This window comes from Oncorhynchus nerka, unplaced genomic scaffold, assembly GCF_034236695.1.
Source record: "Oncorhynchus nerka isolate Pitt River unplaced genomic scaffold, Oner_Uvic_2.0 unplaced_scaffold_676, whole genome shotgun sequence".
NCBI classification, from domain to species: domain Eukaryota; kingdom Metazoa; phylum Chordata; class Actinopteri; order Salmoniformes; family Salmonidae; genus Oncorhynchus; species Oncorhynchus nerka.
Genome location: NW_027040478.1, coordinates 81,593 through 153,681, shown reverse-complemented (window position 1 = coordinate 153,681; position 72,089 = coordinate 81,593). Strand labels below are relative to the sequence as shown.

The following is a 72,089-nucleotide window of genomic DNA, read 5'->3' as shown; positions in this document are numbered from 1 at the left end:
CACTACTAATATATTACTGATAATAACATGACTACTATAAACCTCACTACTAATATATGACTACTATACTGATATAAACCTACTACTGATAATAACATGACTACTATAAACCTCACTACTGATGATAATAACATGACTACTATAAACCTCACTACTGATAATAACATGACTACTATAAACCTCACTACTACTGATAATAACATGACTACTATAAACCTGACTACTAATATATTACTGATAATAACATGACTACTATAAACCTCACTACTAATATATTACTGATAATAACATGACTACTATAAACCTCACTACTGATAATAACATGACTACTATAAACCTCACTACTAATATATAAACCTCACTACTGATAATAACATGACTACTATAAAAACCTACTGATAATAACATGACTACTATAAACTACTATAAATATTACTGATAATAACATGACTACTATAAACCTCACTACTGATAATACTACTGATAAAATGACTACTATAAACCTATAAACTACTGATAATAACATGACTACTATAAACCTCACTACTAATATATTACTGATAATAACATGACTACTATAAACCTCACTACTAATATATTACTGATAATAACATGACTACTATAAACCTCACTACTGATAATAACATGACTACTATAAACCTCACTACTAATATATTACTGATAATAACATGACTACTATAAACCTCACTACTGATAATAACATGACTACTATAAACCTCACTACTGATAACATTACTACTATAAACCTCACTACTAATATATTACTGATAATAACATGACTACTATAAACCTCACTACTAATATATTACTGATAATAACATGACTACTATAAACCTCACTACTAATATATTACTGATAATAACATGACTACTATAAACCTCACTAACATACTACTATAAACCTTACTGATAATAACATGACTACTATAAACCTCACTACTGATAATAACATGACTACTATAAACCTCACTACTAATATATTACTGATAATAACATGACTACTATAAACACTACTAATATATTACTGATAATAACATGACTACTATAAACCTCACTACTATACTAATATATTACTGATAATAACATGACTACTATAAACCTCACTACTGATAATAACATGACTACTATAAACTACTGATAAACCTACTATAAACCTCACTACTGATATATTACTGATAAACCTCACTACGATAATAACATGACTACTATAAACCTCACTACTGATAATAACTGACTATAAACCTCACTACTAATATATTACTGATAATAACATGACTACTATAAACCTCACTACTAATATAAACCTCACTACTGATGACTGACTATATAACATAACTAACTATACTACTATAAAACCTGACTACTATAAATATTACTGATAATAACATGACTACTATAAACCTCTACTACTGATAATAACATGACTACTATAAACCTTACTGATAATAACATGACTACTATAAACCTCACTACTGATAATAACATGACTACTATAAACCTCTACTACTAATATATTACTGATAATAACATGACTACTATAAACCTCACTACTGATAATAACATGACTACTATAAACCTCACTACTGATAATAACATGACTACTATAAACCTCACTGATAATAACTGACTACTATAAAATTACTGATAATAACATGACTACTATAAACCTCTACTACTGATAATAACATGACTACTATAAACCTCTACTAATATATTACTGATAATAACATGACTACTATAAACCTCACTACTGATAATAACATGATACTATAAACTACTATAAACCTCACTACTAATATATTACTGATAATAACATGACTACTATAAACCTCACTACTGATAATAACATGACTACTATAAACCTCACTACTGATAATAACATGACTACTATAAACCTCACTACTAATATATTACTGATAATAACATGACTACTATAAACCTACTGATAATAACATGACTACTATAAACCTCACTACTGATAATAACATGACTACTATAAACCTCACTACTAATATATTACTGATAATAACATGACTACTATAAACCCTCTACTAATATATTACTGATAATAACATGACTACTATAAACCTGATAATAACACTACTATAAATACTACTGATAATAACATGACTACTATAAACCTCACTACTAATAATACTGATAATAACATGACTACTATAAAATACTACATATATTACTGATAATAACATGACTACTATAAACCTCACTACTGATAATAACATGACTACTATAAACCTCACTACTAATATATAATAACATGACTACTATAAACCTCACTACTGATAATAACATGACTACTATAAACCTCACTACTGATAATAACATGACTACTATAAACCTCACTACTAATATATTACTGATAATAACATGACTACTATAAACCTCTACTACTGATAATAACATGACTACTATAAACCTCACTACTAATATATTACTGATAATAACATGACTACTATAAACCTCACTACTAATATATTACTGATAATAACTACTATAAATCACTACTATAAATACTACTGATAATAACATGACTACTATAAACCTCATTACTGATAATAACATGACTACTATAAACCTCACTACTAATATATTATGATAATAACATGACTACTATAAACCTCACTACTAATATATTACTGATAATAACATGACTACTATAAACCTCACTACTGATAATAACATGACTACTATAAACCTCACTACTGATAATATATTACTGATAATAACTGATAATGACTACTATAAACCTCACTACTGATAATAACATGACTACTATAAACCTCACTACTGATAATAACATGACTACTATAAACCTCACTACTAATATATTACTGATAATAACATGACTACTATAAACCTCACTACTAATATATTACTGATAATAACATGACTACTATAAACCTCACTACTGATAATAACATGACTACTATAAACCTCACTACTGATAATAACATGACTACTATAAACCTCACTACTGATAATAACATGACTACTGACTACTATAAAAACCTAATATACTACTGATAATAACATGACTACTATAAACCTCACTACTGATAATATTACTATAACTACTATAACCTCACTACTGATAATAACATGACTCACTACTAATATATTACTGATAATAACATGACTACTATAAACCTCACTACTGATAATAACATGACTACTATAAACCTCACTACTAATATATTACTGATAATAACATGACTACTATAAACCTCACTACTAATATATTACTGATAATAACATGACTACTATAAACCTCACTACTGATAATAACATGACTACTATAAACCTCACTACTGATAATAACATGACTACTATAAACCTCACTACTGATAATAATAACACTATAAACTACTATAAAATAACATGACTCTATAAACCTACTAATATATTACTGATAATAACATGACTACTATAAACCTCACTACTGATAATAAACTACTATAAACCTCACTACTGATAATAACATGACTACTATAAACCTCACTACTGATAATAACATGACTACTATAAACCTCACTACTGATAACATTACTACTGCTATAGTACTATTACTACTGAGAAATTACTACTACTATTATAATACTATTACTACTACTATTATAGTACTACTACTACTGATAATAACATTAGTACTACTATAATACTTTTGCTTTTGATAATAACTATGATAATAATAACATTATGAGTAACTACTGGTAATAACTTATAATACTGATAATAACAGTACTCCTATTATAATACTATTACTACTGATAATACCATTACTACTATTATAATAACATTACTACTGATAATAACTACTATAAACTACTACTGATAATAATAACTATAGCAACTGATAATAAGTAATAACTATGATAATAACATTAATGCCTATGATAATAATAACATTAATAACTATGATAATAACAATAATAACTATGATAATAATAACATTAATAACTATGATAATAACATTAATACTATAACTATGATAATAACATTAATAACTATGATAATAACATTAATAACTATGATAATAACATTAATAACTATGATAATAATAACATTAATAACTATGATAATAACATTAATAACTATAATAATAACATTAATAACTATAATAATAACATTAATAACTATGATAATAATAACATTAATAACTATGATAATAACATTAATAACTATGATAATAACATTAATAACTATGATAATAACATTAATAACTATGATAATAACATTAATAACTATGATAATAATAACATTAATAACTATGATAATAACATTAATAACTATGATAATAACATTAATAACTATGATAATAACATTAATAACTATGATAATAACATTAATAACTATAATAATAACATTAATAACTATAATAATAACATTAATAACTATGATAATAACATTAATAACTATGATAATAACATTAATAACTATAATAATAACATTAATAACTATGATAATAACATTAATAACTATGATAATAACATTAATAACTATGATAATAACATTAATAACTATGATAATAACATTAATAACTATGATAATAACATTAATAACTATGATAATAATAACATTAATAACTATAATAATAACATTAATAACTATAATAATAACATTAATAACTATGATAATAACATTAATAACTATGATAATAACATTAATAACTATAATAATAACATTAATAACTATGATAATAATAACATTAATAACTATGAGAATAATAACATTAATAACTATGAGAATAATAACATTAATAACTATAATAATAACATTAATAACTATGATAATAGCATTAATAACTATAATAATAACATTAATAACTATGATAATAATAACATTAATAACTATGATAATAATAATAACATTAATAACTATGATAATAACATTAATAACTATAATAATAACATTAATAACTATGATAATAATAACATTAATAACTATGATAATAATAACATTAATAACTATGATAATAATAACATTAATAACTATAATAATAACATTAATAACTATAATAATAACATTAATAACTATGATAATAACATTAATAACTATGATAACATTAATAACTATAATAATAACATTAATAACTATAATAATAACATTAATAACTATGATAATAACATTAATAACTATGATAATAACATTAATAACTATGATAACATTAATAACTATGATAATAACATTAATAACTATGATAACATTAATAACTATGATAATAACATTAATAACTATGATGATAATAACATTAATAACTATGATAATAACATTAATAACTATGATGATAATAACATTAATAACTATGATAATAACATTAATAACTATGATAATAATAACATTAATAACTATGATAATAACATTAATAACTATAATAATAATAACATTAATAACTATGATAATAACATTAATAACTATAATAATAACATTAATAACTATGATAATAACATTAATAACTATAATAATAACATTAATAACTATGATAATAACATTAATAACTATGATAATAACATTAATAACTATGATAATAACATTAACTATGATAACATTAATAACTATGATAATAACATTAATAACTATGATAATAACATTAATAACTATAATAACATTAATAACTATGATAATAACACTAATAACTATAATAATAACATTAATAACTATGATAACATTAATAACTATGATAATAACATTAATAACTATGATAATAACATTAATAACTATGATAATAATAACATTAATAACTATGATAATAATTAACATTAATAACTAACATTAATAATAACATTAATAAATAACAATAACATTAATAACTATGATAATAACATTAATAACTATGATAATAACATTAATAACTATAATAATAACATTAATAACTATGATAATAACATTAATAACTATGATAATAACATTAATAACTATAATAATAACATTAATAACTATGATAATAATAACATTAATAACTATAATAATAACATTAATAACTATGATAATAACATTAATAACTATGATAATAACATTAATAACTATAATAATAACATTAATAACTATGATAATAACATTAATAACTATGATAATAACTAATAACATATAATAATAACATTAATAACTATGATAATAATAACATTAATAACTATATAATAATAACATTAATAACTATAATAATAACATTAATAACTATGATAACATTAATAACTAATAATAACATTAATAACTATAATAATAACATTAATAACTATGATAATAATAATAACATTAATAACTATGATAATAATAACATTAATAACTATGATAATAATAACATTAATAACTAATAATAACATTAATAACTATAATAATAACATTAATAACTATGATAATAACATTAATAACTATGATAATAATAACATTAATAACTATAATAATAACATTAATAACTATGATAACATTAATAACTATAATAATAACATTAATGATTAATAACTATTAATAACATTAATAACTATAATAACATTAATAACTATGATAATAACATTAATAACTATGATAACATTAATAACTATGATAATAACATTAATAACTATGATGATAATAACATTAATAACTATGATAATAACATTAATAACTATGATGATAATAACATTAATAACTATGATAATAACATTAATAACTATGATAATAATAACATTAATAACTATGATAATAACATTAATAACTATAATAATAATAACATTAATAACTATGATAATAACATTAATAACTATAATAATAACATTAATAACTATGATAACATTAATAACTATGATAATAACATTAATAACTATGATAATAACATTAATAACTATGATAATAACATTAACTATGATAACATTAATAACTATGATAATAACATTAATAACTATGATAATAACATTAATAACTATAATAACATTAATAACTATGATAATAACACTAATAACTATAATAATAACATTAATAACTATGATAACATTAATAACTATGATAATAACATTAATAACTATGATAACATTAATAACTATGATAATAACATTAATAACTATGATGATAATAACATTAATAACTATGATAATAACATTAATAACTATGATGATAATAACATTAATAACTATGATAATAACATTAATAACTATGATAATAATAACATTAATAACTATGATAATAACATTAATAACTATAATAATAACATTAATAACTATGATAATAATAACATTAATAACTATGATAATAACATTAATAACTATGATAATAACATTAATAACTATGATAATAACATTAATAACTATAATAATAACATTAATAACTATGATAACATTAATAACTATGATAATAACATTAATAACTATGATAATAACATTAATAACTATGATAATAACATTAATAACTATGATAATAACATTAATAACTATGATAATAACATTAATAACTATAATAATAACATTAATAACTATGATAATAACATTAATAACTATGATAATAACATTAATAACTATGATAATAACATTAATAACTATGATAATAACATTAATGACTATGAGAATAATAACATTAATAACTATGATAATAACATTAATAACTATGATAATAACATTAATAACTATGATAATAATAACATTAATAACTATGATAATAACATTAATAACTATGATAATAACATTAATAACTATGATAATAACATTAATAACTATAATAATAACATTAATAACTATGATAATAATAACATTAATAACTATAATAATAACATTAATAACTATGATAATAACATTAATAACTATAATAATAACATTAATAACTATGATAATAACATTAATAACTATGATAATAACATTAATAACTATAATAATAACATTAATAACTATGATAATAACAACATTATTACTACACATGATAGTGGAAGTTGCTGTTGACTCACCTTAGAAGGGATGGCTGCCTGGTAAACTCTCTCCAAGTTACTGTAGCCTCCAATCTTGTTGAACGCTGGAGGGACAGACAGACAGACAGACAGACACAGACAGACAGACAGACAGACAGACAGACAGACAGACAGACAGACAGACAGACAGACAGACAGACAGACAGACAGACAGACAGACAGACAGACACAGACAGACAGACAGACAGACAGACAGACAGACAGACAGAGAGGGGACGCTGGTGAAATTAGGGTGATGGTGTATGTGTGTCTGTGTGTGTGTGTACCTGTGACGGTGAGGATGATAGTGTGTGTGTGTGTGTGTGTGTGTGTGTGTGTGTGTGTGTGTGTACCTGTGATGGTGAGGATGATAGTGTGTGTGTGTGTGTGTGTGTGTGTGTGTGTGTGTGTGTGTGTGTGTGTGTGTGTGTGTACCTGTGACGGTGAGGATGATAGTGTGTGTGTGTGTGTGTGTGTGTACCTGTGACGGTGAGGATGATAGTGTGTGTGTGTGTGTGTGTGTGTGTGTGTGTGTGTACCTGTGACGGTGAGGATGATAGTGTGTGTGTGTGTGTGTGTGTGTACCTGTGACGGTGAGGATGATAGTGTGTGTGTGTGTGTGTGTGTGTGTGTGTGTGTGTGTGTACCTGTGATGGTGAGGATGATTGCTCCTATAATCATGACGAAGGTCTGCAGAGTGTCTGTATAGATGACAGCAGCCAGACCACCTGATGAAGACAGAGATGGAGGGAACTAAGGCTTGTAGAATATAGTATAGAATATAGTGGATAGATGACAGCAGCCAGACCACCTGATGAAGACAGAGATGGAGGGAACTAAGGCTTGTAGAATATAGTATAGAATATAGTGGATAGATGACAGCAGCCAGACCACCTGATGAAGACAGAGATGGAGGGAACTAAGGCTTGTAGAATATAGTATAGAATATAGTGGATAGATGACAGCAGCCAGACCACCTGATGAAGACAGAGATGGAGGGAACTAAGGCTTGTAGAATATAGTATAGAATATAGTGGATAGATGACAGCAGCCAGACCACCTGATGAAGACAGAGATGGAGGGAACTAAGGCTTGTAGAATATAGTATAGAATATAGTGGATAGATGACAGCAGCCAGACCACCTGATGAAGACAGAGATGGAGGGAACTAAGGCTTGTAGAATATAGTATAGAATATAGTGGATAGATGACAGCAGCCAGACCACCTGATGAAGACAGAGATGGAGGGAACTAAGGCTTGTAGAATATAGTATAGAATATAGTGGATAGATGACAGCAGCCAGACCACCTGATGAAGACAGAGATGGAGGGAACTAAGGCTTGTAGAATATAGTATAGAATATAGTGGATAGATGACAGCAGCCAGACCACCTGATGAAGACAGAGATGGAGGGAACTAAGGCTTGTAGAATATAGTATAGAATATAGTGGATAGATGACAGCAGCCAGACCACCTGATGAAGACAGAGATGGAGGGAACTAAGGCTTGTAGAATATAGTATAGAATATAGTGTATAGATGACAGCAGCCAGACCACCTGATGAAGACAGAGATGGAGGGAACTAAGGCTTGTAGAATATAGTATAGAATATAGTGGATAGATGACAGCAGCCAGACCACCTGATGAAGACAGAGATGGAGGGAACTAAGGCTTGTAGAATATAGTATAGAATATAGTGGATAGATGACAGCAGCCAGACCACCTGATGAAGACAGAGATGGAGGGAACTAAGGCTTGTAGAATATAGTATAGAATATAGTGGATAGATGACAGCAGCCAGACCACCTGATGAAGACAGAGATGGAGGGAACTAAGGCTTGTAGAATATAGTATAGAATATAGTGGATAGATGACAGCAGCCAGACCACCTGATGAAGACAGAGATGGAGGGAACTAAGGCTTGTAGAATATAGTATAGAATATAGTGGATAGATGACAGCAGCCAGACCACCTGATGAAGACAGAGATGGAGGGAACTAAGGCTTGTAGAATATAGTATAGAATATAGTGGATAGATGACAGCAGCCAGACCACCTGATGAAGACAGAGATGGAGGGAACTAAGGCTTGTAGAATATAGTATAGAATATAGTGGATAGATGACAGCAGCCAGACCACCTGATGAAGACAGAGATGGAGGGAACTAAGGCTTGTAGAATATAGTATAGAATATAGTGGATAGATGACAGCAGCCAGACCACCTGATGAAGACAGAGATGGAGGGAACTAAGGCTTGTAGAATATAGTATAGAATATAGTGGATAGATGACAGCAGCCAGACCACCTGATGAAGACAGAGATGGAGGGAACTAAGGCTTGTAGAATATAGTATAGAATATAGTGTATAGATGACAGCAGCCAGACCACCTGATGAAGACAGAGATGGAGGGAACTAAGGCTTGTAGAATATAGTATAGAATATAGTGGATAGATGACAGCAGCCAGACCACCTGATGAAGACAGAGATGGAGGGAACTAAGGCTTGTAGAATATAGTATAGAATATAGTGGATAGAATATAGTATAGAATATAGTGTATAGATGACAGCAGCCAGACCACCTGATGAAGACAGAGATGGAGGGAACTAAGGCTTGTAGAATATAGTATAGAATATAGTGGATAGATGACAGCAGCCAGACCACCTGATGAAGACAGAGATGGAGGGAACTAAGGCTTGTAGAATATAGTATAGAATATAGTGGATAGATGACAGCAGCCAGACCACCTGATGAAGACAGAGATGGAGGGAACTAAGGCTTGTAGAATATAGTATAGAATATAGTGGATAGATGACAGCAGCCAGACCACCTGATGAAGACAGAGATGGAGGGAACTAAGGCTTGTAGAATATAGTATAGAATATAGTGGATAGATGACAGCAGCCAGACCACCTGATGAAGACAGAGATGGAGGGAACTAAGGCTTGTAGAATATAGTATAGAATATAGTGGATAGATGACAGCAGCCAGACCACCTGATGAAGACAGAGATGGAGGGAACTAAGGCTTGTAGAATATAGTATAGAATATAGTGGATAGATGACAGCAGCCAGACCACCTGATGAAGACAGAGATGGAGGGAACTAAGGCTTGTAGAATATAGTATAGAATATAGTGGATAGATGACAGCAGCCAGACCACCTGATGAAGACAGAGATGGAGGGAACTAAGGCTTGTAGAATATAGTATAGAATATAGTGGATAGATGACAGCAGCCAGACCACCTGATGAAGACAGAGATGGAGGGAACTAAGGCTTGTAGAATATAGTATAGAATATAGTGGATAGATGACAGCAGCCAGACCACCTGATGAAGACAGAGATGGAGGGAACTAAGGCTTGTAGAATATAGTATAGAATATAGTGGATAGATGACAGCAGCCAGACCACCTGATGAAGACAGAGATGGAGGGAACTAAGGCTTGTAGAATATAGTATAGAATATAGTGGATAGATGACAGCAGCCAGACCACCTGATGAAGACAGAGATGGAGGGAACTAAGGCTTGTAGAATATAGTATAGAATATAGTGGATAGATGACAGCAGCCAGACCACCTGATGAAGACAGAGATGGAGGGAACTAAGGCTTGTAGAATATAGTATAGAATATAGTGGATAGATGACAGCAGCCAGACCACCTGATGAAGACAGAGATGGAGGGAACTAAGGCTTGTAGAATATAGTATAGAATATAGTGGATAGATGACAGCAGCCAGACCACCTGATGAAGACAGAGATGGAGGGAACTAAGGCTTGTAGAATATAGTATAGAATATAGTGGATAGATGACAGCAGCCAGACTGAGTGTAGAGGAGAGGAGGGCTTGTAGAATATAGTATAGAATATAGTGGATAGATGATGGAGGGAACTAAGGCTTGTAGAATATAGTATAGAATATAGTGGATAGATGACAGCAGCCAGACCACCTGATGAAGACAGAGATGGAGGGAACTAAGGCTTGTAGAATATAGTATAGAATATAGTGGATAGATGACAGCAGCCAGACCACCTGATGAAGACAGAGATGGAGGGAACTAAGGCTTGTAGAATATAGTATAGAATATAGTGGATAGATGACAGCAGCCAGACCACCTGATGAAGACAGAGATGGAGGGAACTAAGGCTTGTAGAATATAGTATAGAATATAGTGGATAGATGACAGCAGCCAGACCACCTGATGAAGACAGAGATGGAGGGAACTAAGGCTTGTAGAATATAGTATAGAATATAGTGGATAGATGACAGCAGCCAGACCACCTGATGAAGACAGAGATGGAGGGAACTAAGGCTTGTAGAATATAGTATAGAATATAGTGGATAGATGACAGCAGCCAGACCACCTGATGAAGACAGAGATGGAGGGAACTAAGGCTTGTAGAATATAGTATAGAATATAGTGGATAGATGACAGCAGCCAGACCACCTGATGGAGGGAACTAAGGCTTGTAGAATATAGTATAGAATATAGTGGATAGATGACAGCAGCCAGACCACCTGATGAAGACAGAGATGGAGGGAACTAAGGCTTGTAGAATATAGTATAGAATATAGTGGATAGAATATAGTATATAGACCTGCTATAGTGTAGAGGGAGAGGAGGGATAGTAGAATATAGTATAGAATATAGTATATAGACCTGCTATAGTGTAGAGGGAGAGGAGGGATAGTAGAATATAGTATAGAATATAGTATATAGACCTGCTATAGTGTAGAGGGAGAGGAGGGCTAGTAGAATATAGTATAGAATATAGTGTATAGACCTGCTATAGTGTAGAGGGAGAGGAGGGCTAGTAGAATATAGTATAGAATATAGTATATAGACCTGCTATAGTGTAGAGGGAGAGGAGGGATAGTAGAATATAGTATAGAATATAGTATATAGACCTGCTATAGTGTAGAGGGAGAGGAGGGCTAGTAGAATATAGTATAGAATATAGTATATAGACCTGCTATAGTGTAGAGGGAGAGGAGGGCTAGTAGAATATAGTATAGAATATAGTATATAGACCTGCTATAGTGTAGAGGAGAGGAGGGCTAGTAGAATATAGTATAGAATATAGTATATAGACCTGCTATAGTGTAGAGGGAGAGGAGGGATAGTAGAATATAGTATAGAATATAGTATATAGACCTGCTATAGTGTAGAGGGAGAGGAGGGATAGTAGAATATAGTATAGAATATAGTATATAGACCTGCTATAGTGTAGAGGGAGAGGAGGGCTAGTAGAATATAGTATAGAATATAGTGTATAGACCTGCTATAGTGTAGAGGGAGAGGAGGGCTAGTAGAATATAGTATAGAATATAGTATATAGACCTGCTATAGTGTAGAGGGAGAGGAGGGATAGTAGAATATAGTATAGAATATAGTATATAGACCTGCTATAGTGTAGAGGGAGAGGAGGGCTAGTAGAATATAGTATAGAATATAGTATATAGACCTGCTATAGTGTAGAGGGAGAGGAGGGATAGTAGAATATAGTATAGAATATAGTATATAGACCTGCTATAGTGTAGAGGGAGAGGAGGGCTAGTAGAATATAGTATAGAATATAGTATATAGACCTGCTATAGTGTAGAGGGAGAGGAGGGATAGTAGAATATAGTATAGAATATAGTATAGAATATAGTATAGAATATAGTGTATAGACCTGCTATAGTGTAGAGGGAGAGGAGGGATAGTAGAATATAGTATAGAATATAGTATATAGACCTGCTATAGTGTAGAGGGAGAGGAGGGATAGTAGAATATAGTATAGAATATAGTATATAGACCTGCTATAGTGTAGAGGGAGAGGAGGGCTAGTAGAATATAGTATAGAATATAGTATATAGACCTGCTATAGTGTAGAGGGAGAGGAGGGCTAGTAGAATATAGTATAGAATATAGTATATAGACCTGCTATAGTGTAGAGGGAGAGGAGGGCTAGTAGAATATAGTATAGAATATAGTATATAGACCTGCTATAGTGTAGAGGGAGAGGAGGGATAGTAGAATATAGTATAGAATATAGTATAGAATATAGTATATAGACCTGCTATAGTGTAGAGGGAGAGGAGGGCTAGTAGAATATAGTATAGAATATAGTATATAGACCTGCTATAGTGTAGAGGGAGAGGAGGGCTAGTAGAATATAGTATAGAATATAGTATATAGACCTGCTATAGTGTAGAGGGAGAGGAGGGCTAGTAGAATATAGTATAGAATATAGTATATAGACCTGCTATAGTGTAGAGGGAGAGGAGGGATAGTAGAATATAGTATAGAATATAGTGTATAGACCTGCTATAGTGTAGAAGGAGAGGAGGGCTAGTAGAATATAGTATATAGACCTGCTATAGTGTAGAGGGCAGTGACCACCAGCATGAGGACGGTAGACAGGTACAGGTTCCATCCTAAACACACCTGGACAAACAACGCCCCTGAGTACAGGTCTGTCTGATAGAGGGAGACGAGAGAGAGGAGGGGGAGATGGGGGAGGGAGGGGGAGAGAGAGAGGAGGGAGGAGGGGGAGGGGGAGGAGGGGGAGGGAGGAGAGGGGGAGGGGGAGGGAGGGGGAGAGAGGGTGGAGGGAGGAGGAGGGGAGGGGGGAGGGAGGGTGGAGGGAGGAGAGAGGGGGAGGGGGAGGGAGGGGAGGGAGGAGAGAGGGTGGAGGGAGGGGAGGGGGAGGGAGAGAGGGAGAGAGGGAGGAGGGGGAGGAGGGAGGAGGGAGGTGAGAGGAGGGGGATGGAGACGAGGGAGAGAGAGAGGGAGGAGGGGGGAGAGAGAGAGAGGAGGGGGAGGGAGGAGAGAGAGAGGAGGGGGAGGGAGAAGAGGGGGAGGGAGGGAGGAGAGGGGTAGGGAGGAGAGAGGGTGGAGGGAGGAGAGAGGAGGGAGGGAGGAGAGAGGAGGGGGAGGGAGAGAGAGAGAGAGAGAGGGAGGAGGGGAGGGAGGAGAGAGAGGGAGGAGAGAGAGAGAGAGAGAGGAGGGGGAGGGAGGAGAGAGAGAGGAGGGGGAGGGAGGAGAAAGAGAGAGAGAGGGAGGAGAGAGAGAGGAGGGGGAGGGAGGGGAGGGAGGAGGGAGGAGAGGGGGAGGGAGGAGAAAGAGAGAGAGAGGGGAGGGAGGAGAGGAGAGGAGGGGGAGGGAGGAGAAAGAGAGAGAGAGAGGAGGGGGAGGGAGGAGAGAGAAGAGGTTGAGGGAAGAGAGAGAGGAGAGGGGATTAGAGAAAGAGGAGGGAGGGGAGAGAGATGAGGGAGAGAGCAAAAAATAGAGAAATCAGGTCATCCGTTGTCATAGTAATTGTGTTCTGACCTCTGAGACAATGACAGTCTATTCAGTGACACCAGAACAACGACAGGGCTGTGTGATGTGGTATATCATACTGATATCCTGGTGAAGACAGACAGCATCAGAGAGAGAACAGACAGGGCTGTGTGGTGTGATATATCATACTGATATCCTGGTATAGACAGACAGCATCAGAGAGAGAACAGACAGGGCTGTGTGGTGTTATATCATACTGATATCCTGGTATAGACAGACAGCATCAGAGAGAGAGAACAGACAGGGCTGTGTGTTATATCATACTGATATCCTGGTATAGACAGACAGCATCAGAGAGAGAGAACAGACAGGGCTGTGTGATATATCATACTGATATCCTGGTATAGACAGACAGCATCAGAGAGAGAGAACAGACAGGGCTGTGTGGTGTGATATATCATACTGATATCCTGGTATAGACAGACAGCATCAGAGAGAGAACAGACAGGGCTGTGTGATATATCATACTGATATCCTGGTATAGACAGACAGCATCAGAGAGAGAGAACAGACAGGGCTGTGTGGTATATCATACTGATATCTTGGTGAAGACAGACAGCATCAGAGAGAGAGAACAGACAGGGCTGTGTGATATATCATACTGATATCTTGGTGAAGACAGACAGCATCAGAGAGAGAGAACAGACAGGGCTGTGTGATATATCATACTGATATCTTGGTGAAGACAGACAGCATCAGAGAGAGAGAACAGACAGGGCTGTGTGATATATCATACTGATATCTTGGTGAAGACAGACAGCATCAGAGAGAGAGAACAGACAGGGCTGTGTGGTATATCATACTGATATCTTGGTGAAGACAGACAGCATCAGAGAGAGAGAACAGACAGGGCTGTGTGATATATCATACTGATATCTTGGTGAAGACAGACAGCATCAGAGAGAGAGAACAGACAGGGCTGTGTGATATATCATACTGATATCCTGGTATAGACAGACAGCATCAGAGAGAGAGAACAGACAGGGCTGTGTGATATATCATACTGATATCTTGGTGAAGACAGACAGCATCAGAGAGAGAGAACAGACAGGGCTGTGTGTTATATCATACTGATATCTTGGTGAAGACAGACAGCATCAGAGAGAGAACAGACAGGGCTGTGTGATATATCATACTGATATCCTGGTGAAGACAGACAGCATCAGAGAGAGAACAGACAGGGCTGTGTGATATATCATACTGATATCTTGGTGAAGACAGACAGCATCAGAGAGAGAGAACAGACAGGGCTGTGTGATATATCATACTGATATCTTGGTGAAGACAGACAGCATCAGAGAGAGAACAGACAGGGCTGTGTGATATATCATACTGATATCTTGGTGAAGACAGACAGCATCAGAGAGAGAGAACAGACAGGGCTGTGTGATATATCATACTGATATCTTGGTGAAGACAGACAGCATCAGAGAGAGAGAACAGACAGGGCTGTGTGATATATCATACTGATATCTTGGTGAAGACAGACAGCATCAGAGAGAGAGAACAGACAGGGCTGTGTGATATATCATACTGATATCTTGGTGAAGACAGACAGCATCAGAGAGAGAGAACAGACAGGGCTGTGTGATATATCATACTGATATCCTGGTGAAGACAGACAGCATCAGAGAGAGAACAGACAGGGCTGTGTGATATATCATACTGATATCTTGGTGAAGACAGACAGCATCAGAGAGAGAACAGACAGGGCTGTGTGGTGTGATATATCATACTGATATCTTGGTGAAGACAGACAGCATCAGAGAGAGAACAGACAGGGCTGTGTGATATATCATACTGATATCTTGGTGAAGACAGACAGCATCAGAGAGAGAACAGACAGGTAGGTTCTGATATCTCTGAAGACAGACCCTCAGAGAGAGAGAACAGACAGGTACTCCTGATATCTTGGTCAGACAGATCTGGAACAAACACACTGTCTGTTTCATACTGATATCTTGGTGAAGACAGACAGCATCAGCAGAGAACAGAAGGGTTCAGGTTATAAGACTGATATCTTGGTGAAGACAGACAGCATCAGAGCAGGAACAGACAGGGCAGGTGATATATCATACTGATATCTTGGTGAAGACAGACAGCATCAGAGTGAGAGAACAGACAGGGCTGTGTGTGTGATATATGTACTGATATCCTGGTGAAGTGAGACTCATCCCTGAAGAGAACAGACAGGGCTGTGGGTGTGAATATCACTGATATCCTGGTGAAGACAGACAGCATCAGAGAGAGCAACAGACAGGGGCTGAGTGATATATCATACTGATATCTTGGGAAGAGAGAGAGCATCAGGGGGAGAAAGAGGGAAAGGTTTCAGTAACTTGTGAGACTGCCAGAGAGAACAGACAGGGCTGTCTGCTGATGGTACTACTACTATATCATAAGAATCAGAGAACAGACAGGGTTACACTGCCCTGATATCTGTCTGCTGACATGGTACTACTCCCTCCTAACATAATAATCAGCGGCATGGTCACGATCTGGAACAAACACACTGTCTGATGGTACTACTACAGAGGAATGTTCAGGTTAATAATTCTTCAATCTGGTTACACTGCCCCCTGCTGTCTGTTGATGGTACTACTACTATACATAATAATCAGCTGGTTACACTGCCCCCTGCTGTCTGCTGATGGTACTACTACTATACATAATAATCAGCAATGCCAGTTACACTGGTGTCTGTTGATGGTACTACTACTATACATAATAATCAGCTGGTTAGACTGCCCTCAGCTGTCTGCTGATGGTACTACTACTATACATAATAATCAGCTGGTTACACTACCCCATAATAATCAGCTGGTCTGCCCCTGATGGTACTACTACTATACATAATAATCATCTGGTTACACTGCCCCCTGCTGTCTGTTGATGGTACTACTACTATACATAATAATCAGCTGGTTACACTGCCCCCTGCTGTCTGTTGATGGTACTACTACTATACATAATAATCAGCTGGTTACACTGCCCCCTGTCTGTTGATGGTACTACTACTATACATAATAATCAGCTGGTTACACTGCCCCCTGCCCCTGATGGTTACACTACTACTACTACATAATAATCAGCTGGTTACACTGCCCCCTGATGGTACTACTACTATACATAATAATCAGCTGGTTACACTGCCCCCTGATGTCTGTTGATGGTACTACTACTATACATAATAATCAGCTGGTTACACTGCCCCCTGATGTCTGTTGATGGTACTACTACTATACATAATAATCAGCTGGTTACACTGCCCCCTGCTGTCTGTTGATGGTACTACTACTATACATAATAATCAGCTGGTTACACTGCCCCCTGCTGTCTGTTGATGGTACTACTACTATACATAATAATCAGCTGGTTACACTGCCCCCTGATGGTACTACTACTATACATAATAATCAGCTGGTTACACTGCCCCCTGATGGTACTACTACTATACATAATAATCAGCTGGTTACACTGCCCCCTGATGGTACTACTACTATACATAATAATCAGCTAGTTACACTGCCCCCTGATGGTACTACTACTATACATAATAATCAGCTAGTTACACTGCCCCCTGATGGTACTACTACTATACATAATAATCAGCTGGTTACACTGCCCCCTGCTGTCTGCTGATGGTACTACTACTATACATAATAATCAGCTGGTTACACTGCCCCCTGCTGTCTGCTGATGGTACTACTACTATACATAATAATCATCTGGTTACACTGCCCCCTGCTGTCTGCTGATGGTACTACTACTATACATAATAATCAGCTGGTTACACTGCCCCCTGCTGTCTGTTGATGGTACTACTACTATACATAATAATCAGCTGGTTACACTGCCCCCTGCTGTCTGTTGATGGTACTACTACTATACATAATAATCAGCTGGTTACACTGCCCCCTGTTGTCTGAACAGAGAAATGCTCAGCCTGAAAAAAAGTCTGACCTGGATTTGACAGAGAATTTAATTAGAATTTGTAGAATTAACCCCAACCATGGCACGGCGTGTGTATGCAGTAGGGGTGAGTGGGGGGACCACTGGGGAAGCTGTGTATGCAGTGTAGGGGTGAGTGGGGGAAACCACTGGGGAAGGTTAGTAGGGGTGAGTGGGGGAAACCACTGGGGAAGCTGTGTATACAGTAGGGGTGAGTGGGGGAAACCACTGGGGAAGGTTAGTAGGGGTGAGTGGGGGAAACCACTGGGGATGGTTAGTAGGGGTGAGGGGGGGAACCACTGGGGAAGGTTAGTAGGGGTGAGTGGGGGAAACCACTGGGGACGGTTAGTAGGGGTGAGTGGGGGAAACCACTGGGGATGGTTAGTAGGGGTGAGTGGGGGAAACCACTGGGGATGGTTAGTAGGGGTGAGTGGGGGAAACCACTGGGGAAGGTTAGTAGGGGTGAGTGGGGGGACCACTGGGGAAGGTTAGTAGGGGTGAGTGGGGGACCACTGGGGAAGCTGTGTATGCAGTGTAGGGGTGAGGGGGGAACCACTGGGGAAGGTTAGTAGGGGTGAGTGGGGGAAACCACTGGGGAAGGTTAGTAGGGGTGAGTGGGGGAAACCACTGGGGACGGTTAGTAGGGGTGAGTGGGGGAAACCACTGGGGAAGGTTAGTAGGGGTGAGTGGGGGGAACCACTGGGGAAGGTTAGTAGGGGTGAGTGGGGGAAACCACTGGGGAAGGTTAGTAGGGGTGAGTGGGGGAAACCACTGGGGAAGGTTAGTAGGGGTGAGTGGGGGAAACCACTGGGGATGGTTAGTAGGGGTGAGTGGGGGAAACCACTGGGGAAGGTTAGTAGGGGTGAGTGGGGGAAACCACTGGGGAAGGTTAGTAGGGGTGTAACATCCTGCGCTGTTTGTTCTATAACCTTACATTCGGAAACTATTCAGACCACTTGACCTCTTCCACATTTTGTTACGTTAAACGCCTATTCTAAAATCTATTAAATCAAATGTTTTCCTCATTAATCTACACTCAGTAACCCATAATGACAATGTGAAAACGCATTTTTTTTGCAAATGTATTAAAAAATAAAAACAGAAATGACTTATTTACATAAATATTCAGACCCTTTACTATGAGACTCTAAATTGAGCTCAGGTGCATCCTGTTATCATTGATCATCCTTGAGATGTTTCAACAACTGTGATTGGAGTCCACCTGTGGTAAATTCAATTGATTGGACATGATTTGGAAAGACACACACACCTGTCTATATATAAGGTCCCACAGTCAACAGTGAATGTCAGAGCAAAAAACAAGCCATGAGGTCAAAGGAATTCTCCATAGAATTTCGAGACAGGATTGTGACGAGGCACAGATCTGGGGAAGGGTGCCAAAACATTTCTGCAGCATTGAAGGTCCCCAAGAACACAGTGGCTTCCATCAATCTTAAATGGAGGAAGTTTAGATCCATCAAGACTCTTCCTAGAGCTGGTCGCCCGGCCAAACTGAGCAATCGGTGGAGAAGGGCCTTGGTCAAGGAGGTGACTAAGAACCCGATGGTCACTCTGACAGAGCCCCAGAGTTCCTCTGTGGAGATGGGACAACCAGCACTCCACCAATCAGGTAGAGGGGCCAAACGGAAGCACCTCCTCAGTAAAAGTCACATGACAGCCCGGTTGGAGTTTGCCAAAAGGCACCTAAAGGACTCTGACCCTGAAAAACAAGATTCTCTGGTCTTCTGAAACCAAGATTGAACTCTTTGGCCTGAATGCCAAGCGTCACGTCTGGTAGAAACTTGGCACCATCCCTACGGTGAAGCATGGTGGTGGCAGCATCATGCTGTGGGGATGTTTTTCAGCGGCAGGGACTGAGAGACTAGTCAGGATCGAGGGAAAGATGAACGGCGCAAAGTACAGAGAGATCCTTGATGAAAACCTGCTCCAGAGCGCTAAGGACCTCAGACTGGGGCGAAGGTTCACCTTCCAACAGAACAACGACCCTAAGCACACAGCCAAGACAACGCAGGAGTGTTTTCGGGACAAGTCTCTGAATGTCCTTGAGTGGCCAGTCAGAGCCCGGAATTGATCAAATATCTCTGGAGAGACCTGAAAAAATCTGTCCAGCGACTCTCCCCATCCAACCTGGCAGAGCTTGAGAGGATCTGCAGAGAAGAATGGGAGAAACTCTCCAAATACAGGTGTGCCAAGCTTGTAGCGTCATACCCAAGAAGACTTGAGGCTGTAATCACTGCCAAAGGTGCTTCAACAAAGTACTGAGTAAAGGGTCTGAATACTTATGGAAATGTGATATTTCAGTTTTTAATTATTTGCAAACATTTCTAAAAAATGTTTTTCTTTGTCATTGATTTTAGAAAAAGGCTGAAACGTAACAAAATGTGGAAAAAGTCAAGGGGTCTGAATGCACTTTATATGCCTTGCCACTGATAAACAGACCTAAAGGCCTTGCCACTGATAAACAGGCCTAAAGGCCTTGCCACTGATAAACAGACCTAAAGGCCTTGCCACTGATAAACAGACCTAAAGGCCTTGCCACTGATAAACAGGCCTAAAGGCCTTGCCACTGTGATAAACAGACCTAAAGGCCTTGCCACTGATAAACAGGCCTAAAGGCCTTGCCACTGATAAACAGGCCTAAAGGCCTTGCCACTGATAAACAGACCTAAAGGCCTTGCCACTGATAAACAGACCTAAAGGCCTTGCCACTGATAAACAGGCCTAAAGGCCTTGCCACTGATAAACAGACTGTGATAAAGGCCTTGCCACTGATAAACAGACCTAAAGGCCTTGCCACTGATAAACAGACCTAAAGGCCTTGCCACTGATAAACAGACCTAAAGGCCTTGCCACTGATAAACAGACCTAAAGGCCTTGCCACTGATAAACAGACCTAAAGGCCTTGCCACTGATAAACAGACCTAAAGGCCTTGCCACTGATAAACAGGCCTAAAGGCCTTGCCACTGATAAACAGACCTAAAGGCCTTGCCACTGATAAACAGACCTAAAGGCCTTGCCACTGATAAACAGGCCTAAAGGCCTTGCCACTGATAAACAGACCTAAAGGCCTTGCCACTGATAAACAGGCCTAAAGGCCTTGCCACTGATAAACAGACCTAAAGGCCTTGCCACTGATAAACAGACCTAAAGGCCTTGCCACTGATAAACAGACCTAAAGGCCTTGCCACTGATAAACAGACCTAAAGGCCTTGCCACTGATAAACAGGCCTAAAGGCCTTGCCACTGATAAACAGACCTAAAGGCCTTGCCACTGATAAACAGGCCTAAAGGCCTTGCCACTGATAAACAGACCTAAAGGCCTTGCCACTGTGATAAACAGACCTAAAGGCCTTGCCACTGATAAACAGACCTAAAGGCCTTGCCACTGATAAACAGGCCTAAAGGCCTTGCCACTGATAAACAGACCTAAAGGCCTTGCCACTGATAAACAGACCTAAAGGCCTTGCCACTGATAAACAGGCCTAAAGGCCTTGCCACTGATAAACAGACCTAAAGGCCTTGCCACTGATAAACAGGCCTAAAGGCCTTGCCACTGATAAACAGACCTAAAGGCCTTGCCACTGATAAACAGGCCTAAAGGCCTTGCCACTGATTGCCTAAAGGCCTGACTGATAAACAGACCTAAAGGCCTTGCCACTGATAAACAGACCTAAAGGCCTTGCCACTGATAAAACAGCCTTGCCCTAAAGGCCTTGCCACTGATAAACAGACCTAAAGGCCTTGCCACTGATAAACAGCCTAAACCTAAAGGCCTTGCCACTGATAAACAGGCCTAAAGGCCTTGCCACTGATAAACAGACCTAAAGGCCTTGCCACTGATAAACAGACCTAAAGGCCTTGCCACTGATAAACAGACCTAAAGGCCTTGCCACTGATAAACAGACCTAAAGGCCTTGCCACTGATAAACAGGCCTAAAGGCCTTGCCACTGATAAACAGACCTAAAGGCCTTGCCACTGATAAACAGACCTAAAGGCCTTGCCACTAAACAGACCTAAAGGCCTTACACTGATAAACAGACCTAAAGGCCTTGCCAAAGGCCTTGCCACTGATAAACAGGCCTAAAGGCCTTGCCACTGATAAACAGACCTAAAGGCCTTGCCACTGATAAACAGACCTAAAGGCCTTGCCACTGATAAACAGACCTAAAGGCCTTGCCACTGATAAACAGGCCTAAAGGCCTTGCCACTGATAAACAGACCTAAAGGCCTTGCCACTGATAAACAGACCTAAAAGGCCTAAAGGCCTTGCCACTGATAAACAGACCTAAAAGGCCTTGCCACTGATAAACAGACCTAAAGGCCTTGCCACTGATAAACAGGCCTAAAGGCCTTGCCACTGATAAACAGACCTAAAGGCCTTGCCACTGATAAACAGACCTAAAGGCCTTGCCACTGATAAACAGACCTAAAGGCCTTGCCACTGATAAACAGACCTAAGGCCTTGCCACTGGCCTAAAGCCTTGCCCTTGCCTAAAGGCCTTGCCACTGATAAACAGACCTAAAGGCCTTGCCACTGATAAACAGACCTAAAGGCCTTGCCTGATAAACAGCCTAAACTGATAAACAGACCTAAAGGCCTTGCCACTGATAAACAGACCTAAAGGCCTTGCCACTGATAAACAGACCTAAAGGCCTTGCCACTGATAAACAGATAAACACTGGACCTAAAGGCCTTGCCACTGTGATAAACAGACCTAAAGGCCTTGCCACTGATAAACAGGCCTAAAGGCCTTGCCACTGATAAACAGACCTAAAGGCCTTGCCACTGATAAACAGACCTAAAGGCCTTGCCACTGATAAACAGGCCTAAAGGCCTTGCCACTGATAAACAGACCTAAAGGCCTTGCCACTGATAAACAGACCTAAAGGCCTTGCCACTGATAAACAGACCTAAAGGCCTTGCCACTGATAAACAGACCTAAAGGCCTTGCCACTGATAAACAGACCTAAAGGCCTTGCCACTGATAAACAGGCCCTGATAAACAGAAAGGCCTTGCCACTGATAAACAGACCTAAAGGCCTTGCCACTGATAAAAACAGGCCCTAAAGGCCTTGCCACTGATAAACAGGCCTAAAGGCCTTGCCACTGATAAACAGACCTAAAGGCCTTGCCACTGATAAACAGACCTAAAGGCCTTGCCACTGATAAAAGACCTAAAGGCCTTGCCACTGATAAACAGACCTGATAAAAAAGGCCTTGCCACTGATAAACACTGATAAACAGACCTAAAGGCCTTGCCACTGATAAACAGACCTAAAGGCCTTGCCACTGATAAACAGACCTAAAGGCCTTGCCACTGATAAACAGACCTAAAGGCCTTGCCACTGATAAACAGACCTAAAGGCCTTGCCACTGATAAACAGGCCTAAAAACTGATAAACAGGCCTAAAGGCCTTGCCACTGATAAACAGGCCTAAAGGCCTTGCCACTGATAAACAGGCCTAAAGGCCTTGCCACTGATAAACAGACCTAAAGGCCTTGCCACTGATAAACAGACCTAAAGGCCTTGCCACTGATAAACAGACCTAAAGGCCTTGCCACTGATAAACAGACCTAAAGGCCTTGCCACTGATAAACAGACCTAAAGGCCTTGCCACTGATAAACAGACCTAAAGGCCTTGCCACTGATAAACAGGCCTAAAGGCCTTGCCACTGATAAACAGACCTAAAGGCCTTGCCACTGATAAACAGACCTAAAGGCCTTGCCACTGATAAACAGCCTAAACTGATAAACAGACCTAAAGGCCTTGCCACTGATAAACAGACCTAAAGGCCTTGCCACTGATAAACAGACCTAAAGGCCTTGCCACTGATAAACACTGATAAACAGACCTAAAGGCCTTGCCACTGATAAACAGACCTAAAGGCCTTGCCACTGATAAACAGGCCTAAAGGCCTTGCCACTGATAAACAGACCTAAAGGCCTTGCCACTGTGATAAACAGACCTAAAGGCCTTGCCACTGATAAACAGACCTAAAGGCCTTGCCACTGATAAACAGACCTAAAGGCCTTGCCACTGTGATAAACAGACCTAAAGGCCTTGCCACTGATAAACAGACCTAAAGGCCTTGCCACTGATAAACAGGCCTAAAGGCCTTGCCACTGATAAACAGACCTAAAGGCCTTGCCACTGATAAACAGACCTAAAGGCCTTGCCACTGATAAACAGGCCTAAAGGCCTTGCCACTGATAAACAGACCTAAAGGCCTGATAAACAGACCTAAACTGATAAACAGACCTAAAGGCCTTGCCACTGATAAACAGACCTAAAGGCCTTGCCACTGATAAACAGACCTAAAGGCCTTGCACTGATAAACAGGCCTAAAGGCCTTGCCACTGATAAACAGCCTAAAGGCCTTGCCACTGATAAACAGACCTAAAGGCCTTGCCACTGATAAACAGACCTAAAGGCCTTGCCCTGATAAACAGACCTAAAGGCCTTGCCACTGATAAACAGACAGACCTAAAGGCCTTGCCACTGATAAACAGACCTAAAGGCCTTGCCACTGATAAACAGGCCTAAAGGCCTAAAGGCCTTGCCACTGATAAACAGCCTAAAGGCCTGTGATAAACAGACCTAAAGGCCTTGCCACTGATAAACAGACCTAAAGGCCTTGCCACTGATAAACAGACCTAAAGGCCTTGCCACTGATAAACAGACCTAAAGGGCCACTGATAAACAGACCTAAACTTGCCACTGATAAACAGACCTAAAGGCCTTGCCACTGATAAACAGACCTAAAGGCCTTGCCACTGATAAACAGACCTAAAGGCCTTGCCACTGATAAACAGACCTAAAGGCCTTGCCACTGATAAACAGACCTAAAGGCCTTGCCACTGATAAACAGACCTAAAGGCCTTGCCACTGATAAACAGACCTAAAGGCCTTGCCACTGATAAACAGACCTAAAGGCCTTGCCACTGATAAACAGACCTAAAGGCCTTGCCACTGATAAACAGACCTAAAGGCCTTGCCACTGATAAACAGACCTAAAGGCCTTGCCACTGATAAACAGACCTAAAGGCCTTGCCACTGATAAACAGACCTAAAGGCCTTGCCACTGATAAACAGACCTAAAGGCCTTGCCACTGATAAACAGGCCTAAAGGCCTTGCCACTGATAAACAGGCCTAAAGGCCTTGCCACTGATAAACAGACCTAAAGGCCTTGCCACTGATAAACAGACCTAAAGGCCTTGCCACTGATAAACAGACCTAAAGGCCTTGCCACTGATAAACAGACCTAAAGGCCTTGCCACTGATAAACAGGCCTAAAGGCCTTGCCACTGATAAACAGACCTAAAGGCCTTGCCACTGATAAACAGACCTAAAGGCCTTGCCACTGATAAACAGACCTAAAGGCCTTGCCACTGATAAACAGACCTAAAGGCCTGTCTGGTGAAGAGCCATCTGCTTCTAACAAACAGTTAGATGACCTGCAGCAAGGTCAAGGTTCATGTTTCACTCAGGACCACTAAACAACTTCTAACAATAAAAATCTGATCAATTTGACGTTACTTTACTTTAATAAATGGACCAAAAATGTGCTTTTCTTTCAAAAACAAGCACGTTTGTAAGTGGCCCTGAACTTTTGAACGGTAGTGTAAATTACTCAGTAACTCAGAGAAAAACAGTCTGCATGTTCCTCACATAGAGGACAACTGATGTTACTGAGCCAGATGTCTGTGGGACAGGGGAGAAAAACAGTATATGTTGCTCTGTCTGTCTGTCTGTGTGCTGATATGTTGCTCTGTCTGTCTGTGTGCTGATATGTTGCTCTGTCTGTCTGTGTGCTGATATGTTGCTCTGTCTGTCTGTGTGCTGATATGTTGCTCTGTCTGTCTGTGTGCTGATATGTTGCTCTGTCTGTCTGTGTGCTGATATGTTGCTCTGTCTGTCTGTCTGTGTGCTGATATGTTGCTCTGTCTGTCTGTGTGCTGATATGTTGCTCTGTCTGTCTGTGTGCTGATATGTTGCTCTGTCTGTCTGTCTGTCTGTGTGCTGATATGTTGCTCTGTCTGTCTGTGTGCTGATATGTTGCTCTGTCTGTCTGTCTGTGTGTTGATATGTTGCTCTGTCTGTCTGTCTGTGTGCTGATATGTTGCTCTGTCTGTCTGTGTGTTGATATGTTGCTCTGTCTGTCTGTCTGTCTGTCTGTCTGTCTGTCTGTCTGTCTGCGTGCTGATATGTTGCTCTGTCTGTCTGTGTGCTGATATGTTGCTCTGTCTGTCTGTCTGTGTGCTGATATGTTGCTCTGTCTGTCTGTCTGTGTGCTGATATGTTGCTCTGTCTGTCTGTCTGTGTGCTGATATGTTGCTCTGTCTGTCTGTGTGCTGATATGTTGCTCTGTCTGTCTGTGTGCTGATATGTTGCTCTGTCTGTCTGTCTGTGTGCTGATATGTTGCTCTGTCTGTCTGTGTGCTGATATGTTGCTCTGTCTGTCTGTCTGTCTGATATGTTGCTCTGTCTGTCTGTCTGTCTGTCTGTCTGTCTGTCTGTCTGTCTGTCTGTCTGTCTGTCTGTCTGTCTGCGTGCTGATATGTTGCTCTGTCTGTCTGTGTGCTGATATGTTGCTCTGTCTGTCTGTGTGCTGATATGTTGCTCTGTCTGTCTGTCTGTGTGTTGATCTGTCTGTCTGTCTGTCTGTCTGTCTGTGTGCTGATATGTTGCTCTGTCTGTCTGTGTGTTGATATGTTGCTCTGTCTGTCTGTCTGTCTGTCTGTCTGTCTGTCTGCGTGCTGATATGTTGCTCTGTCTGTCTGTGTGCTGATATGTTGCTCTGTCTGTCTGTCTGTGTGCTGATATGTTGCTCTGTCTGTCTGTCTGTGTGCTGATATGTTGCTCTGTCTGTCTGTCTGTTGCTCTGTCTGTCTGTCTGTGCTGATATGTTGCTCTGTCTGTCTGTGTGCTGATATGTTGCTCTGTCTGTGTCTGATATGTTGCTCTGTCTGTCTGTGCTGATCTGTCTGTCTGTCTGTCTGTCTGTCTGTCTGTCTGTCTGTCTGTCTGTCTGTCTGTCTGTCTGTCTGTGTGCTGATATGTTGCTCTGTCTGTCTGTGTGCTGATATGTTGCTCTGTCTGTCTGTCTGTGTGCTGATATGTTGCTCTGTCTGTCTGTCTGTGTGCTGATATGTTGCTCTGTCTGTCTGTGTGCTGATATGTTGCTCTGTCTGTCTGTGTGCTGATATGTTGCTCTGTCTGTCTGTCTGTGTGTTGATATGTTGCTCTGTCTGTCTGTCTGTGTGCTGATATGTTGCTCTGTCTGTCTGTGTGTTGATATGTTGCTCTGTCTGTCTGTCTGGAAGAGTGTTGCTCTGTGTGCTGATATGTTGCTCTGTCTGTCTGTCTGTGTGTTGATATGTTGCTCTGTCTGTTTGTCTGTGTGTTGATATGTTGCTCTGTCTGTCTGTCTGTTGATATGTTGCTCTGTCTGTCTGTGTGTTGATATGTTGCTCTGTCTGTCTGTCTGTGTGCTGATATGTTGCTCTGTCTATCTGTGTGCTGATATGTTGCTCTGTCTGTCTGTGTGCTGATATGTTGCTCTGTCTGTCTGTGTGCTGATATGTTGCTCTGTCTGTCTGTCTGTGTGCTGATATGTTACTCTGTCTGTCTGTGTGCTGATATGTTGCTCTGTCTGTCTGTGTGCTGATATGTTGCTCTGTCTGTCTGTCTGTGTGCTGATATGTTGCTCTGTCTGTCTGTGTGCTGATATGTTGCTCTGTCTTTCTGCGTGCTGATACGTTGCTCTGTCTGTCTGTGTGCTGATATGTTGCTCTGTCTGTCTGTCTGTGTGCTGATATGTTGCTCTGTCTGTCTGTCTGTGTGCTGATATGTTGCTCTGTCTGTCTGTGTGCTGATATGTTGCTCTGTCTGTCTGTCTCTGTGTTGATATGTTGCTCTGTCTGTCTGTCTGTGTGCTAATATGTTGCTCTGTCTGTCTGTGTGTTGATATGTTGCTCTGTCTGTCTGTCTGTGTGCTGATATGTTGCTCTGTCTGTCTGTGTGCTGATATGTTGCTCTGTCTGTCTGTCTGTGTGCTGATATGTTGCTCTGTCTGTCTGTGTGCTGATATGTTGCTCTGTCTGTCTGTCTGTGTGCTGATATGTTACTCTGTCTGTCTGTGTGCTGATATGTTGCTCTGTCTGTCTGTGTGCTGATATGTTGCTCTGTCTGTCTGTCTGTGTGCTGATATGTTGCTCTGTCTGTCTGCGTGCTGATATGTTGCTCTGTCTGCTTGTCCTTTGTTGCAACCACTCTTCCTGCTCCACTCTTCCTGCTCCACTCTTCCTACAACCATTCTTCCAGCAACCACTCTTCCTACAACCACTCTTCCTACAACCATTCTTCCAGCAACCACTCTTCCTACAACCACTCTTCCACAACCACTCTTCCTACAACCACTCTTCCAGCTTCACTCTTCCTACAACCACTCTTCCTGCTCCACTCTTCCTGCTCCACTCTTCCTACAACCACTCTTCCTGCTCCACTCTTCCAGCAACCACTCTTCCTACAACCACTCTTCCAGCTTCACTCTTCCTACAACCACTCTTCCTGCTCCACTCTTCCTGCTCCACTCTTCCTACAACCACTCTTCCTGCTCCACTCTTCCTACAACCACTCTTCCTAAAACCACTCTTCCAGCTCCACTCTTCCAGCTCCACTCTTCCTACAACCACTCTTCCAGCTCCACTCTTCCAGCAACCACTCTTCCAGCTCCACTCTTCCTGCTCCACTCTTCCTACAACCCCTCTTCCAGCTCCACTCTTCCAGCTCCACTCTTCCAGCTCCACTCTTCCTACAACTACTCTTCCAGCAACCACTCTTCCTGCAACCAACCACTCTTCCAGCTCCACTCTTCCTGCTCCACTCTTCCTGCAACCACTCTTCCTGCAATCACTCTTCCTGCAATCACTCTTCCAGCTCCACTCTTCCTACAACCACTCTTCCAGCTCCACTCTTCCAGCAACCACTTTTCCAGCTCCACTCTTCCTACAACCACTCTTCCTACAACCACTCTTCCAGCAACCACTCTTCCTGCAACCACTCTTCCAGCTCCACTCTTCCTGCAACCACTCTTCCAGCTCCACTCTTCCTACAACCACTCTTCCAGCAACCACTCTTCCAGCTCCACTCTTCCTACAACCACTCTTCCTGCTCCACTCTTCCTACAACCACTCTTCCTGCAACCACTCTTCCAGCTCCACTCTTCCTGCAACCACTCTTCCAGCTCCACTCTTCCAGCTCCACTCTTCCAGCAACCACTCTTCCAGCTGCACTCTTCCTACAAACACTCTTCCAGCAACCACTCTTCCAGCTCCACTCTTCCTACAACCACTCTTCCTGCAACCACTCTTCCAGCTCCACTCTTTCTGCAACCACTCTTCCAGCTCCACTCTTCCAGCAACCACTCTTCCAGCTCCACTCTTCCTACAACCACTCTTCCTGCAACCACTCTTCCAGCACCACTCTTCCTGCAACCACTCTTCCAGCTCCACTCTTCCTACAACCACTCTTCCAGCTCCACTCTTCCTACAACCACTCTTCCTGCTCCACTCTTCCAGCAACCACTCTTCCTACAACCACTCTTCCTACAACCACTCTTCCTACAACCACTCTTCCAGCATCCACTCTTCCAGCTCCACTCTTCCTACAACCACTCTTCCTACAACCACTCTTCCAGCTCCACTCTTCCTACAACCACTCTTCCTACAACCACTCTTCCAGCAACCACTCTTCCAGCTCCACTCTTCCTACAACCACTCTTCCAGCTCCACTCTTCCTACAACCACTCTTCCAGCAACCACTCTTCTAGCTCCACTCTTCCTACAACCACTCTTCCAGCAACCACTCTTCTAGCTCCACTCTTCCTACAACCACTCTTCCAGCAACCACTCTTCTAGCTCCACTCTTCCTACAACCACTCTTCCTACAACCACTCCTCCAGCAACCACTCTTCCAGCTCCACTCTTCCTACAACCACTCTTCCTGCAACCCCTCTTCCAGCTCCACTCTTCCAGCTCCACTCTTCCAGCTCCACTCTTCCAGCTCCACTCTTCCAGCAACCACTCTTCCAGCTCCACTCTTCCAGCTCCACTCTTCCAGCTCCACTCTTCCTACAACCACTCTTCCTGCAACTCCACTCTTCCAGCTCCACTCTTCCTACAACCACTCTTCCTGCAACCCCTCTTCCAGCTCCACTCTTCCAGCTCCACTCTTCCAGCTCCACTCTTCCAGCTCCACTCTTCCTACAACCACTCTTCCTGCAACCCCTCTTCCAGCTCCACTCTTCCAGCTCCACTCTTCCAGCTCCACTCTTCCTACAACCCCTCTTCCTACAACCACTCTTCCTGCTCTGCTTAGTCTAATACAGTGACAACTTAAAAATATCAAAAACTATTTAGTCCAATCAACTTAAGCTAAATATAATGTTACTGTCCATGGTTCTGATTTCTGTGTGTGTGTGTGTGTGTGTTTGTGCAAGTAGAAAAACATATTGACTCACCCTACCTGTAGAGAAACGCCAACACCATCCTCCTCTCTTTCATGTTGCCTAAATGGTCTTTCACTCTGTCATACAGTACACGCTTTTAGTTTCTGTGGTCCTAGGCTACCTGGCTAAAATGCTAGCTCGCTAACCTAACTTCCATTCATGGCCAACGTTAGCTAGTTAACATCAGCCTTCTACATCTAGCTACATTCTATTCATGGGCATCGTTAGCTAGTTAACATTAGCCTTCTACATCTAGCTACATTCCATTCATGGGCATCGTTAGCTAGTTAACATCAGCCTTCTACACCTAGCTACATTCCATTCATGGGCATCGCTAGCTAGTTAACATTAGCCTTCTACACCTAGCTACATTCCATTCATGGGCATCGTTAGCTAGTTAACATTAGCCTTCTACATCTAGCTTACATTCCATTCATGGGCATCGTTAGCTAGTTAACATTAGCCTTCTACACCTAGCTACATTCCATTCATGGGCATCGTTAGCTAGTTAACATCAGCCTTCTACATCTAGCTACATTCCATTCATGGGCATCGCTAGCTAGTTAACATTAGCCTTCTACACCTAGCTACATTCCATTCATGGGCATCGTTAGCTAGTTAACATTAGCCTTCTACATCTCGCTACATGTTGAACCATCCTCTCAGACCAGGGGTAAAACAATGCATGAATTAATGGTTGGATCAGAATCACAGTTATAATCATTGGCCACAGAGAACTAAGTAAAACCACAAGTTCAAATCCTGTATCCATCCCATGGGTAATTTAGGAAACTGACCCAATTTCGTGGTATCCAATTGGTAGTTACAGTCTTGTCTCATCGCTGCAACTCCCGTACGGACTCAGGAGAGGCGAAGGTCGAGAGCCACGCGTCCTCCGAAACACAACCAAACCAAACCGCACTGCTTCTTGACACAATGCACATCCAAAGCGGAAGCTAGCCGACACCAATGTGTCGGAGGAAACACTGTGCACCTAGCGACCTGGTCAGCGTGCACTGGGCCCGGCCCGCCACTAGGAGTCGCTAGTGCACGATGAGACAAAGATATCCCTACCGGCCAAACCCTCCCTTAACCCAGACGACGCTGGGCCAACTGTGCGCCGCCCCATCGGCCTCCCGGTCGCGGCCGGCTGCGACAGAGCCTGGGCTCGAACCCAGAATCTCTGGTGGCACAGCTTAGACCACTGCGCCACCCGTGAGGACTCGGAAACTGACCATTTTAGCTAGCTAGCCACCGGAGGACAACAACACAAGGAGATGCAATGATTCAAGTTGTTTCTGTCAATGACGCATCTCTCTCTCTCTCGATGTGATTGGAGACAAGCCTTCCCCTTGATACGTTGTTGTGGTGTGCCAGGACCATTCATGATGTATCTCTCTCTCTCGATGTGATTGGAGACAAGCCTTCCCCTGACACGTTGTTGTGGTGTGCCAGGACCATTCATGACGTATCTCTCTCTCTCTCTCTCTCTCTCTCTCTCTCTCTCTCTCTCTCTCTGTCTCTGTCTCTCTCTCTCTCTCTCTCTCTCTCTCTCTCTCTCTCTCTGTCTCTCTCTCTCTCTCTCTCTCTCTCTCTCTCTCTCTCTCTCTCGATGTGATTGGAGACAAGCCTTCCCCTGATACGTTGTTGTGGTGTGCCAGGACCATTCATGACGTATCTCTCTCTCTCTCTCGATGTGATTGGAGACAAGCCTTCCCCTGATACGTTGTTGTGGTGTGCCAGGACCATTCATGACGTATCTCTCTCTCTCTCTCTCTCGATCGATGTGATTGGAGACAAGCCTTCCCCTGATACGTTGTTGTGGTGTGCCAGGACCATTCATGACGTATCTCTCTCTCTCTCTCTCGATGTGATTGGAGAGAAGCCTTCCCCTGAAACGTTGTTTTGGTGTGCCAGGACCATTCATGACATATCTCTCTCGATGTGATTGGAGAGAAGCCTTCCCCTGATACGTTGTTTTGGTGTGCCAGGACCATTCATGACGCATCTCTCTCTCTCTCTCGATGTGATTGGATAGAAGCCTTCCCCTGATACGTTGTTTTGTTGTGCCAGGACCATTCATGACGCATCTCTCTCTCTCGATGTGATTGGAGAGAAGCCTTCCCCTGACACGTTGTTGTGGTGTGCCAGGACCATTCATGACGTATCTCTCTCTCTCTCTCTCTCGATGTGATTGGAGAGAAGCCTTCCCCTGACACGTTGTTTTGGTGTGCCAGGACCATTCATGACGTATCTCTCTCTCTCGATGTGATTGGAGACAAGCCTTCCCCTGATACGTTGTTGTGGTGTGCCAGGACCATTCATGACGTATCTCTCTCTCTCTCTCTCTCGATGTGATTGGAGAGAAGCCTTCCCCTGATACGTTGTTTTGGTGTGCCAGGACCATTCATGACGCATCTCTCTCTCTCGATGTGATTGGAGAGAAGCCTTCCCCTGACACGTTGTTTTGGTGTGCCAGGACCATTCAGTTGAGCCCAACGCTGATTATTTATTAATGTTTTTATCAAGGGAAGCCAAATGCTCGCTGGCTTCACTTGCCTTCAATGCTACGGGCATCTCTTTATGACCAGACCGAATCAGATAGATGGGGACACATACAGAGACAGAGGGGATCTGTTTCACTGACCAGACTGCATCAGATAGATGGGGACACAGAGACAGAGGGGATCTGTTTCACTGACCAGACTGCATCAGATAGATGGGGACACAGAGACAGAGGGGATCTGTTTCACTGACCAGACTGAATCAGATAGATGGGGACACATACAGAGACAGAGGGGATCTGTTTCACTGACCAGACTGCATCAGATAGATGGGGACACAGACAGAGACAGAGGGGATCTGTTTCACTGACCAGACTGCATCAGATAGATGGGGACACAGAGACAGAGGGGATCTGTTTCACTGACCAGACTGCATCAGATAGATGGGGACACAGAGACAGAGGGGATCTGTTTCACTGACCAGACTGCATCAGATAGATGGGGACACAGAGACAGAGGGGATCTGTTTCACTGACCAGACTGCATCAGATAGATGGGGACACAGAGACAGAGGGGATCTGTTTCACTGACCAGACTGCATCAGATAGATGGGGACACAGAGACAGAGGGGATCTGTTTCACTGACCAGACTGAATCAGATAGATGGGGACACAGAGACAGAGGGGATCTGTTTCACTGACCAGACTGCATCAGATAGATGGGGACACAGAGACAGAGGGGATCTGTTTCACTGACCAGACTGCATCAGATAGATGGGGACACAGAGACAGAGGGGATCTGTTTCACTGACCAGACTGCATCAGATAGATGGGGACACAGAGACAGAGGGGATCTGTTTCACTGACCAGACTGCATCAGATAGATGGGGACACAGAGACAGAGGGGATCTGTTTCACTGACCAGACTGCATCAGATAGATGGGGACACAGAGACAGAGGGGATCTGTTTCACTGACCAGACTGCATCAGATAGATGGGGACACAGAGACAGAGGGGATCTGTTTCACTGACCAGACTGAATCAGATAGATGGGGACACAGAGACAGAGACAGAGGGGATCTGTTTCACTGACCAGACTGCATCAGATAGATGGGGACACAGAGACAGAGGGGATCTGTTTCACTGACCAGACTGCATCAGATAGAGACAGATGGGGACACAGAGACACAGAGGGGATCTGTTTCACTGACCAGACTGAATCAGATAGATGGGGACACAGAGACAGAGGGGATCTGTTTCACTGACCAGACTGCATCAGATAGATGGGGACACAGAGACAGAGGGGATCTGTTTCACTGACCAGACTGTTTCATCAGATCAGAGATGGGGACACACAGAGACAGAGGGGATCTGTTTCACTGACCAGACTGCATCAGATAGATGGGGACACAGAGACAGAGACAGAGGGGATCTGTTTCACTGACCAGACTGCATCAGATAGATGGGGACACAGAGACAGAGGGGATCTGTTTCACTGACCAGACTGCATCAGATAGATGGGGACACAGAGACAGAGGGGATCTGTTTCACTGACCAGACTGCATCAGATAGATGGGGACACAGAGACAGAGGGGATCTGTTTCACTGACCAGACTGCATCAGATAGATGGGGACACATACAGAGACAGAGGGGATCTGTTTCACTGACCAGACTGCATCAGATAGATGGGGACACAGAGACAGAGGGGATCTGTTTCACTGACCAGACTGCATCAGATAGATGGGGACAGAGACAGAGGGGATCTGTTTCACTGACCAGACTGAATCAGATAGATGGGGACACAGAGACAGAGGGGATCTGTTTCACTGACCAGACTGCATCAGATAGATGGGGACACAGAGACAGAGGGGATCTGTTTCACTGACCAGACTGAATCAGATAGATGGGGACACAGAGACAGAGGGGATCTGTTTCACTGACCAGACTGAATCAGATAGATGGGGACACAGAGACAGAGGGGATCTGTTTCACTGACCAGACTGCATCAGATAGATGGGGACACAGAGACAGAGGGGATCTGTTTCACTGACCAGACTGCATCAGATAGATGGGGACACAGAGACAGAGGGGATCTGTTTCACTGACCAGACTGCATCAGATAGATGGGGACACAGAGACAGAGGGGATCTGTTTCACTGACCAGACTGCATCAGATAGATGGGGACACAGAGACAGAGGGGATCTGTTTCACTGACCAGACTGCATCAGATAGATGGGGACACAGAGACAGAGGGGATCTGTTTCACTGACCAGACTGCATCAGATAGATGGGGACACAGAGACAGAGGGGATCTGTTTCACTGACCAGACTGCATCAGATAGATGGGGACACAGAGACAGAGGGGATCTGTTTCACTGACCAGACTGCATCAGATAGATGGGGACACAGAGACAGAGGGGATCTGTTTCACTGACCAGACTGCATCAGATAGATGGGGACACACAGAGACAGAGGGGATGACCAGACTGTTTCACTGACCAGACTGCATCAGATAGATGGGGACACAGAGACAGAGGGGATCTGTTTCACTGACCAGACTGAATCAGATAGATGGGGACACAGAGACAGAGACAGAGGGGATCTGTTTCACTGACCAGACTGCATCAGATAGATGGGGACACAGAGACAGAGGGGATCTGTTTCACTGACCAGACTGCATCAGATAGATGGGGACACAGAGACAGAGGGGATCTGTTTCACTGACCAGACTGAATCAGATAGATGGGGACACATAGACAGAGACAGAGGGGATCTGTTTCACTGACCAGACTGCATCAGATAGATGGGGACACAGAGACAGAGGGGATCTGTTTCACTGACCAGACTGCATCAGATAGATGGGGACACAGAGACAGAGGGGATCTGTTTCACTGACCAGACTGCATCAGATAGATGGGGACACAGAGACAGAGACAGAGGGGATCTGTTTCACTGACCAGACTGCATCAGATAGATGGGGACACAGAGACAGAGGGGATCTGTTTCACTGACCAGACTGAATCAGATAGATGGGGACACAGAGACAGAGGGGATCTGTTTCACTGACCAGACTGCATCAGATAGATGGGGACACAGACACAGAGACAGAGGGGATCTGTTTCACTGACCAGACTGCATCAGATAGATGGGGACACAGAGACAGAGACAGAGGGGATCTGTTTCACTGACCAGACTGAATCAGATAGATGGGGACACAGAGACAGAGGGGATCTGTTTCACTGACCAGACTGAATCAGATAGATGGGGACACAGAGACAGAGACAGAGGGGATCTGTTTCACTGACCAGACTGCATCAGATAGATGGGGACACAGAGACAGAGGGGATCTGTTTCACTGACCAGACTGAATCAGATAGATGGGGACACAGAGACAGAGGGGATCTGTTTCACTGACCAGACTGAATCAGATAGATGGGGACACAGAGACAGAGGGGATCTGTTTCACTGACCAGACTGCATCAGATAGATGGGGACACAGAGACAGAGGGGATCTGTTTCACTGACCAGACTGCATCAGATAGATGGGGACACAGAGACAGAGGGGATCTGTTTCACTGACCAGACTGCATCAGATAGATGGGGACACAGACAGAGACAGAGGGGATCTGTTTCACTGACCAGACTGCATCAGATAGATGGGGACACAGACAGAGACAGAGGGGATCTGTTTCACTGACCAGACTGCATCAGATAGATGGGGACACAGAGACAGAGGGGATCTGTTTCACTGACCAGACTGCATCAGATAGATGGGGACACAGAGACAGAGACAGAGGGGATCTGTTTCACTGACCAGACTGAATCAGATAGATGGGGACACAGAGACAGAGGGGATCTGTTTCACTGACCAGACTGCATCAGATAGATGGGGACACAGAGACAGAGGGGATCTGTTTCACTGACCAGACTGCATCAGATAGATGGGGACACAGAGACAGAGACAGAGGGGATCTGTTTCACTGACCAGACTGAATCAGATAGATGGGGACACATACAGAGACAGAGGGGATCTGTTTCACTGACCAGACTGCATCAGATAGATGGGGACACAGATGGGGACACAGAGACAGAGGGATCTGTTTCACTGACCAGACTGCATCAGATAGATGGGGACACAGAGACAGAGGGATCTGTTTCACTGACCAGACTGAATCAGATAGATGGGGACACAGAGACAGAGAGGGATCTGTTTCACTGACCAGACTGAATCAGATAGATGGGACACACAGAGACAGAGGGGATCTGTTTCACTGACCATGGGGACTGCATCAGATAGATGGGGACACAGAGACAGAGGGGATCTGTTTCACTGACCAGACTGCATCAGATAGATGGGGACACAGAGACAGAGGGGATCTGTTTCACTGACCAGACTGCATCAGATAGATGGGGACACAGAGACAGAGGGGATCTGTTTCACTGACCAGACTGCATCAGATAGATGGGGACACAGAGACAGAGGGGATCTGTTTCACTGACCAGACTGAATCAGATAGATGGGGACACACACAGAGACAGAGGGGATCTGTTTCACTGACCAGACTGCATCAGATAGATGGGGACACAGAGACAGAGGGGATCTGTTTCACTGACCAGACTGAATCAGATAGATGGGGACACAGAGACAGAGGGGATCTGTTTCACTGACCAGACTGCATCAGATAGATGGGGACACAGAGACAGACAGAGGGGATCTGTTTCACTGACCAGACTGCATCAGATAGATGGGGACACAGAGACAGAGGGGATCTGTTTCACTGACCAGACTGAATCAGATAGATGGGGACACAGAGACAGAGGGGATCTGTTTCACTGACCAGACTGCATCAGATAGATGGGGACACAGAGACAGAGGGGATCTGTTTCACTGACCAGACTGAATCAGATAGATGGGGACACAGAGACAGAGACAGAGGGGATCTGTTTCACTGACCAGACTGCATCAGATAGATGGGGACACAGAGACAGAGGGGATCTGTTTCACTGACCAGACTGCATCAGATAGATGGGGACACAGAGACAGAGGGGATCTGTTTCACTGACCAGACTGCATCAGATAGATGGGGACACAGAGACAGAGGGATCTGTTTCACTGACATCAGACAGAGGGATCTGCATCAGATAGATGGGGACACAGAGACAGAGGGGATCTGTTTCACTGACCAGACTGCATCAGATAGATGGGGACACAGAGACAGAGGGGATCTGTTTCACTGACCAGACTGAATCAGATAGATGGGGACACAGAGACAGAGGGGATCTGTTTCACTGACCAGACTGAATCAGATAGATGGGGACACAGAGACAGAGGGGATCTGTTTCACTGACCAGACTGCATCAGATAGATGGGGACACAGAGACAGAGGGGATCTGTTTCACTGACCAGACTGCATCAGATAGATGGGGACACAGAGACAGAGGGATCTGTTTCACTGACCAGACTGCATCAGATAGATGGGGACACAGAGACAGAGGGATCTGTTTCACTGACCAGACTGCATCAGATAGATGGGGACACAGAGACAGAGGGGATCTGTTTCACTGACCAGACTGCATCAGATAGATGGGGACACAGACAGAGACAGAGGGGATCTGTTTCACTGACCAGACTGCATCAGATAGATGGGGACACAGAGACAGAGGGGATCTGTTTCACTGACCAGACTGCATCAGATAGATGGGGACACAGAGACAGAGACAGAGGGGATCTGTTTCACTGACCAGACTGCATCAGATAGATGGGGACACAGAGACAGAGGGGATCTGTTTCACTGACCAGACTGCATCAGATAGATGGGGACACAGAGACAGAGACAGAGGGGATCTGTTTCACTGACCAGACTGCATCAGATAGATGGGGACACAGAGACAGAGACAGTTTCACTGACCAGACTGGGATCTGTTTCACTGACCAGACTGCATCAGATAGATGGGGACACAGAGACAGAGGGGATCTGTTTCACTGACCAGACTGCATCAGATAGATGGGGACACAGAGACAGAGGGGATCTGTTTCACTGACCAGACTGAATCAGATAGATGGGGACACAGAGACAGAGACAGAGGGGATCTGTTTCACTGACCAGACTGCATCAGATAGATGGGGACACAGAGACAGAGGGGATCTGTTTCACTGACCAGACTGCATCAGATAGATGGGGACACAGAGACAGAGGGGATCTGTTTCACTGACCAGACTGCATCAGATAGATGGGGACACAGAGACAGAGGGGATCTGTTTCACTGACCAGACTGCATCAGATAGATGGGGACACAGAGACAGAGGGGATCTGTTTCACTGACCAGACTGCATCAGATAGATGGGGAGACAGAGACAGAGGGGATCTGTTTCACTGACCAGACTGCATCAGATAGATGGGGACACAGAGACAGAGGGGATCTGTTTCACTGACCAGACTGCATCAGATAGATGGGGACACAGAGACAGAGGGGATCTGTTTCACTGATGGGGACACCAGACTGACCATGAATCAGATAGATGGGGACACAGAGACAGAGGGGATCTGTTTCACTGACCAGACTCCATCAGATAGATGGGGACACAGAGACAGAGGGGATCTGTTTCACTGACCAGACTGCATCAGATAGATGGGGACACAGAGACAGAGGGGATCTGTTTCACTGACCAGACTGCATCAGATAGATGGGGACACAGAGACAGAGGGGATCTGTTTCACTGACCAGACTGCATCAGATAGATGGGGACACATACAGAGACAGAGACAGAGGGGATCTGTTTCACTGACCAGACTGCATCAGATAGATGGGGACACAGAGACAGAGGGGATCTGTTTCACTGACCAGACTGCATCAGATAGATGGGGACACAGAGACAGAGGGGATCTGTTTCACTGACCAGACTGCATCAGATGGGGACACAGAGATGGGGACCAGACTGAATCAGATACAGACACAGAGGGGATCTGTTTCACTGACCAGACTGCATCAGATAGATGGGGACACAGAGACAGAGGGGATCTGTTTCACTGACCAGACTGCATCAGATAGAGATGGGACACAGAGACACAGAGACACTCTTGGGGACACAGAGACAGGGGATCTGTTTCACTGACCAGACTGAATCAGATAGATGGGGACACAGAGACAGAGACAGAGGGGATCTGTTTCACTGACCAGACTGCATCAGATAGATGGGGACACAGAGACAGAGGGGATCTGTTTCACTGACCAGACTGCATCAGATAGATGGGGACACAGAGACAGAGGGGATCTGTTTCACTGACCAGACTGAATCAGATAGATGGGGACACAGAGACAGAGGGGATCTGTTTCACTGACCAGACTGCATCAGATAGATGGGGACACAGAGACAGAGACAGGGATCTGTTTCACTGACCAGACTGCATCAGATAGATGGGGACACAGAGACAGAGGGGATCTGTTTCACTGACCAGACTGCATCAGATAGATGGGGACACAGAGACAGAGGGGATCTGTTTCACTGACCAGACTGCATCAGATAGATGGGGACACAGAGACAGAGACAGAGGGGATCTGTTTCACTGACCAGACCATCTGGGGACACAGAGTTTCACTGACCAGACTGCATCAGATAGATGGGGACACAGAGACAGAGGGATCTGTTTCACTGACCAGACTGCATCAGATAGATGGGGACACAGAGACAGAGGGGATCTGTTTCACTGACCAGACTGCATCAGATAGATGGGGACACAGAGACAGAGGGGATCTGTTTCACTGACCAGACTGCATCAGATAGATGGGGACACAGAGACAGAGGGATCTGTTTCACTGACCAGACTGCATCAGATAGATGGGGACACAGAGACAGAAGGGATCTGTTTCACTGACCAGACTGCATCAGATAGATGGGGACACATACAGAGACAGAGGGGATCTGTTTCACTGACCAGACTGCATCAGATAGATGGGGACACAGAGACAGAGGGGATCTGTTTCACTGACCAGACTGCATCAGATAGATGGGGACACAGAGACAGAGACAGAGGGGATCTGTTTCACTGACCAGACTGCATCAGATAGATGGGGACACAGAGACAGAGGGATCTGTTTCACTGACCAGACTGCATCAGATAGATGGGGACACAGAGACAGAGGGGATCTGTTTCACTGACCAGACTGCATCAGATAGATGGGGACACAGAGACAGAGACAGAGGGGATCTGTTTCACTGACCAGACTGCATCAGATAGATGGGGACACAGAGACAGAGGGGATCTGTTTCACTGACCAGACTGCATCAGATAGATGGGGACACAGAGACAGAGGGGATCTGTTTCACTGACCAGACTGCATCAGATAGATGGGGACACAGAGACAGAGGGATCTGTTTCACTGACCAGACTGCATCAGATAGATGGGGACACAGAGACAGAGGGATCTGTTTCACTGACCAGACTTTCACTGGGGACACAGACAGAGACCAGACTGCATCAGATAGATGGGGACACAGAGACAGAGGGGATCTGTTTCACTGACCAGACTGAATCAGATAGATGGGGACACAGAGACAGAGGGGATCTGTTTCACTGACCAGACTGCATCAGATAGATGGGGACACAGAGACAGAGGGGATCTGTTTCACTGACCAGACTGCATCAGATAGATGGGGACACAGAGACAGAGGGGATCTGTTTCACTGACCAGACTGAATCAGATAGATGGGGACACAGAGACAGAGGGGATCTGTTTCACTGACCAGACTGCATCAGATAGATGGGGACACAGAGACAGAGGGGATCTGTTTCACTGACCAGACTGAATCAGATAGATGGGGACACAGAGACAGAGGGGATCTGTTTCACTGACCAGACTGCATCAGATAGATGGGGACACAGAGACAGAGACAGAGGGGATCTGTTTCACTGACCAGACTGCATCAGATAGATGGGGACACAGAGACAGAGACAGAGTTTCCCTGACCAGACAGAGACAGAGGGGATCTGTTTCACTGACCAGACTGACTGCATCAGATAGATGGGGACACAGAGACAGGGGATCTGTTTCACTGACCAGACTGCATCAGATAGATGGGGACACAGACAGAGACAGAGGGGATCTGTTTCACTGACCAGACTGCATCAGATAGAGATGGGGACTGCACAGATAGATGGGGACAGAGACAGAGGGGATCTGTTTCACTGACCAGACTGCATCAGATAGATGGGGACACAGAGACAGAGGGGATCTGTTTCACTGACCAGACTGCATCAGATAGATGGGGACACAGAGACAGAGGGGATCTGTTTCACTGACCAGACTGCATCAGATAGATGGGGACACAGAGACAGAGGGGATCTGTTTCACTGACCAGACTGAATCAGATAGATGGGGACACAGAGACAGAGGGGATCTGTTTCACTGACCAGACTGCATCAGATAGATGGGGACACAGAGACAGAGGGGATCTGTTTCACTGACCAGACTGCATCAGATAGATGGGGACACAGAGACAGAGGGGATCTGTTTCACTGACCAGACTGCATCAGATAGATGGGGACACAGAGACAGAGGGGATCTGTTTCACTGACCAGACTGCATCAGATAGATGGGGACACAGAGACAGAGGGGATCTGTTTCACTGACCAGACTGCATCAGATAGATGGGGACACAGAGACAGAGGGGATCTGTTTCACTGACCAGACTGAATCAGATAGATGGGGACACAGAGACAGAGACAGAGGGGATCTGTTTCACTGACCAGAAACAGATCCGGTCAGATAGATGAATCAGATAGATGGGGACACAGACAGAGACAGAGGGGATCTGTTTCACTGACCAGACTGCATCAGATAGATGGGGACACAGAGACAGAGGGGATCTGTTTCACTGACCAGACTGCATCAGATAGATGGGGACACAGAGACAGAGGGGATCTGTTTCACTGACCAGACTGCATCAGATAGATGGGGACACAGAGACAGAGGGGATCTGTTTCACTGACCAGACTGCATCAGATAGATGGGGACACAGACAGAGACAGAGGGGATCTGTTTCACTGACCAGACTGCATCAGATAGATGGGGACACAGAGACAGAGGGGATCTGTTTCACTGACCAGACTGCATCAGATAGATGGGGACACAGAGACAGAGGGGATCTGTTTCACTGACCAGACTGCATCAGATAGATGGGGACACAGAGACAGAGGGGATCTGTTTCACTGACAGACTGCATCAGATAGATGGGGACACAGAGAGGGGATCTGTTTCACTGACCAGACTGCATCAGATAGATGGGGACACAGACAGAGACAGAGGGATCTGTTTCACTGACCAGACTGCATCAGATAGATGGGGACACAGAGACAGAGGGGATCTGTTTCACTGACCAGACTGCATCAGACAGAGATGGGGACACAGAGACAGAGGGGATCTGTTTCACTGACCAGACTGCATCAGATAGATGGGGACACAGAGACAGAGGGGATCTGTTTCACTGACCAGACTGCATCAGATAGATGGGGACACAGAGACAGAGGGATCTGTTTCACTGACCAGACTGCATCAGATAGATGGGACACACAGAGACAGAGGGATCTGTTTCACTGACCAGACTGCATCAGATAGATGGGGACACAGAGACAGAGGGGATCTGTTTCACTGACCAGACTGCATCAGATAGATGGGGACACAGAGACAGAGGGGATCTGTTTCACTGACCAGACTGCATCAGATAGATGGGGACACAGAGACAGAGGGATCTGTTTCACTGACCAGACTGCATCAGATAGATGGGGACACAGAGACAGAGGGGATCTGTTTCACTGACCAGACTGCATCAGATAGATGGGGACACAGAGACAGAGGGGATCTGTTTCACTGACCAGACTGAATCAGATAGATGGGGACACACAGAGACAGAGGGATCTGTTTCACTGACCAGACTGCATCAGATAGATGGGGACACAGAGACAGAGGGATCTGTTTCACTGACCAGACTGCATCAGATAGATGGGGACACAGAGACAGAGGGGATCTGTTTCACTGACCAGACTGCATCAGATAGATGGGGACACACAGAGACAGAGGGATCTGTTTCACTGACCAGACTGCATCAGATAGATGGGGACACAGAGACAGAGGGGATCTGTTTCACTGACCAGACTGAATCAGATAGATGGGGACACAGAGACAGAGGGGATCTGTTTCACTGACCAGACTGCATCAGATAGATGGGGACACAGAGACAGAGGGGATCTGTTTCACTGACCAGACTGCATCAGATAGATGGGGGGACACAGAGACAGAGGGGATCTGTTTCACTGACCAGACTGCATCAGATAGATGGGGACACAGAGACAGAGGGATCTGTTTCACTGACCAGACTGCATCAGATAGATGGGGACACAGAGACAGAGGGGATCTGTTTCACTGACCAGACTGCATCAGATAGATGGGGACACACAGAGACAGAGGGATCTGTTTCACTGACCAGACTGCATCAGATAGATGGGGACACAGAGACAGAGGGGATCTGTTTCACTGACCAGACTGCATCAGATAGATGGGGACACAGAGACAGAGGGGATCTGTTTCACTGACCAGACTGCATCAGATAGATGGGGACACAGAGACAGAGGGGATCTGTTTCACTGACCAGACTGCATCAGATAGATGGGGACACAGAGACAGAGGGATCTGTTTCACTGACCAGACTGAATCAGATAGATGGGGACACAGACAGAGACAGAGGGATCTGTTTCACTGACCAGACTGCATCAGATAGATGGGGACACAGAGACAGAGGGGATCTGTTTCACTGACCAGACTGCATCAGATAGATGGGGACACAGAGACAGAGGGGATCTGTTTCACTGACCAGACTGCATCAGATAGATGGGGACACAGAGACAGAGGGGATCTGTTTCACTGACCAGACTGCATCAGATAGATGGGGACACAGAGACAGAGGGGATCTGTTTCACTGACCAGACTGCATCAGATAGATGGGGACACAGAGACAGAGGGGATCTGTTTCACTGACCAGACTGCATCAGATAGATGGGGACACACACAGAGACAGAGGGGATCTGTTTCACTGACCAGACTGCATCAGATAGATGGGGACACAGAGACAGAGGGGATCTGTTTCACTGACCAGACTGCATCAGATAGATGGGGACACAGAGACAGAGGGGATCTGTTTCACTGACCAGACTGCATCAGATAGATGGGGACACAGAGACAGAGGGGATCTGTTTCACTGACCAGACTGCATCAGATAGATGGGGACACAGAGACAGAGGGGATCTGTTTCACTGACCAGACTGCATCAGATAGATGGGGACACAGAGACAGAGGGGATCTGTTTCACTGACCAGACTGCATCAGATAGATGGGGACACAGAGACAGAGACAGAGGGGATCTGTTTCGCTCGGATACTTCAACCGGTGGGAAACATTCAGCCTCTTGTGAATTGAAGGACAATTATGAAAACTTGGAGAGATGAAAGAGAAATATTTTTATTTTTTAAATTCATGGTAAATTTTCTGGGAAGTCTGTTTCACATGAATACGCACCATGATTTGAGATGTGTGTGTGTGTGTGTGTGTGTGTGTGTGTGTGTGTGTGTGTGTGTGTGTGTGTGTGTGTGTGTGTGTGTGTGTGTGTGTGTGCGTGTGCATGTGTGTGTCCTTACGTTCCATTCGAAGCCAGCTACAGCGATGCCTCCGGCAGCTCCTGTTCCAGCCAGACCGATGAACAGACCAGAGCCCTCGCTACTGGCAAACAGAGAGGCTCCGATCTACACACAGATACACACAGACACACACACGACACACACACACACCACACAGACACACACACACACAGACACACACACACCACACAGACACCACACACAGATACACACAGACACACACAGACACACACACACCACACACAGATACACACAGACACACACACACACCACACACAGATACACACACACACACACCACACAGACACCACACACAGATACACACCACACACAGATACACACAGACACACACACACCACACACAGATACACACAGACACACACACACCACACAGATACACACAGACACACACACACCACACACAGATACACACAGACACACACAAACACCACACACAGATGCACACACAAACACCACAAACACCACACACAGATACACACAGACACACACAAACACCACACACAGATACACAGACAAACACCACACACAGACACACACAACTGGTAAACAGAGCGGCTCCGATCTTCCACAAATGGAGGACTGTTTGAGATCAACAGCAGACGTAACAGACTGTACGATCTGACTCACCGGCCACCAGGCCATGTCTCTCCCAGCCAGGAAGTATCCACTCAGAGTGTTCCTGCTGACCCTGCACGACGACTGAAAAACAACCAGAGATCCATAGTTACACAGACAGAGTTCCATAGTTACACACACCAGACAGAGTTCCATAGTTCCATAGTTACACACACCAGACAGAGTTCCATAGTTACACAGAGTTACACACACCAGACAGAGTTCCATAGTTCACACCAGACAGAGTTCCATAGTTACACACACCAGACAGAGTTCCATAGTTACACACCAGACAGAGTTACACAGACACACCAGACAGAGTTCCATAGTTACACACACCAGACAGAGTTCCATAGTTACACAGAGTTACACACACACCAGACAGAGTTCCATAGTTACACAGAGTTACACACACACCAGACAGAGTTCCATAGTTACACAGAGTTAAACACACACCAGACAGAGATCCATAGTTACACACATCAGACAGAGTTCCATAGTTACACAGAGTTACACACACCAGACAGAGTTCCATAGTTACACAGAGTTACACACACACCAGACAGAGATCCATAGTTACACACACACCAGACAGAGTTCCATAGTTACACACACCAGACAGAGTTCCATAGTTACACACACCAGACAGAGTTCCATAGTAACACACACCAGACAGAGTTCCATAGTTACACACACCAGACAGAGTTCCATAGTTACACAGAGTTACACACACACCAGACAGAGTTCCATAGTTACACAGAGAGTTACACACACCAGACAGAGTTCCATAGTTACACACACCAGACAGAGTTCCATAGTTACACAGAGTTCCATAGTTACACAGAGTTACACACACACCAGACAGAGTTCCATAGTTACACAGAGTTCCATAGTTACACAGAGTTCCATAGTTACACACACCAGACATAGTTCCATAGTTACACACACCAGACAGAGTTCCATAGTTACACACACCAGACAGAGTTCCATAGTTACACACACCAGACAGAGTTCCATAGTTACACATAGTTACACACACACCAGACAGAGTTCCATAGTTACACAGAGTTACACACACACCAGACAGAGTTCCATAGTTACACACACACCAGACAGAGTTCCATAGTTACACAGAGTTACACACACACCAGACAGAGATCCATAGTTACACACATCAGACAGAGTTCCATAGTTACACAGAGTTACACACACCAGACAGAGTTCCATAGTTACACAGAGTTACACACACACCAGACAGAGTTCCATAGTTACACACACACCAGACAGAGTTCCATAGTTACACACACCAGACAGAGTTCCATAGTTACACAGAGTTACAAACACACCAGACAGAGTTCCATAGTTACACACACCAGACAGAGTTCCATAGTTACACAGAGTTACAAGTTACACACCAGACAGAGTTCCATAGTTACACACACCAGACAGAGTTCCATAGTTACACACACCAGACAGAGTTCCAGTTAGTTACACACACACCAGACAGAGTTCCATAGTTACACAGAGTTACACACACCAGACAGAGTTCCATAGTTACACAGAGTTACACACACACCAGACAGAGTTCCATAGTTACACACACCAGACAGAGTTCCATAGTTACACAGAGTTACACACACACCAGACAGAGTTCCATAGTTACACAGAGTTACACACACACCAGACAGAGTTCCATAGTTACACAGAGTTACACACACACCAGACAGAGTTCCATAGTTACACACACCAGACAGAGTTCCATAGTTACACAGACAGAGTTCCAGTTACACACACACACCAGACAGAGTTCCATAGTTACACAGAGTTACACACACACCAGACAGAGTTCCATAGTTCCATAGTTACACACACACACCAGACAGAGTTCCATAGTTACACAGAGTTACACACACACCAGACAGAGTTCCATAGTTACACACAGAGTTACACACACACCAGACAGAGTTCCATAGTTACACACACCAGACAGAGTTCCATAGTTACACAGAGTTACACACACACCAGACAGAGTTCCATAGTTACACATAGTTACACACACACCAGACAGAGTTCCATAGTTACACACACCAGACAGAGTTCCATAGTTACACAGTTACACACACCAGACAGAGTTCCATAGTTACACAGAGTTACACACACACCAGACAGAGTTCCATAGTTACACAGAGTTACACACACCACAGAGTTCCATAGTTACACACACACAGAGTTACACACACAGACAGAGTTCCATAGTTACACAGTTAAACACAAACCAGACAGAGTTCCATAGTTACACAGAGTTACACACACACCAGACAGAGTTCCATAGTTACAGACAGAGTTCCATAGTTACACACACCAGACAGAGTTCCATAGTTACACAGAGTTACACACCAGACAGTTCCATAGTTCCATAGTTACACACCAGACAGAGTTCCATAGTTACAGACAGAGTTCCACACACACACCAGACAGAGTTCCATAGTTACACAAACCAGACAGAGTTCCATAGTTACACACACCAGACAGAGTTCCATAGTTACACAGAGTTACACAAAAACAGACAGAGTTCCATAGTTACACACACCAGACAGAGTTCCATAGTTACACAGAGTTACACACACACCAGACAGAGTTCCATAGTTACACAGAGTTACACACAGACAGAGTTCCATAGTTACAGAGAGTTACACACACACCAGACAGAGTTCCATAGTTACACAGAGTTACACACAAACCAGACAGAGTTCCATAGTTACACACACACCAGACAGAGTTCCATAGTTACACACACCAGACAGAGTTCCATAGTTACACACAAAAACCAGACAGAGTTATAGTTACACACACCAGACAGAGTTCCATAGTTACACAGAGTTACACACAAACCAGACAGCGTTCCATAGTTACACACACCAGACAGAGTTCCATAGTTACACAGAGTTACACACAAACCAGACAGAGTTCCATAGTTACACAGAGTTACACACACACCAGACAGAGTTCCATAGTTACGCACATCAGACAGAGTTCCATAGTAACACAAACCAGACAGAGTTCCATAGTTACACACACATCAGACAGAGTTCCATAGTTACACACACCAGACAGCGTTCCATAGTTACACACACCAGACAGAGTTCCATAGTTACACACATCAGAGTTCCATAGTTACACACACCAGACAGAGTTCCATAGTTACACAGTTACACACAAACCAGACAGAGTTCCATAGTTAAACACACCAGACAGAGTTCCATAGTTACACACACCAGACAGCGTTCCATAGTTACACACACCAGACAGAGTTCCATAGTTACACACATCAGACAGAGTTCCATAGTTACACACACCAGACAGAGTTCCATAGTTACACACACCAGACAGAGTTCCATAGTTACACACACCAGACAGAGTTCCATAGTTACGCACATCAGACAGAGTTCCATAGTTACACACACCAGACAGAGTTCCATAGTTACACACACCAGACAGAGTTCCATAGTTACACAGAGTTACACACACACCAGACAGAGTTCCATAGTTACACACATCAGACAGAGTTCCATAGTTACAGAGTTACACACACCAGACAGAGTTCCATAGTTACACAGAGTTACACACAAACCAGACAGAGTTCCATAGTTACACACATCAGACAGAGTTCCATAGTTACAGAGTTACACACAAACCAGACAGAGTTCCATAGTTACACACACCAGACAGAGTTCCATAGTTACACAGAGTTACACACACACCAGACATAGTTCCATAGTTACACACACCAGACAGAGTTCCATAGTTACACACACACCAGACATAGTTCCATAGTTACAGAGAGTTACACACAAACCAGACAGAGTTCCATAGTTACACAGACCAGACAAAGTTCCATAGTTACGCACATCAGACAGAGTTCCATAGTTACACACACCAGACAGAGTTCCATAGTTACACACACCAGACAGAGTTCCATAGTTACACAGAGTTACACACACACCAGACAGAGTTCCATAGTTACACACATCAGACAGAGTTCCATAGTTACAGAGTTACACACACCAGACAGAGTTCCATAGTTACACAGAGTTACACACACACCAGACAGAGTTCCATAGTTACACACACCAGACAGAGTTCCATAGTTACACACACCAGACAGAGTTCCATAGTTACACAGAGTTACACACACACCAGACAGAGTTCCATAGTTACACAGAGTTACACACACACCAGACAGAGTTCCATAGTTACACACAAACCAGACAGAGTTCCATAGTTACACAGAGTTACACACTCACCAGACAGAGTTCCATAGTTACACACACCAGACAGAGTTCCATAGTTACACAGAGTTACACACTCACCAGACAGAGTTCCATAGTTAAACACACCAGACAGAGATCCATAGTTACACACACACCAGACAGAGTTCCATAGTTACACACACCAGACAGAGTTCCATAGTTACACAGAGTTACACACACCAGACAGAGTTCCATAGTTACACAGAGTTACACACACACCAGACAGCGTTCCATAGTTACACACATCAGACAGAGTTCCATAGTTACACACACCAGACAGAGTTCCATAGTTACACACACCAGACAGAGTTCCATAGTTACACACACCAGACAGAGTTCCATAGTTACACACACCAGACAGCGTTCCATAGTTACACACATCAGACAGAGTTCCATAGTTACACACACCAGACAGAGTTCCATAGTTACACACATCAGACAGAGTTCCATAGTTACAGAGTTACACACACCAGACAGAGTTCCATAGTTACACAGAGTTACACACAAACCAGACAGAGTTCCATAGTTACACACATCAGACAGAGTTCCATAGTTACAGAGTTACACACAAACCAGACAGAGTTCCATAGTTACACACACCAGACAGAGTTCCATAGTTACACAGAGTTACACACACACCAGACAGAGTTCCATAGTTACACAGAGTTACACACAAACCAGACAGAGTTCCATAGTTACACAGAGTTACACACACACCAGACAGAGTTCCATAGTTACACAGACCAGACAGAGCTCCATAGTTACACACACCAGACAGAGTTCCATAGTTACACAGAGTTACACACACACCAGACAGAGTTCCATAGTTACACAGAGTTACACACAAACCAGACAGAGTTCCATAGTTACACACACCAGACAGAGTTCCATAGTTACACACATCAGACAGAGTTCCATAGTTACACACACCAGACAGAGTTCCATAGTTACACACACCAGACAGAGTTCCATAGTTACACACACCAGACAGAGTTCCATAGTTACACACATCAGACAGAGTTCCATAGTTACACACACCAGACAGAGTTCCATAGTTACACACACCAGACAGAGTTCCATAGTTACACAGAGTTACACACACACCAGACAGAGTTCCATAGTTACACACATCAGACAGAGTTCCATAGTTACAGAGTTACACACACCAGACAGAGTTCCATAGTTACACAGAGTTACACACAAACCAGACAGAGTTCCATAGTTACACACATCAGACAGAGTTCCATAGTTACAGAGTTACACACAAACCAGACAGAGTTCCATAGTTACACACACCAGACAGAGTTCCATAGTTACACAGAGTTACACACACACCAGACAGAGTTCCATAGTTACACACACCAGACAGAGTTCCATAGTTACACACACACCAGACAGAGTTCCAGTTACAGAGAGTTACACACACACCAGACAGAGTTCCATAGTTAGTTTACACACACATCAGACAGAGTTCCATAGTTACACACACCAGACAGAGTTCCATAGTTACACACACCAGACAGAGTTCCATAGTTACACAGAGTTACACACACACCAGACAGAGTTCCATAGTTACACACATCAGACAGAGAGTTACACACACCAGACAGAGTTCCACAGTCAGACAGAGTTCCAGAGTTACACACACCAGACAGAGTTCCATAGTTACAGAAAGAGTTCCATAGTTACACACACCAGACAGAGTTCCATAGTTACACACATCAGACAGAGTTCCATAGTTACACACACCAGACAGAGTTACATAGTTACACACCAGACAGAGTTCCATAGTTACACAGAGTTACACACACACCAGACAGAGTTCCATAGTTACACACATCAGACAGAGTTCCATAGTTACAGAGTTACACACACCAGACAGAGTTCCATAGTTACGCACATCAGACATAGTTCCATAGTAACACAAACCAGACAGAGTTCCATAGTTACACATAGTTACACACACACCAGACAGAGTTCCATAGTTACACAGAGTTACACACACACCAGACAGAGTTCCATAGTTACACACATCAGACATAGTTCCATAGTTACACAGAGTTACACACACCAGACAGAGTTCCATAGTTACACAGAGTTACACACACACCAGACAGAGTTCCACAGTTACACAGAGTTACACACACATCAGACAGAGTTCCATAGTTACACACACACCAGACAGAGTTCCATAGTTACGCACATCAGACAGAGTTCCATAGTAACACAAACCAGACAGAGTTCCATAGTTACACACACACCAGACAGAGTTCCATAGTTACACAGAGTTACACACACACCAGACAGAGTTCCATAGTTACACATAGTTACACACCCACCAGAGTTCCATAGTTACACACACCAGACATAGTTCCAGTTACACAAACCAGACAGAGTTCCATAGTTACACAGAGTTACACACACACCAGACATAGTTCCATAGTTAAACACACCAGACAGAGTTCCATAGTTACACACACCAGACAGAGTTCCATAGTTACACAGAGTTACACACACCAGACAGAGTTCCATAGTTACACACATCAGATAGAGTTCCATAGTTACACAGAGTTACACACACCAGACAGAGTTCCATAGTTACACACACCAGACAGAGTTCCATAGTTACACAGAGTTACACAAAAAACAGACAGCGTTCCATAGTTACACAGAGTTACACACACACGAGACATAGTTCCATAGTCACACAAACCAGACAGAGTTCCATAGTTACACACACCAGACAGAATTCCATAGTTACACAGAGTTACACAAAAAACAGACAGCGTTCCATAGTTACACACACCAGACATAGTTCCATAGTTACACAGAGTTACACACACACCAGACAGAGTTCCATAGTTACACACATCAGACAGAGTTCCATAGTTACAGAGTTACACACACACCAGACAGAGTTCCATAGTTACACAGAGTTACACACAAACCAGACAGAGTTCCATAGTTACACACACACCAGACAGAGTTCCATAGTTACACACACCAGACAGAGTTCCATAGTTACACAAACCAGACAGAGTTCCATAGTTACACACACCAGACAGAGTTCCATAGTTACACAGAGTTACACAAAAAACAGACAGCGTTCCATAGTTACACACACCAGACAGAGTTCCATAGTTACACAGAGTTACACAAAAAACAGACAGCGTTCCATAGTTACACACACCAGACAGAGTTCCATAGTTACACAGTTACACACAAACCAGACAGAGTTCCATAGTTACACACACCAGACAGAGTTCCATAGTTACACAGAGTTACACACAAACCAGACAGAGTTCCATAGTTACACAGAGTTACACACACACCAGACAGAGTTCCATAGTTACGCACATCAGACAGAGTTCCATAGTAACACAAACCAGACAGAGTTCCACAGTTACACACACCAGACAGAGTTCCATAGTTACACACATCAGACAGAGTTCCATAGTTACACACATCAGACAGAGTTCCATAGTTACACACACCAGACAGAGTTCCATAGTTACACACACCAGACAGAGTTCCATAGTTACACACACAGACAGAGTTCCACACAAACCAGACAGAGTTCCATAGTTACACACACCAGACAGAGTTCCATAGTTACACACACCAGACAGAGTTCCATAGTTACACACACAGAGTTCCATAGTTACACACACCAGACAGACAGAGTTCCATAGTTACACACAAACCAGACAGAGTTCCATAGTTAAACACACCAGACAGAGTTCCATAGTTACACACACCAGACAGAGTTCCATAGTTCCACAGAGTTAGTTACACACATCAGACAGAGTTCCATAGTTACATACACCAGACAGAGTTCTATAGTTACACACACCAGAAAGAGTTCCATAGTTACACACACCAGACAGAGTTCCATAGTTACGCACATCAGACAGAGTTCCATAGTTACACACACCAGACAGAGTTCCATAGTTACACACACCAGACAGAGTTCCATAGTTACACACACACACCAGACAGAGTTCCATAGTTACACACATCAGACAGAGTTCCATAGTTACAGAGTTACACACACCAGACAGAGTTCCATAGTTACACAGAGTTACACACAAACCAGACAGAGTTCCATAGTTACACACATCAGACAGAGTTCCATAGTTACAGAGTTACACACACACCAGACAGAGTTCCATAGTTACACACACCAGACAGAGTTCCATAGTTACACAGAGTTACACACACACCAGACAGAGTTCCATAGTTACACAGAGTTACACACACACCAGACAGAGTTCCATAGTTACACACACCAGACAGAGTTCCATAGTTACACAGAGTTACACACACACCAGACAGAGTTCCATAGTTACACACAAACCAGACAGAGTTCCATAGTTACACAGAGTTACACACTCACCAGACAGAGTTCCATAGTTACACACACCAGACAGAGTTCCATAGTTACACAGAGTTACACACTCACCAGACAGAGTTCCATAGTTAAACACACCAGACAGAGAGAGTTACACACACACCAGACAGAGTTCCATAGTTACAGACATAGAGTTACACACACCAGACAGAGTTCCATAGTTACACAGAGTTACACACACACCAGACAGAGTTCCATAGTTACCAGACAGAGTTAGTTACACACACCAGACAGAGTTCCATAGTTACAGACAGAGTTCCATAGTTACACAGAGTTACACACACCAGACAGAGTTCCATAGTTACACAGAGTTACACACACACCAGACAGCGTTCCATAGTTACACACATCAGACAGAGTTCCATAGTTACACACACCAGACAGAGTTCCATAGTTACACACACCAGACAGAGTTCCATAGTTACACACACCAGACAGAGTTCCATAGTTACACACACCAGACAGCGTTCCATAGTTACACACATCAGACAGAGTTCCATAGTTACACACACCAGACAGAGTTCCATAGTTACACACATCAGACAGAGTTCCATAGTTACAGAGTTACACACACCAGACAGAGTTCCATAGTTACACAGAGTTACACACAAACCAGACAGAGTTCCATAGTTACACACATCAGACAGAGTTCCATAGTTACAGAGTTACACACAAACCAGACAGAGTTCCATAGTTACACACACCAGACAGAGTTCCATAGTTACACAGAGTTACACACACACCAGACAGAGTTCCATAGTTACACAGAGTTACACACAAACCAGACAGAGTTCCATAGTTACACAGAGTTACACACACACCAGACATAGTTCCATAGTTACACAGACCAGACAGAGCTCCATAGTTACACACACCAGACAGAGTTCCATAGTTACACAGAGTTACACACACACCAGACAGAGTTCCATAGTTACACAGAGTTACACACAAACCAGACAGAGTTCCATAGTTACACACATCAGACAGAGTTCCATAGTTACACAGAGTTACACACACCAGACAGAGTTCCATAGTTACACACAAACCAGACAGAGTTCCATAGTTACACAGAGTTACACACTCACCAGACAGAGTTCCATAGTTACACACACCAGACAGAGTTCCATAGTTACACACACCAGACAGAGTTCCAGACAGAGTTACACACACCAGACAGAGTTCCATAGTTACACAGAGTTACACACACCAGACAGAGTTCCATAGTTACACAGAGTTACACACACCAGACAGAGTTCCATAGTTACACACACCAGACAGAGTTCCATAGTTACACAGAGTTACACACACCAGACAGAGTTCCATAGTTACACAGAGTTACACACACCAGACAGAGTTCCAGTTAGTTCCATAGTTACACAGAGTTACACACACACCAGACAGAGTTCCATAGTTACACACACCAGACAGAGTTCCATAGTTACCAGACAGAGTTCCATAGTTACACACACCAGACAGAGTTCCATAGTTACACACACCAGACAGAGTTCCATAGTTACACACACCAGACAGAGTTCCAGTTACACAGAGTTACACACACCAGACAGAGTTCCATAGTTACACACATCAGACAGAGTTCCATAGTTACAGAGTTACACACACCAGACAGAGTTCCATAGTTACACAGAGTTACACACAAACCAGACAGAGTTCCATAGTTACACACATCAGACAGAGTTCCATAGTTACAGAGTTACACACAAACCAGACAGAGTTCCATAGTTACACACACCAGACAGAGTTCCATAGTTACACAGAGTTACACACACACCAGACAGAGTTCCATAGTTACACAGAGTTACACACACACCAGACAGAGTTCCATAGTTACACACACCAGACAGAGTTCCATAGTTACACACACCAGACAGAGTTCCATAGTTACAGAGAGTTACACACAAACCAGACAGAGTTCCATAGTTACACACAGACAGAGATCCATAGTTACACACACCAGACAGAGTTCCATAGTTACACAGAGTTACACACAAACCAGACAGAGTTCCATAGTTACACACATCAGACAGAGTTCCATAGTTACACAGAGTTACACACACACCAGACATAGTTCCATAGTTACACAGACCAGACAGAGTTCCATAGTTACACACACCAGACAGAGTTCCATAGTTACACAGACACACACACCAGACAGAGTTCCATAGTTACACAGAGTTACACACAAACCAGACAGAGTTCCAGTTAGTTACACACACCAGACAGAGTTCCATAGTTACACAGAGTTACACACACACCAGACAGAGTTCCATAGTTACACACAAACCAGACAGAGTTCCATAGTTACACAGAGTTACACACTCACCAGACAGAGTTCCATAGTTACACACACCAGACAGAGTTCCATAGTTACACACACCAGACAGAGTTCCATAGTTACACAGAGTTACACACACCAGACAGAGTTCCATAGTTACACAGAGTTACACACACACCAGACAGAGTTCATTAGTTACACAGAGTTACACACACCAGACAGAGTTCCATAGTTACACACACCAGACAGAGTTCCATAGTTACACACACCAGACAGAGTTCCATAGTTACACAGAGTTACACACACCAGACAGAGTTCCATAGTTACACACACCAGACAGAGTTCCATAGTTACACAGAGTTACACACACACCAGACAGAGTTCCATAGTTACACACACCAGACAGAGTTCCATAGTTACACAGAGTTACACACACCAGACAGAGTTCCATAGTTACACACACCAGACAGAGTTCCATAGTTACACACACCAGACAGAGTTCCATAGTTACACATCAGACAGAGTTACACACACCAGACAGAGTTCCATAGTTACACACACCAGACAGAGTTCCATAGTTACACACACACCAGACATAGTTCCATAGTTACACACACCAGACAGAGTTCCATAGTTACACACACCAGACAGAGTTCCATAGTTACACACACCAGACAGAGTTCCATAGTTACACAGAGTTACACACTCACCAGACAGAGTTCCATAGTTACACAGAGTTACACACACCAGACAGAGTTCCATAGTTACACACACACCAGACAGAGTTCCATAGTTACCAGAGTTACACACACCAGACAGAGTTCCATAGTTACAGACAGAGTTACACACAAACCAGACAGAGTTCCATAGTTACACACATCAGACAGAGTTCCATAGTTACACAGAGTTACACACACCAGACAGAGTTCCAGTTAGTTACACACACCAGACAGAGTTCCATAGTTACACAGAGTTACACACACACCAGACAGAGTTCCATAGTTACACACACCAGACAGAGTTCCATAGTTACACACACCAGACAGAGTTCCATAGTTACACAGAGTTACACACACACCAGACAGAGTTCCATAGTTACACACACCAGACAGAGTTCCATAGTTACACACACCAGACAGAGTTCCATAGTTACACACACCAGACAGAGTTCCATAGTTACACACACCAGACAGAGTTCCATAGTTACACACATCAGACAGAGTTCCATAGTTACACACAACAGACAGACATAGTTCCAGAGTTACACATACACCAGACAGAGTTCCATAGTTACACACACCAGAAAGAGTTCCATAGTTACACACACCAGACAGAGTTCCATAGTTACGCACATCAGACAGAGTTCCATAGTTACACACACCAGACAGAGTTCCATAGTTACACACACCAGACAGAGTTCCATAGTTACACAGAGTTACACACACACCAGACAGAGTTCCATAGTTACACACATCAGACAGAGTTCCATAGTTACACACACCAGACAGAGTTCCATAGTTACACAGAGTTACACACAAACCAGACAGAGTTCCATAGTTACACACATCAGACAGAGTTCCATAGTTACAGAGTTACACAAACCAGACAGAGTTCCATAGTTACACACACCAGACAGAGTTCCATAGTTACACAGAGTTACACACACACCAGACAGAGTTCCATAGTTACACAGAGTTACACACACACCAGACAGAGTTCCATAGTTACACACATCAGACAGAGTTCCATAGTTACACAGAGTTACACACACACCAGACAGAGTTCCATAGTTACACACAAACCAGACAGAGTTCCATAGTTACACAGAGTTACACACTCACCAGACAGAGTTCCATAGTTACACACACCAGACAGAGTTCCATAGTTACACAGAGTTACACACTCACCAGACAGAGTTCCATAGTTACACACACCAGACAGAGTTCCATAGTTACACAGAGTTACACACACCAGACAGAGTTCCATAGTTACACAGAGTTACACACACCAGACAGAGTTCCATAGTTACACAGAGTTACACACACACCAGACAGAGTTCCATAGTTACACACACCAGACAGAGTTCCATAGTTACACAGAGTTACACACACCAGACAGAGTTCCATAGTTACACAGAGTTACACACACACCAGACAGCGTTCCATAGTTACACACATCAGACAGAGTTCCATAGTTACAGACAGAGTTCCATAGTTACACACACCAGACAGAGTTCCAGTTACACACACCAGACAGAGTTCCATACACACACCAGACAGAGTTCCATAGTTACACACACAGACAGAGTTCCATAGTTACACACATCAGACAGAGTTCCATAGTTACAGAGTTACACACACCAGACAGAGTTCCATAGTTACACAGAGTTACACACAAACCAGACAGAGTTCCATAGTTACACACATCAGACAGAGTTCCATAGTTACAGAGTTACACACAAACCAGACAGAGTTCCATAGTTACACACACACAGACAGAGTTCCATAGTTACACAGAGTTACACACACACCAGACAGAGTTCCATAGTTACACAGAGTTACACACAAACCAGACAGAGTTCCATAGTTACACACACACCAGACAGAGTTCCATAGTTAGTTACACACACCAGACAGAGTTCCATAGTTACACAGTTACACACCAGACAGAGTTCCATAGTTAGTTACACACACCAGACAGAGTTCCATAGTTACACAGAGTTACACACATCAGACACACACACACCAGACAGAGTTCCATAGTTACACAGAGTTACACACACCAGACAGAGTTCCATAGTTACACACACCAGACAGAGTTCCATAGTTACACACACCAGACAGAGTTCCATAGTTACACACACCAGACAGAGTTCCCAGTTACACACACACCAGACAGAGTTCCATAGTTACACAGACAGCGTTCCATAGTTACACACATCAGACAGAGTTCCATAGTTACACACATCAGACAGAGTTCCATAGTTACAGAGTTACACACACCAGACAGAGTTCCATAGTTACACAGAGTTACACACAAACCAGACAGAGTTCCATAGTTACACACATCAGACAGAGTTCCATAGTTACAGAGTTACACACAAACCAGACAGAGTTCCATAGTTACACACACCAGACAGAGTTCCATAGTTACACAGAGTTACACACACACCAGACAGAGTTCCATAGTTACACAGAGTTACACACAAACCAGACAGAGTTCCATAGTTACACAGAGTTACACACACACCAGACATAGTTCCATAGTTACACAGACCAGACAGAGATCCATAGTTACACACACCAGACAGAGTTCCATAGTTACACAGAGTTACACACACACCAGACAGAGTTCCATAGTTACACAGAGTTACACACAAACCAGACAGAGTTCCATAGTTACACACATCAGACAGAGTTCCATAGTTACACAGAGTTACACACACACCAGACAGAGTTCCATAGTTACACACAAACCAGACAGAGTTCCATAGTTACACAGAGTTACACACTCACCAGACAGAGTTCCATAGTTACACACACCAGACAGAGTTCCATAGTTACACACACCAGACAGAGTTCCATAGTTACACAGAGTTACACACACCAGACAGAGTTCCATAGTTACACAGAGTTACACACACACCAGACAGAGTTCATTAGTTACACAGAGTTACACACACCAGACAGAGTTCCATAGTTACACACACCAGACAGAGTTCCATAGTTACACAGAGTTACACACACACCAGACAGCGTTCCATAGTTACACAGAGTTACACACACCAGACAGAGTTCCATAGTTACACACACCAGACAGAGTTCCATAGTTACACAGAGTTACACACACACCAGACAGCGTTCCATAGTTACACACACCAGACAGAGTTCCATAGTTACACACACCAGACAGAGTTCCATAGTTACACACACCAGACAGAGTTCCATAGTTACACACACCAGACAGCGTTCCATAGTTACACACATCAGACAGAGTTCCATAGTTACACACACCAGACAGAGTTCCATAGTTACACACATCAGACAGAGTTCCATAGTTACAGAGTTACACACACCAGACAGAGTTCCATAGTTACACAGAATTACACACAAACCAGACAGAGTTCCATAGTTACACACATCAGACAGAGTTCCATAGTTACAGAGTTACACACAAACCAGACAGAGTTCCATAGTTACACACACCAGACAGAGTTCCATAGTTACACAGAGTTACACACACCAGACAGAGTTCCATAGTTACACAGACACACACACCAGACAGAGTTCCATAGTTACACCAGACAGAGTTCCATAGTTACACACACCAGACAGAGTTCCATAGTTACAGAGAGTTACACACAAACCAGACAGAGTTCCATAGTTACACAGACCAGACAGAGATCCATAGTTACACACACCAGACAGAGTTCCATAGTTACACAGAGTTACACACAAACCAGACAGAGTTCCATAGTTACACACATCAGACAGAGTTCCATAGTTACACAGAGTTACACACACACCAGACAGAGTTCCATAGTTACACACAAACCAGACAGAGTTCCATAGTTACACAGAGTTACACACTCACCAGACAGAGTTCCATAGTTACACACACCAGACAGAGACACACTCACCAGACAGAGTTCCATAGTTACACACACCAGACAGAGTTCCATAGACCAGACAGAGTTCCATAGTTACATAGTTACACACACACCAGACAGAGTTCCATAGTTACACACACCAGACAGAGTTCCATAGTTACACACTCACCAGACAGAGTTCCATAGTTAAACACACCAGACAGAGTTACACACACCAGACAGAGTTCCATAGTTACACAGTTACACACACACCAGACAGAGTTCCATAGTTACACACACCAGACAGAGTTCCATAGTTACACACATCAGACAGAGTTACACACACACACCAGACATAGTTCCAGAGTTACACACACCAGACAGAGTTCCATTAGTTACACAGAGTTACACACACACCAGACAGAGTTCCATAGTTACACACACCAGACAGAGTTCCATAGTTACACAGAGTTACACACACCAGACAGAGTTCCATAGTTACACACACCAGACAGAGTTCCATAGTTACACAGAGTTACACACACACCAGACAGCGTTCCATAGTTACACACATCAGACAGAGTTCCATAGTTACACACACCAGACAGAGTTCCATAGTTACACACACCAGACAGAGTTCCATAGTTACACACACCAGACAGAGTTCCATAGTTACACACACCAGACAGTTCCATAGTTACACACACCAGACAGCGTTCCATAGTTACACACATCAGACAGAGTTCCATAGTTACACACACCAGACAGAGTTCCATAGTTACACACACCAGACAGAGTTCCATAGTTACACACATCAGACAGAGTTCCATAGTTACACAGAGTTACACACACCAGACAGAGTTCCATAGTTACACAGAGTTACACACACCAGACAGAGTTCCATAGTTACACACACCAGACAGAGTTCCATAGTTACACACACCAGACAGAGTTCCATAGTTACACAGAGTTACACACACCAGACAGAGTTCCATAGTTACACACACCAGACAGAGTTCCATAGTTACACAGAGTTACACACACACCAGACAGCGTTCCATAGTTACACACATCAGACAGAGTTACACACACACCAGACAGAGTTCCATAGTTACACACACCAGACAGAGTTCCATAGTTACACACACCAGACAGAGTTCCATAGTTACACACACCAGACAGCGTTCCATAGTTACACACATCAGACAGAGTTCCATAGTTACACACACCAGACAGAGTTCCATAGTTACACACATCAGACAGAGTTCCATAGTTACAGAGTTACACACACCAGACAGAGTTCCATAGTTACACAGAATTACACACAAACCAGACAGAGTTCCATAGTTACACACATCAGACAGAGTTCCATAGTTACAGAGTTACACACAAACCAGACAGAGTTCCATAGTTACACACACCAGACAGAGTTCCATAGTTACACAGAGTTACACACACACCAGACAGAGTTCCATAGTTACACAGAGTTACACACACACCAGACATAGTTCCATAGTTACACACACCAGACAGAGTTCCATAGTTACACACACACCAGACAGAGTTTCATAGTTACAGAGAGTTACACACAAACCAGACAGAGTTCCATAGTTACACAGACCAGACAGAGATCCATAGTTACACACACCAGACAGAGTTCCATAGTTACACAGAGTTACACACAAACCAGACAGAGTTCCATAGTTACACACATCAGACAGAGTTCCATAGTTACACAGAGTTACACACACACCAGACAGAGTTCCATAGTTACACACAAACCAGACAGAGTTCCATAGTTACACAGAGTTACACACTCACCAGACAGAGTTCCATAGTTACACACACCAGACAGAGTTCCATAGTTACACACACCAGACAGAGTTCCATAGTTACACAGAGTTACACACTCACCAGACAGAGTTCCATAGTTACACACACCAGACAGAGTTCCATAGTTACACACTCACCAGACAGAGTTCCATAGTTACACAGAGTTACACACTCACCAGACAGAGTTCCATAGTTACACACACCAGACAGAGTTCCATAGTTACACATAGTTACACACTCACCAGACAGAGTTCCATAGTTACAGAGTTACACACACCAGACAGAGTTCCATAGTTACACACACACAAACCAGACAGAGTTCCATAGTTACACACATCAGACAGACATAGTTACAGAGTTACACACTCACCAGACAGAGTTCCATAGTTAAACACACCAGACAGAGATCCATAGTTACACACACACCAGACAGAGTTCCATAGTTACACAGAGTTACACACACACCAGACAGAGTTCCATAGTTACACACACCAGACAGAGTTCCATAGTTACACACACCAGACAGAGTTTCATAGTTACAGACAGAGTTACACACAAACCAGACAGAGTTCCATAGTTACACACACCAGACAGAGTTCCATAGTTACACACACCAGACAGAGTTCCATAGTTACACAGAGTTACACACAAACCAGACAGAGTTCCATAGTTACACACATCAGACAGAGTTCCATAGTTACACAGAGTTACACACACACCAGACAGAGTTCCATAGTTACACACAAACCAGACAGAGTTCCATAGTTACACAGAGTTACACACTCACCAGACAGAGTTCCATAGTTACACACACCAGACAGAGTTCCATAGTTACACAGAGTTACACACACACCAGACAGAGTTCCATAGTTACACAGAGTTACACACACACCAGACAGAGTTCCATAGTTACACACACCAGACAGAGTTCCATAGTTACACACACCAGACAGAGTTCCATAGTTACACAGAGTTACACTCACCAGACAGAGTTCCATAGTTACACACAAACCAGACAGAGTTCCATAGTTACACATAGTTACACACTCACCAGACAGAGTTCCATAGTTACACAGAGTTACACACTCACCAGACAGAGTTCCATAGTTACACACACACCAGACAGAGTTCCATAGTTACACAGAGTTACACACACCAGACAGAGTTCCATAGTTACACAGAGTTACACACACACCAGACAGAGTTCATTAGTTACACAGAGTTACACACACACCAGACAGAGTTCCATAGTTACACACACCAGACAGAGTTCCATAGTTACACAGAGTTACACACACCAGACAGAGTTCCATAGTTACACACACCAGACAGAGTTCCATAGTTACACAGAGTTACACACACACCAGACAGCGTTCCATAGTTACACACATCAGACAGAGTTCCATAGTTACACACACCAGACAGAGTTCCATAGTTACACACACCAGACAGAGTTCCATAGTTACACACACCAGACAGAGTTCCATAGTTACACACACCAGACAGAGTTCCATAGTTACACACATCAGACAGAGTTCCATAGTTACACACACCAGACAGAGTTCCATAGTTACACACACCAGACAGAGTTCCATAGTTACACACACGAGACATAGTTCCATAGTTACACACACCAGACAGAATTCCATAGTTACACACACCAGACAGAGTTCCATAGTTACACACACCAGACAGAGTTCCATAGTTACACACATCAGACAGAGTTCCATAGTTACACACATCAGACAGAGTTCCATAGTTACACACACAGACAGAGTTCCATAGTTACACACACCAGACAGAGTTCCATAGTTACACATCAGACAGAGTTCCATCAGTTACAGAGTTACACACACACCAGAGTTCCATAGTTACACACCAGACAGAGTTCCATAGTTACACACACCAGACAGAGTTCCATAGTTACACACACCAGACAGAGTTCCATAGTTACACACACCAGACAGAGTTCCATAGTTACACACCAGACAGAGTTCATAGTTACACACACCAGACAGAGTTCCATAGTTACACACACCAGACAGAGTTCCATAGTTACACACACCAGACAGAGTTCCATAGTTACACACACCAGACAGAGTTCCATAGTTACACACACCAGACAGAGTTCCATAGTTACACACATCAGACAGAGTTCCATAGTTACACAGAGTTACACACACACCAGACAGAGTTCCATAGTTACACACACCAGACAGAGTTCCATAGTTACACACACCAGACAGAGTTCCATAGTTACACACACCAGACAGAGTTCCATAGTTACACACATCAGACAGAGTTCCATAGTTACACACACCAGACAGAGTTCCATAGTTACACACACCAGACAGAGTTCCATAGTTACACACACCAGACAGCGTTCCATAGTTACACACATCAGACAGAGTTCCATAGTTACACACCAGACAGAGTTTAGTTACACACACCAGACAGAGTTCCATAGTTACACACATCAGACAGAGTTCCATAGTTACACACATCAGACAGAGTTCCATAGTTACACACACCAGACAGAGTTCCATAGTTACACACATCAGACAGAGTTCCATAGTTACACACATCAGACAGAGTTCCATCAGACAGACAGTTCCATAGTTACACACACCAGACAGAGTTCCATAGTTACACACACCAGACAGAGTTCCATAGTTACACACACCAGACAGAGTTCCATAGTTACACACACAGACAGAGTTCCATAGTTACACACACCAGACAGAGTTCCATAGTTACACACACCAGACAGAGTTCCATAGTTACACACATCAGACAGTTCCAGTTACACAGACAGACAGAGTTCCATAGTTACACACACCAGACAGAGTTCCATAGTTACACACACCAGACAGAGTTCCATAGTTACACACATCAGACAGAGTTCCATAGTTACACACACCAGACAGAGTTCCATAGTTACACACACCAGACAGAGTTCCATAGTTACACACATCAGACAGAGTTCCATAGTTACACACATCAGACAGAGTTCCATAGTTACACACATCAGACAGAGTTCCATAGTTACACACATCAGACAGAGTTCCATAGTTACACACACCAGACAGAGTTCCATAGTTACACACACCAGACAGAGTTCCATAGTTACACACATCAGACAGAGTTCCATAGTTACGTACACACGACAGAGTTCCATAGTTACGTACACACGACAGAGTTCCATAGTTACGCATATCAGACAGAGTTCCATAGTTACACACACCAGACAGACAGACAGACACAGACAGACAGACAGATCGTGAGACAGACAGACAGACAGATCATTAGACAGACAGACCGTGAGAGAGACAGACAGACAGACAGACAGACAGACAGACAGACAGACAGATCGTTAGACAGACAGACAGACAGACAGACAGACAGACAGACAGACAGACAGACAGACAGACAGACAGACAGACAGATCGTTAGACAGACAGACAGACAGACAGACAGACAGACAGACAGACAGACAGACAGACAGACAGACAGACAGACAGACAGACAGACAGACAGACAGACAGACAGACAGACAGACAGACAGATCGTTAGACAGACAGACAGACAGACAGACAGACAGACAGACATACAGATCGTTAGACAGACAGACAGACAGACAGACAGACAGACAGACAGACAGTGAGACAACAGACAGACAGACAGACAGACAGACAGACAGACAGACAGACAGACAGACAGACAGACAGACAGACAGACAGACAGACAGACAGACAGACAGACAGACAGTATTAGGTAAGTCTCACCCAGATGCCGACAGCTACGTTGAGCAGGAAGTATGCAGCGATGATGATGATGTCAGAGATACTGAAGGACTGGGACAGAGCAAAGAACTGGGTGGTGGAGTTGGACGCCATTACTGACCACTCACACTAACACACACACACACACACCTAACACTCACACTCACCTAACCCTAACACACACCTAACCCTATAACACACACTTAATCCTAACACACACACATACCTAACCCCAGACCTGACCACTACTTCAACACACTGTACACTAACACAGACCTGACCACTGATTCACTAAACAGACCTGATCAGATTCCTAACCACAGACCTGACCACTACTTCAGACACACTGTACACTAACACCAGACCTGACCACTGATTCACTAACACCAGACCTGACCACTGATTCACTAACACCAGACCTGATCACTGATTCACTAACCACAGACCTGACCACTACTTCAGACACACTGTACACTAACACCAGACCTGACCACTGATTCACTAACCCCAGACCTGACCAATGCTGCAGACACTATGGAGAACGAGTAGCAGAGAGAGAGAGAGAGAGAGAAGAGGGGCAGGAGATCAGGGGGACATTGTGTCAATTGATGATTAAACACCTCACGCTGACACACACACTACCTGCTGGCTGGGAGGTAATGGAGTGTGTGTGTAGAGAATCACGCTGACACACACACTACCTGCTGGCTGGGAGGTAATGGAGTGTGTTGGAGGTCACACATGAAGCTCGTGTGAGCAGAGTGGACCCAGGTCAGACACCACCAACAGTCAGCAGAGTGGACCCAGGTCAGACACCACCAACAGTCAGCAGAGTGGACCCAGGTCAGAACCACCAACAGTCAGCAGAGTGGACCCAGGTCAGACACCACCAGAGTGGACCCAGGTCAGAACACCACCAACAGTCAGCAGAGTGGACCCAGGTCAGACACCACCAACAGTCAGCAGAGTGGACCCAGGTCAGACACCACCAACAGTCAGCAGAGTGGACCCAGGTCAGACACCACCAACAGTCAGCAGAGTGGACCCAGGTCAGACACCACCAACAGTCAGCAGAGTGGACCCAGGTCAGACACCACAAACAGTCAGCAGAGTGGACCCAGGTCAGACACCACCAACAGTCAGCAGAGTGGACCCAGGTCAGACACCACCAACAGTCAGCAGAGTGGACCCAGGTCAGAACCCACCAACAGTCAGCAGAGTGGACCCAGGTCAGACACCACCAGAGTGGACCCAGGTCAGACACCACCAACAGTCAGCAGAGTGGACCCAGGTCAGACACCACCAACAGTCAGCAGAGTGGACCCAGGTCAGACACCACCAACAGTCAGCAGAGTGGACCCAGGTCAGACACCACCAGAGTGGACCCAGGTCAGACACCACCAGAGTGGACCCAGGTCAGACACCACCAGAGTGGACCCAGGTCAGACACCACCAACAGTCAGCAGAGTGGACCCAGGTCAGACACCACCAACAGTCAGCAGAGTGGACCCAGGTCAGACACCACCAGAGTGGACCCAGATCAGACACCACCAACAGTCAGCAGAGTGGACCCAGGTCAGACACCACCAACAGTCAGCAGAGTGGACCCAGGTCAGACACCACCAGAGTGGACCCAGGTCAGACACCACCAACAGTCAGCAGAGTGGACCCAGGTCAGACACCACCAATAGTCAGCAGAGTGGACCCAGGTCAGACACCACAAATAGTCATCAGAGTGGACCCAGGTCAGACACCACAAATAGTCAGCAGAGTGGACTCAGGTCAGACACCACCAACAGTCAGCAGAGTGGACTCAGGTCAGACACCACCAACAGTCAGCAGAGTGGACCCAGGTCAGACACCACCAACAGTCAGCAGAGTGGACCCAGGTCAGACACCACCAACAGTCAGCAGAGTGGACCCAGGTCAGACACCACCAACAGTCAGCAGAGTGGACCCAGGTCAGACACCACAAATAGTCAGCAGAGTGGACCCAGGTCAGACACCACCAGAGTGGACCCAGGTCAGACACACCAACAGTCAGCAGAGTGGACCCAGGTCAGACACACCAACAGTCAGAGTGGACCCAGGTCAGACACCACAAACAGTCAGCAGAGTGGACCCAGGTCAGACACCACCAACAGTCAGCAGAGTGGACCCAGGTCAGACACCACCAACAGTCAGCAGAGTGGACCCAGGTCAGACACCACCAGAGTGGACCCAGGTCAGACACCACCAGAGTGGACCCAGGTCAGACACCACCAACAGTCACCAGAGTGGACCCAGGTCAGACACCACCAGAGTGGACCCAGGTCAGACACCACAAATATTCAGCAGAGTGGACCCAGGTCAGACACCACCAGAGTGGACCCAGGTCAGACACCACCAACAGTCAGCAGAGTGGACCCAGGTCAGACACCACCAACAGTCAGCAGAGTGGACCCAGGTCAGACACCACCAGAGTGGACCCAGGTCAGACACCACCAACAGTCAGCAGAGTGGACCCAGGTCAGACACCACCAATAGTCAGCAGAGTGGACCCAGGTCAGACACCACAAATAGTCAGCAGAGTGGACCCAGGTCAGACACCACAAACAGTCAGCAGAGTGGACCCAGGTCAGACACCACCAACAGTCAGCAGAGTGGACTCAGGTCAGACACCACCAACAGTCAGCAGAGTGGACCCAGGTCAGACACCACCAACAGTCAGCAGAGTGGACCCAGGTCAGACACCACCAACAGTCAGCAGAGTGGACCCAGGTCAGACACCACCAACAGTCAGCAGAGTGGACTCAGGTCAGACACCACCAACAGTCAGCAGAGTGGACTCAGGTCAGACACCACCAACAGTCAGCAGAGTGGACCCAGGTCAGACACCACCAACAGTCAGCAGAGTGGACCCAGGTCAGACACCACCAGAGTGGACCCAGGTCAGACACCACCAACAGTCAGCAGAGTGGACCCAGGTCAGACACCACCAACAGTCAGCAGAGTGGACCCAGGTCAGACACCACCAGAGTGGACCCAGGTCAGACACCACCAGAGTGGACCCAGGTCAGACACCACCAGAGTGGACCCAGGTCAGACACCACCAACAGTCAGCAGAGTGGACCCAGGTCAGACACCACCAGAGTGGACCCAGGTCAGACACCACAAATAGTCAGCAGAGTGGACCCAGGTCAGACACCACCAACAGTCAGCAGAGTGGACTCAGGTCAGACACCACCAACAGTCAGCAGAGTGGACCCAGGTCAGACACCACCAGAGTGGACTCAGGTCAGACACCACCA

General features: G+C 43.6%; 2 protein-coding genes across 2 annotated transcripts in view; both read right to left on the bottom strand.

The window, feature by feature from the left end:
- Window positions 1-15,909, bottom strand: part of LOC135571232 (sodium/mannose cotransporter SLC5A10-like) — a 101,024-nt gene extending 85,115 nt beyond the window's left edge. The window contains exons 1-4 of the mRNA XM_065017016.1: window positions 15,805-15,909; window positions 14,300-14,405; window positions 8,592-8,672; window positions 7,945-8,009 (exon numbers count right to left, since the gene is read on the bottom strand). Coding sequence (XP_064873088.1) covers window positions 7,945-8,009; window positions 8,592-8,672; window positions 14,300-14,405; window positions 15,805-15,831 — 279 coding nt within the window. The 5' untranslated portion in view covers window positions 15,832-15,909. The remainder of the gene's footprint in view (window positions 1-7,944; window positions 8,010-8,591; window positions 8,673-14,299; window positions 14,406-15,804) is intronic.
- Window positions 15,910-46,617: 30,708 nt separating this feature from the next.
- On the bottom strand, window positions 46,618-69,563 carry LOC135571235 (sodium/mannose cotransporter SLC5A10-like). The gene is made up of 5 exons (XM_065017018.1): window positions 69,125-69,563; window positions 68,803-69,037; window positions 47,595-47,666; window positions 46,947-47,051; window positions 46,618-46,629 (listed from the first exon to the last, which is right to left on the bottom strand). The coding sequence occupies exons 2-5, from the start codon at window positions 68,911-68,913 to the stop codon at window positions 46,618-46,620; spliced, it is 300 nt and encodes a 99-aa protein (XP_064873090.1). The 5' UTR covers window positions 68,914-69,037; window positions 69,125-69,563.
- Between the last annotated feature and the right edge of the window lie 2,526 nt (window positions 69,564-72,089).

Coding starts and splice junctions, on each gene's coding strand:
- LOC135571235 (XM_065017018.1), bottom strand. CDS start 68,913: ATGGCGTCCAACTCCACCACCCAGTTCTTTGCTCTGTCCCAGTCCTTC. Junction 47,667..68,802: donor ACGTAGCTGTCGGCATCTGG/GTGAGACTTACC, acceptor GTTGTTTTTCAG/TCGTCGTGCAGGGTCAGCAG. Junction 47,052..47,594: donor GAGACATGGCCTGGTGGCCG/GTGAGTCAGATC, acceptor ATCTGTGTGTAG/ATCGGAGCCTCTCTGTTTGC.